Source organism: Python bivittatus, unplaced genomic scaffold (genome assembly GCF_059951505.1).
Source record: "Python bivittatus isolate LINGU-HERP-01145 unplaced genomic scaffold, Pbiv_v1 ctg000800_np1212, whole genome shotgun sequence".
Lineage (NCBI taxonomy): Eukaryota > Metazoa > Chordata > Lepidosauria > Squamata > Pythonidae > Python > Python bivittatus.
The window spans coordinates 909550-972452 of NW_028277105.1; the positions used below are offsets into that span (position 1 = coordinate 909550).

The following is a 62903-nucleotide window of genomic DNA, read 5'->3' on the forward strand; positions in this document are numbered from 1 at the left end:
TATGCCACCCGTCTCCCCCAGAGAGTGACTCTGGGTGGCTCACAATTAAAAGCAAACATCAAAAACGGTAAAAAATATAAATATCCATATTAAATTAGCTAAAAGCAATCATACTATATAAAAAGACTACATACATAAAAAGTCTATAAACCTCAAGATGACGGGGGGGGGGTAGAATCAATTACCCACGAGCCAATTCCAACGATGCAAACCCCCATCAGGCCCCCAGGCCATCTGGCATAGCCAGGATTTCATACTCTTCCTGAAGGCCATGAGAGTGGGGGCTCACCACACTTCCAGTTGTTCCACAGGGCAGGGGCCACGGCAGAAAAGGCCATCTTCCTAGACCCCGCCAGTCGGAATTCCTTGGCTGGTGGGGTCTGCAACATGCCCCTTCTGCCAGACCGAGTGGGGCTGGCTGATATAACAGGGGCGAGACAGCTCCTCAGATAACCTGGTCCTGTGCCATGAAGGTCTTTAAAGGTGATAACCAACACCTTGAATTGGGCCCAGAAGCAAACCAGCAACCAATGCAGCTTGTGTAACAACCAAGTTGTTCCCCCAAGTCATCGTGAAGGGCAGGATCAAAGATTGAAACAGACAGAAGGCCAAGGATTGCCTATTTATTTGGAAGAGTTTAAATCTTCAGGGACATATGAATTGCCTCCTATGGTGTTGAAGGAGCCTGCTGGTGTTTTTAGCTGAAGTGTTCTGAGATATCCTAGAGAACAGGGAAAATGTTGGAGAAAAAGACCCCCACCCTGATTGACAGCTGCCAAGTCTGCTCTCTTGAGACACCACATATTGTTCAAGATGCTTGTTGCTTAAGTTGCTGTAGATAGAAATACATTATTGGAATCTAGGAAGCTCATAAAAAACAGGGAAGTACAAACTTGAAAGTGCTGAAGCATGCTTTCCATTGCTAAGAATAATTTGGCCAGGGAGTTGCTTCAACTGCTTAAGGATGTACAGATGGGGACTATATAAAGCATTGCCTACATGTTGAAGGTTGGCAGAAGCTTGAATTCTCCTCTTGCACAGTATTTTGATAAAACTTAATTCACAGTTAAGAGTGTGGTCTTCACTTACTCTTTTGAGGGGCTGTGGAACTTTTCCCCTACACAGGAGACGTGGCAGAAGACTCTTGTCCTCTCCACGTACATGGTATGGCCTTCCCATTCTGCTTAATCACCAGTCCACAGAGACCCTTACCTCCAGCCACCAAATGTCCTGCCCTAGCTGAGGACATATCTGCAGACATATCTGGTGGACTCCCCAGATGTTCACAGCCACAGCAGTCCTGACATGATGGAATCAAATCTTGACTTGCCAAGACAACTCAAGTGCTCCTCAGCTTGGACTCAGTGACCCAGATCCTGGTCTGAAAACTCCTCAACTGGGACTTAGTGACCCAGATCCTGGTCTGGAAGCTCCTCAACTTGGACTCGGTGACCCAGATCCTGGTCTGGAAGCTCCTCAACTTGGACTCGGTGACCCAGATCCTGGTCTGAAAGCTCCTCAGCTTGGACTCGGTGACCCAGATCCTGGTCTGGAAGCTCCTCAGCTTGGACTCGGTGACCCAGATCCTGGTCTGAAAACTCCTCAGCTTGGACTCAGTGACCCAGATCCTGGTCTGGAAGCTCCTCAACTTGGACTTAGTGACCCAGATCCTGGTCTGGAAGTTAGACCACCCAGCCCTTGGGAAAAATATGAACTCAGGATGCAGTGTGGAAGAGCAGGCTGCTTAGCACAATTGCAGGCCCCTGTGCTGTCTTCTTCCCCTCCCATTTGAGCCTTCTCCCCAGCATCAGTACCGCAGAGTTGCCAATAAAGCTGCAACCCTAACACGGCTGTGGGAGGAGAACAGAGGAGATGTGTGTTTTGGAAGCTCTGCAGCCTCCAGGAAACACAGTTCAGCGGCCAAACGAAAGAACGCTTTTTTCCTTCGGAAGGAGTGGATGGTCCAAAAGAGAGGAAAAGAGGTGTAGCAATGCAGCAAGACAAAGCACAGTGTAAAAAAGGTGCAAGAGCTCTACATGCTAGCCATTAATAGAAATAGGAGAAGAAATCTCAGAGGGAGGGGGCTTAAGACAGAGCAGAAAGAAAGAAAGAAATGTTGATGCATACTTGTAATAGTATAGAGCATAGTATATAGGTAATAGAGTAAAAGGCAGTAGAATAATAGGTAATAGTAATTGAATAGTAATAGTATAGAGCAGTGTTTCTCAACCTTGGCAACTTTAAGAGGAGTGGACTTCAACACCCAGAATTCCCCAACCAGCAGGAATTAGGACTGTAGTCCTAACGTACCAGGAGAACATCAACTTGAAGCCACCTACTTTATCTAAAACGAAACCAAAATAAATGTAATGCATTCCCTATTTTTTTCTTCCCTTGGCAGGCCAGAAGGCTTGGCAGGCCAGAAATATGAGGTTGGCTGTAGGTTCTGGCTGGAGAAATGATGGGCTGCTGCAGAAGCATGGATAACTCTCAGCTGTGCCTCGGGAGGAGGCTCAGCCTAAAATATTTAAACCTTCCTTGGACTTGAAAGGATCTGAAATCTCTTTTCCGGTTGTAGCTTGGTTCATTGTGTTTTCCTCAAGTTTCTACTGTTCAGTGCCTTGCGTGTTGCTGTTGAGTTTTATAGCCTGTCTTGGCTGTATTATGTGTAATTAGCCTTAATGGCCACCTACAGAAAAGCCAGGAAATCATCCGCAGAAGGAAGGGAAGAAAAAAGTAGGGAATGCATTACATTTATTTTGGTTTCGTTTTAGATAAAGTAGGTGGCTTCAAGTTGATGTTCTCCTGGTACGTTAGGACTACAGTTGTTGGGTTTCCCAGATGCTGGCCCTGCTTGCAGGAATTCTGGACATCTCATTCCCAGCTTGTCTAGAAAGTACTCAGTTGGGGTAGATTTCAAGGGCAAAGAGATTATAGAATTCACTTCCTGAAATACATGACTCCTGGCCAAGAATTCAAGGCATGCAATACCTACCACAGTAGCCTGGTTGCTCCTGAAAAATGTTTTAAAATAAAAATTCTGCAGGGTGATGATATCTTTATTAGGTTGTAGAAGAGTGAAGTCACCCCCTGGAGACAGCAGGCATTTTTTTCCTTCCTGGGATCCAGCATTTGGTGCTACCAAAAGGAAAGAGGGTTAAAACAGCCCCACCCTCTCCTTCATGGGAGAGTTTGTTTTATAAAATGGGTATTGAAAGCAAGCATGTGGGTGGGTGTGTCAAGAAAGGAATTAAACCAGGAAGACAGCAGAGACTCAGGAAAGAAACAGTAGTCTTCGGAAAGTAAGAGAAAACTTCAATTCTGGAAGCTGCAAGACCACTGAGAGATGGGGGAGGAAGAGAGCCCAACCAGAGTCTGCAAAATCAAGGAAGCCTGCAAACCAAACAGAACCTGATGCTGTTGGGGGGGCTGAGCTGGCTTTCATGCCTCAGGGAGGGCTAGAACTGGTTCTCCCCACTCCTAGTCTAGCACTTTCACCCCTTGACCTTCTTAGGTCTTGGGCTGAGAGGGGGGACTGGGCCCAAGTCCCCCAAGGAACTTCTGTGCCTGAGGGGGGACTAGAACCTGGGTCTCCCCACTCCTAATCCAGTTCCTTCCCCACTACACCACCCTGGCTCTTGAGCTGAGAGGGGGGACTGGCCTGAAGCCCCCCAGAGAGCTACCATGGTTGAGAAGGTACTAGAACCTGGATCTCCCCACTCCTGGTCCAGCACCTTCACCACCTGATGTAAATCTAATGAATCAATTTTAATGTTTTAAGGGATTCATGGGCAGGTCTGTCAAGGGAGAAGAGTTTTGAAAAGTAAGTATTAGTTTCAGGTTGGGGGCAGCCAGCCTTCAAATACAGGTTGTAGGGCAGCAACCGTGGAAGGGGATTTCATCACCCTGTGAGAAAGAAAATGCTGGACCGGGATGGTCCATGACCTGACCTAGCAGGCCTGTTCTCATGTTCTTTGCTGGACCCTAAAGAAACAGTCGCTGATGTTAAATAAACAGGGGGAAAAATACTAGGGAGTGCTGTGCTTTTCTTATCAGTTGGGGAAAAAAAACCATTTGATTCAATCGCGGAACTCTTTATTGTTCAAAGACAAGTACGTTACACAAGATACTAGCAAAGCAGAACAAACAAGTTCTGAACTGTTGACTTTAATGTTAACAGAAAAGGTCAAAAGGAAGATTGGAAACTGGGCAGCAAAAATAGGCAGTAGATTTCAAAATGGGAAACGTCTCTTGTGACCTCGATGATTTGCAGAGCTGAAACGTACATATCGATACGTTAAACAAAGGTAAGAAAACTGCTGTTGTTTAATAAGGCATTTTTTTGTCATTTCTGTTTATAGTATAGATTTTTGGTATGCATAAGACACAAACCTTTTAATGTTTAAGATCCATAGGAGAAGTTTGAGCTGGTTTTTTTTAAAAAAACAACAACTTTGGAATAAGTTTTTCACTCTGAGGTTTTTGTTTCAAACCTCAAATTCTGAAGAGTTTACGCTCCAGACCAGAAATGATCCTCCAATACTGTCCAGCAACTTGTATAGGAGTGGTTTTCTTTTCCATAGCCTGAAACTTTCCATTAATATAATTTGTGAATTCTGACCTTTTCACACATTCTTTCTTGATTTGTATGGTCTACCAGTTTAGGCACCTGCTTCAATGTTCATCCAATCCCCCCCTCTTTTCTAGTCTGGTGACATAAAGCTTCCATTTTCAACCTCTCCATGCTAAATTAACCCATTGTGAATTTTAATTACCAAGAGAGTTTCAAATCCATGCTTTACATTTCTGGCTTGTACTTCCCTAAACCATTGTGCTAACTATAGAGACTTGCTTTGAACAAAACAATTTGGTTTGAACAAAACAATTAACTATGATTTGTTGAAATCGGATCTTCTCCTGCCAGCCACCCTGGAGAAGAAGAGGGAGGGCCAAGCAAGCATGCTAGATTGAGGCTTGTCTATGACACTAAACCAGTGTTGTCCAAACTTGGCCACTTTAAGATGAGTGGACTTCAACTCCCAGAATTCCCCAGCCTGGCTGGGGAATTCTGGGAGTTGAAGTCCACTCATCTTAAAGTGGCCAAGTTTGGACAACACTGCACTAAACTGTGGTTTAGTGTTACCTCTAAAAGCGACTATTATATCACTTGTTCCTTAAAAGTCTTTTTGCTATGTGATGCGTTCAGTGCGATACATGTGGAGAGGTTCAGAGAGGTCCACAGGTTTGGAGGATTTCATCAAAATGGCAAAAACATTGTGCCATCATGTCACATGTTCCACCCTGCCTGTAATACATGCAAAGTCATGATGCGCATCGAAACGGCGTGGAGTTCGCAGCATGATTCTGCTTTTGACCTTTGCCTCCCTGCATCCTCCTCTGCAGATGTTCCTGGAGTAGACAGAAGTTACGCATAGGGACTTTTTCATCTAGTATGGATTTTTTCATGTCTCCTCAGGTACGCTTTGCTCCGGAAACTTTTCCCACAACCTGGACACGAGTGTGGCTTTTCTCCTGTGTGGATTCTCTCATGATGAATGAGGTTTGACCTTCGATTGAAACGTTTCCCACAGACAGAGCATGTGTGCGGTTTCTCTCCCGTGTGGCTTCTCTCATGGGATGTAAGACTCGATTTTTGCTTAAAACTTTTCCCACAGTCCCCGCACGAATACGGTTTCTCTCCTGTGTGGATTCTCCCGTGAATAACCAGGTGTTCCTTACGGCTGAACTTTCTACCGCAGACAGAACATGTGTATGGCTTTTCCTGGGTGTGGATTTTTTGATGTTCCGTGTAGCTTGTTCTGTGCTTAAACCTTTTCCCGCAGATCGAACAGGTGTAGGGTTTTTCTCCAGTGTGAATTCTTTCATGAATAACCACCTGGGATTTATTACCAAACCTTTTCCCGCAGACTGAGCATGAATATGGCTTCTCCCCCGTGTGGGTTCTCATATGTCCGAGAAGGTTGGCTTTACAGCTGAAGCTTCTCCCACAGATTGAGCACGTATACGGAGTTTCTCCAGTATGGGTTCTTTCATGGCTGGTGAGGTTGGATCTTTGCTTGAAGCTTTTCCCACAGAACGTGCACGGGTAAGGCCTTTCTTGGGTGTGAGTTCTTTCATGTGAAATCAGGTTAGTCCTCCCGCTGCACCCTTTCCCACAGACGGAGCATTTATAGGGTGTCTCTCCTGTATGGACTCGCTCATGTCTAATAAGGCTGACTTTGTGAATGAAGTTCTTCCCACAGATGGAGCACGTATAGGTTTTCTCTTGGGTGTGAGTCTTTTCGTGACTAAGAAGATTGGATCTTTGGTTGAAGCTTTTCCCACACACTGAGCATATATATAATTTTTCTTCCTTATGGCATCTCTTGTGGATGGCCAGGTAACTTTTCCAGCTAAAACCTTTCCCACAGACTGAGCATAGATATGGTTTTTCTCCTGTATGAGTTCCCTGATGTCCCAGAAGACAATCTTTACGACTGAAGCTTTTTCCACAGATCGAGCATTTATAGGGAATCTCCCCTGTATGAAGTCTTCCGTGCTGCAGAAGACCCGAGCACTGGCTAAACGTCTTGCCACAGATGGGGCAAGGGTACGGTTTCTCTCCCAGATGAATTCGCTCGTGTCTAACCAGACTTGCTTTGCGACTGAAGCGTTTTGCACAGATAGAACACGCATGTGGTTTTTCTCCTCTGTGGGTGATCTCATGTGCAGTAAGGCCAGAACTCTGAGAGAAGCTTTTATTACACAGAGAGCACTGATAGGGTTTTTCTCCTGTATGTATTCTTTCATGTCTAACGAGGAGTGCTTTACGACTCAGTTTTTTACCACAGACAGAGCACGCAAACGGTTTTTCCCCCGTATGTCTCCTTTCATGGCTAATGAGATGGGATCTTTGACTGAAACTTTTCTCACAGGCTGAACACTTATACGGTCTCTCACCTGCATGGTTGATTTTATGTCTAATGAGATGGGACTTCTGAAAGAATTTTTTCCCACACATTAAGCACGTATAAAGTTTCTCTCCTGTACGGCTTTTTCCGTGGTTCATTAAATAGTATCTCCAACCAGTTCTCGTCTTACCATCTAAGTATTTATAAGGTTCCTCTTCTTCCTGAAGCCATCTCCTGGGCTTGTGAATTCTGTTCTGGAGTTTGAGATCAGCGAGGCCACCTCCTACACAATATAAGGCCTTTTTTACTCTCTTCCTCAAAACATTTCTGGAATACCTCTCTGCTCTGCTTTCATCCAGAGAGATACGTCTTTTCTTTAAATAATGAGAAATTCTGCCAGGGGAAACTCCAAATGGTGCTTTATCCATTGTCCTTTTGTGTGTCCATCCTAGTAAGAGGTCATTTTCCTCTTTCACACGCCCATTTTCTGTTCAGACAAACAGAGAATTTTGAGAATGAAGATGCTCTGACCAAATTTAATAAGCCTTATATTCACTCTATCACTTTACTGCACACTCTACCAAAATTGCTGTTATTCAGGCAAGAGAACTAATGGCATTCAGGCCAAAGAATCAGTCCAAAAATGATAATTTATTAACACTTCCCGTTTCCATAGGAAGTTGAGGTGATCAGCTAAGACAAATCAGATTTATTAATAGAAGTAAACTGCTTTTCTGGGTTTTATATTCCAGGCACCTTCTGTTTTGTCTGGAAAGTGATGACCATCTTATGCCAATAATATTTTATGCTTATTTACATGTAGTATAGTCATTTGCTTGGATTTTTTTTCTCTCAAGGTATTCAAGAGCATTTCCATAATATTTTTTGCCTGTCATTTATGAATAGCAGTGGTTCACTAAAAGTCACATTTAATAACATTCAGGCATTCCTGACTGTACAATTACCTAGCAGCCTGACTGACAGCAGACTGATACTTTTCATGTATCTCACGATATAAAGTATATATCATGGTTTGCCGAGAAGATGTAAAGATTCCTGTTGTATCCATGGCTATGAATTCTTTAAAAGTTCTACATCTCTAAGAATCTGAACTACAAGTCAGATTATGTTGAGATGTTTTGGTCTTTCTTTTATACATTTGTTTTTAACCTGATTTATTAATGTTGGGAATGCCACTCAAAGTCATTAGCTTTTGGAGCAGCCCATAAACCCATGAGTGGAGTGGAGCGGAATGCAATCCCATGTAATGCAACGGAATGGAGTAGAACGCAGTGCAACAGAGTAGAGTGAAGTGGAATGCAATGGAATGGAATGCAGCAGAATGCAACGGAATGCAACGGAATGCAACGGAATGGAATGGAATGGAATGGAATGGAATGGAAGGCAATTTATTGAGAAGACAAGAGGCAAAGAACAATTGTAGAATATGAACAGCTAAGATGGAGCTGATAAGGATAGGACTCTAAGAAGCCATACTACTGACTATAGTCAGAACTCAGACACTTCTTTTAAAGATCAGTTTGTTTTGCTCTTATTAAACCAGTGTGCTCATGAATTAGTTGAAAATACCGACTAATACTACTACTGTCTGTAGTAAACACAGACAGTATTGATTGTGGCTCACCTGACCAACTCCTTACCTGTCTGAATATCTGAGACAATTGTACTGCCCTCAGAAGCCAAAGTCCACATTTCCTTTGTTTGCTCCAATTTGATTATTATACCAGGAAACTCTGTTTTAAAAGATATAACAAAGGTTAAGGAAGACAATCAAGTATGATTGCTACGTTTTGTAAGATTTAATGTTTTTCTATATTGTTGGTAGACACATACATAAAAGTGACTTGAAAGCAAGTATTTTGTGTGGGATGCAGAATGAAACAACTGTAAAATGGTCAGTATTGATTGATGGCCCAGTTCAGGTACATTGATGGCCCAGTTAAGGAGTAAAATATAATAAGGGGCCCGCTATGGGGCTGGAATTTGGGTCCTTGGGAGGCACTGTGCTTAGAGATCAAGGATCAGCCATGTCCACCAAGAGATCAGAGCACCCCTCTCACTTCTAGACAGAGTCCACAGAATCCCCAAAATTCCCCAATAGACAAATTGCTCCCTCACCTGACTTCTCAACCTGGGCATTTTTTTCAGATCCCCAGTGATCCAGGATGCACGGCTCCTCTTCCTTTATTACAGTGTCAAAATGTCCTGCAGTAAAGAGGCATTAGGTGGTCAGTTATGATACTCTGCGTTGGAAGTAAAGTACAATAAATTAGCAACCATTTTGGCCTAGTTTTTCAAACTCTGCAACTTTAAGATGTGTGGACTTTAATGAAATGCTTAATGGTGGTTTGCGGAATAAACTACGTTTGGCTTGCTATTGGTTCATGCAGCCTGCTAACCCAAACAACCCACACCACATCTCAACACAGTGGTGGGGGGAGCAACCTTTTCAGACATGAGGCTCCACTGCTCAATCTTGTGCTTTCAGCGATCTCACCCGTCCAGTTCTCCACCTGGCAAGATTTGGCAATCTCGAGAGATATCTTTCAATACCACAGCGTGATGCCCCCAAGCACCAGAAAAACCTGCAATGCAACTAGATGGTGCCTGCAGACCCTCCCATAGTAAGTAAAAACAGCTGTCATTAACTCTGGGGAGGTCTACAAGCACCATCCAACTTTGTGGCAGGTTTTCTAGGATAGATGTGGTGAACCACGGCCAAGAACAATGTGCAAACCCGTCCAATATCTTAGTAGAAGAATGGTTGAGGGGTAAAGATTGAGGATGAAAACATCTAATTGATTTCATCCTCAAAACTGAAGCGGGAGGTGCATCTAAAGCAATTCTCCTTACCTGAACTGGTCTCTGGTAGGGCTTCGTTGTCCACATACATCTGGTGTTCCAGGACCCACGGCTCTTCCTCTTGTTCCACTTTTATTATCACATCAGGAGATTCTGTGCAAAGGGGAAAGAGAAAGAGGGATGCACAGCCAAAGACTCACCAAGGTGGGGACTTGATTTATTAAACTCACAGACCCATGAGCAGAGTCTCTTTCCCCTCACCTGGGTCAGTATCTAATACAGTCTCCTTTTCCACCCCAAAGAGCTGGTCTGGAATGCAGGGGTCTTCTTCATGCTCAAGCTGAGAGATCAACTTGGGTTTGATCACAAAAAAACCTGTTTGAGGATAGAAGAGGTGCATGTAATGGGTTGTAAAACAGACTGTGGATAAACCGCAGTGGGCAGAGTTCATGAAACATATTTGCCCATCCGTTCGTGGGTAAGGAGGGGTAAGTTTGATAGGAGGAGCAAAAGCCACTGGAGCCAGGCAACCAGGCAAAATGGGCAGAAGAATCTCATCTATTTGGGAAGGGCTCAGATTCTGTTCTTTTCCTGGGTTTTTTTTGGGGGGGGGGCTGCCTTTTATTTCTCTCTCTTCTTTTAAGCCATGTCTAAACCAGGTGTCTGGTACAAGCACAATGACATCACAAATGATGCAGGGCATGTCACTTTAATGGGAGGCCCATGGAAGGCAATGCACCTCAATGCCAGCGGCTGGAGAATGCTCACACCCTAAAACTTCTCATCAGCATCCTGGGGGAGATAGTTTTTGGTTGAAGTGGAAGCATTCCCCACAAACATCTGGATGTTGCTCGCTTTGGTAGCATCCCTTAAAATGAATTGTAGACGCGAACGGTTGAGGAGAGCGGAGGAGATCACCTTGTGGTATCCATCACACCCAGCCATAATTGCTGGGTCTGTAAGGCTAGATTACCCAATGGCAGAGTCCTGGGTGCTCTCTGAGCTTGGTTGTTTACTTGCAGACATTTCATTACCCGACTAGGTAACGTCATCACTGCGAGTGAGTGTGGGGTTTGCTCCCTGTTTATATACAGTAGCTTGCCTGTATATAAACTAAAAAAGCTAAGAAGGAAACAAAAGAGCAGAACACATCCTCTCCAGCAGCCACCACCCAGATAAGCAGGGATTGACACCAGACAAACAAACAAGCAGAGAACAACACCCTAATCAAGGAACTACCAAGGAGAAAACCACACCCCCACCAACACTGGCAAGCCACTGTATATAAACAAGGAGTGAACCCCACCCTCACTCGCACTGATGATGTTACCTAGTTGGGTAATGAAATGTCTGCAAACAAATGACCAAGCTCAGAGAGCACCAAGGACTCCACAGTTCAACCCCGAGCTACAGATATTCTTTTTTATTACCTTCAGTACAATTGATTGCCTCTGCCCCATTATTTCAGTTCACACAACACACTAAACTGGAAACAGGCTCCTTTGCAGTTCAGTGTGTTGTATGAACCCAACCAACGTGGTTCGTTTTTCTCCGGTTAGCATGTTATGCAAAATGTGCCAGTTAACTTTTCCTCAATCAACCACAGCAACACATCAACAGGGTCTTTTCCAATTCAAGGATGGGAATCGGAGTTGTTACCTAAAGAGGCCCCGTTCCTGTAATTTTCTTGCATAACTTCCCGATATAAAGCCTTTTCGCCTGGACCCAGCAGAGACCACTGACTCACTGTGAAATAGACAGCCACGTCTTCGAAAGCCACACGGCTCTGATAAGGAAAAGGAAAAAGCACAGGAAAAGTGACATGCAAATTTCAAACACTCCGTTCCTGCAGCTTCCGTGACTTTTTGGATTGTTGAGGTTTTCGGCAATTTAGCGTTCTGTTTTAGATTGCAAACTGCGCCATGCATCCATTAAACACAAAGGCATTTTAAAAACCCGCAAAGCATAATATAGGTACAATTTCTCCATTACCCCACCCTAACTTTGTAAAAAAAGTCACTTTAACAAAGTTTAGTTAGTAACTGGGTTAACCCAGTATGCAAAACTATGGGTTGCCTAAGCGGTGTATATTGAGCAAGCTACATTTGGCTAGTTCACACATTACTCTAAGCCAGTATTTTTCAACTTGGCAACTTTTAAGATGTGTGGACTTCAACTCCCAGAATTCCCCAGCCAGCCATGCTGGCTGGGGAATTCTGGGAGTTGAAGTCCACACATCTTAAAGTTAAGTCCACACATCTTAAAGTTACTGACTGGCTGGGGAATTCTGGGAATCCTGGCTGGGGAATTCTGGGAGTTGAAGTCCACACATCTTAAAAGTTGCCAAGTTGAAAAACACTGCTCTAAGCCATACACTTTGGGTTCCAAATCACTATGGCTGGGTTCATACAACATGCTAAGCCAAAACCAACCCCACCATATTATAACTTACTGAGGTGTGTGAATCCAGCCAGCAAGATCTGTAAAGCCTTGTTCAGGGCTTGCTCTGTTGTGCAATCCCAGTTTATTAATCAATAAACAGATGCAATGGCCAGTAGGAATAACCTTGAGGAACAGGAGGAAGGGACGCAACCAAGGCAATGGTTAGATAAATGAGATCTGAGTCCAGGACACAAATGTAATCTGAGGAAGCACCTCAGAGAAGCCCCTCCCTGAAGATGGAGGGGGGGAAGGAGGGGGGAAGCGTATTCATACTGTTACCGTAACTTTATAATAAAAGTAATATTAGCATTCATAACTCCGGCTTTGTAGTCTGGTCTACCTTGAAGGGCTGACAACAATAGTGAAGAAAACCATGGTTTAACTCAGGAGCCTCAAACTCCATGTGCGGCTTGCAAGATTATTTTATGCAGCCCTGTAGCATGTCAGCACAGAAAAAAATGGCAAGAAAATATTATAGTGGTCTGATTCATTTTTTCTCTCTCTGGATGTATAAGATAACTTCCCTTAGAGTTATCTAACAAGCCTCATGGCGTGTCTCTTCTTATGGTATAATCACTTTCACTGCTGAGCCTCTTATCTACAACTGAAATAACAAGAACAATACATACTCCCTAATCCGACGCTTGCAGAAAGGAGAATAAAAAACACTAAGAGCAATGTCTTAATTAAAGTATCTTTGGCAGTCAGTCAGTCAGTTGTCTGGGTTGCAACACACTGCACCCATGTGTGAAAAGCCTTCAGCGTGGTGGCCTCCGGGCTAAGGAACTAGTCCTCATGAGGGCTGTGTGTCAATTTGAGGTTGAGACCTGGCTGAGCTCAATGTGACAAGCCGGTGTCTGGCTTCTATGAGCCACACGAACGCATGCCTGAAGAAACAATGCAATCGCTAGATGACAGGCAAGAACAGTGTTTCTCAAACTTGGCAACTTTAAGCTGTGCTGGCTGGGGAATTCTAGGAATTGAAGTCCACGCAGCTTAAAGTTGCCAAGTTTGAGAAACATTGGGCAAGAGGAAATATGCTTCTAGGATGTTATGATCAGCCTAAGAAGATTGTGGCTGGGCTGTCTTTGACTAGGAGGGAAACAGAGAGTTCTAATTCACTGTTTTACTACCTGCAAGAAAGCCCCTGGGGGCACACGGGGAGGCCGCCTATGACAACTAGGCCCCAGGCCCTACATTCTGCAGGTCTGACCATAACTGTTGAATTTGGAAGGCAGGGATTCCTAACCATTAGAGACTGTAAATAGCTGAAAACTGGAATACACACCTTTAAATATGAACAGGAGCATTGAAAAAGCAAAGAGTTCCCAAACATTAATACCACAAGCCCTACCCCCTTCTGCCTCCCCACCCAGCAGTCCACAGCACCTCCCAAAATTAGGTGTGGCCTAGGCCATCCCAAGGTTGCAGTTGACCCTGCCTTCCCCTTGAATTATACTGAGCTACATTTCCACTTTTTCTCCCAACAAATATTCAGACAGAGTGCAATTGTACAGGTGGTCACTAGGTGGCAGCAATATCTTAAAAAAAATATTTGTTCTGGTTTCTCTTTCCTGACACCTCATGGCTGACTCTGTCCATGCAGCCCAACCTTGGCAGCCTTGCCAAAATTGCAGCAACCTCCCAACCATTTCTACTTATCCTCCCAAGACCTGGACCCCAAACCATACCTGAGACAGCACTGCTGCTGGAGTTGGCTCCATCTCCCCTGTGTAGTGGTGGGGGGGTGGGGGAACAGGCACCGCAGCGCCGTCCTGCAACCTGCAAGAGCGATGGAGGAAGGAGGGCTTCCCCAGAGCCTGCTGATCAGACTGTTTCTGAAATGGAGTAAGGTTGCTAGGCAGTGGTGTTGCTGCAAAAGAAGAAAAGGTGAGGTGGTTTTTGTTGCAAAGAAACCTTGGTGATGGGGGGCAGCGATCGGCAACCCCAAGTCTGCATGTCGTCCTCAAGTCCCCTTTGTGCAGCCCTCAAATTCTTCTGAACATGGTTGAGGAAAACCAGGAGCCCTAGCATTTTGAGGTGGGAACAGGAAAGGTGGGTGGAAAGGAGGAAGAGGAGGAACAACAGATTGAACTTGTATGGGGCAGCTCACAATCAAAAGTCAAGGTGCCACTGAACACGTTTTGTGATGGTTGTAGCTGCCATCTTGACTCTTTTGACCCTCCTGCAGACACCCCTGGGTGGGAAACACCTGAAAACTAAACTGTAAGGCCTGAAACAAGCCCTTGCAGCTGGCATAAAAAATTAGCCGTACCCCCAATTTAAAACCCAGCCCTGCCCTATTACGGGGTGTAGCCTTCATTGCCCCCCAAGTGTTCGGTGCGTCCCTTGGCCCCCAAGAGTGGCCCCCAAGGCAGAAAGCAAGAGTGCCAAGAGGCGAAATCTTGACAGAGTCCATTGGCTTTGGAGCCTCTGCCCGGTGAACAAACAGCCTTCAACAAGGTTTAACTGGAAGCTGAATTCACCCAGAGCTACCCCAGGGACTGATAAAGAAGACATCTTAATCAACAACAGTGCATTTGTCTCTATGCAGGCAACTGGGTTTGCACACCATGGTCTGTTGACTAAGCTACAATCACTCAGTTCATGTGACACACTAAGCCACCAATTGTGGTTTACAGCCTGGATTCATGCGTCATGTTAAGCCACAACTGAGCAAGCCCTGTTGTGTGGCACAGCCGAACCAGATCTTCTTTTTTTACCTATCCCTCTCGGGGAAACACCGAGCTGCAACTTCAGAAACTAAGCATCCATCTTGCACGGGGGCGCTGTAAAATAATTCCCACGGTTTTGGTCTTTGCTGGCCAAGGAAGGCAGTTGACTTGGCAGTTTCCACACCGTGTGGGAAGAGGGCAGAGTCTTCCAGCTACACCGATCAGAGGGAAGCAAGGAGAAGGGAAATTGCCACCTGGATATTTATATTCTCCTTTGAACGGAATTTCACAGTCTTAGACTGCCATTAAATAAAAATATTATGTATGTGTGTGTGTGGGGGTGTATACTTGGTTTCTGTGTGCATCTACCTGCATAATACACACACTCACATAGATAGATAGATAGATAGATAGATAGATAGATAGATAGATAGATAGATAGATAGATAGATAGATTTGCCTGACTTTTGGTACACCTGGTATGTTTGTGTTTGAGTGTATAACACATACACATGCACGCACACACGTATGTGTATATATATATATACACACACAGTATATATTTGCCTGACTTGGTACACCCTGTATATGTGTTTGTGTATAATACACACACACACCCTATAGATAGAACTCACTATACTACACTACACTACACTACATGTATACATTTGTCTGACTTTTGGTATACCCTGTATCTGTGTATATAATACATATACACACACACGCACACACACACCCGTATAGCAGGGCTCTCTGTTTCCAAACTCTCAAAGTGAAACGTCGCTGGAAGCGAGCCACGCCGCCCTCCCCGCCCCGGTCCGAGTGGGGATCAATCCACGCAGCCCCCCCGCAATCGCGCCCTTTATCCTTCGGCCCAGCTCCGCTCCCAGCCAGGCGGTGCCGCGCTGGAGGAGCGCAGGGCAGGGCAGGGCAGGGCAGGGCAGGGCAGGGCAGGGCAGGGCAGGGCAGGGCAGGGCAGAAGGGAGATGCGCTGCGCGTGGAGCGGACCCCCGATCGCGAGTCCGGCAGCGCCTTTTCCACGAGCACGTTTCACGGAGGCGCCCCGGCCCCCTCCCCCGGGCGCGCCGCCTCCCCCCGCGCTCACCCGAGGTCTCCCGCCCGGCGGCTGCTCCGCTGGGGCGACCCTGCCGCGGGGCGCGGAAGGGCTCCGGCGAGGCCGCCCCGCCGCCCGCGGCCGGCTGCGGAGCGTCAGCGGGGCGCCCGCTGGCTTTCCGCTTCCCATCATGTGACGGAGCCCCCGCAGCCGTCTGCTCGCTCGCCTGGCGCTCCGGGCGGCTCCGAGCCGCCGGCGGGGAAGGAAACCGACTCCCGGAGCGCGGCTGCCTACAAGGCGATGCTGGCTAAGGCCCCAGCCGAGTTCGTCCCCGCTCGGCCAGATTGGTCAGGGGAGGACTTTGCGCCAACCCTCAGGCGCCGAAGAACCTGCTCAGAACAGGGCGCTGTTTCGTTGAGGCCTCAAGATTTTTACACGGAGGGCCTCAGGTTTACACACAAGGAGCGGTGGGGCTGGAAGGGGCCAGGAGGGCCATCCAGTCCAACCCTCCGCAATGTGCAGAAAAGCCAGCTAAACCCTCCTCAAGAGATGCCCCCCTTAAAAACCTCCAGAGATGGAGAACCTGCACAGCCTCCGTACATAATTCGGTTCTTCCACTCTCACGCCGATCAGGAGGATTTTCCTTGTCTTTAAAGAAAATCTAGGTGCCCTTTAGGCACAGCCCAGGACCAATCGCTTCCACAAAACATCTGTGGTAGCACGCATATGAAGTAAAGCATCCTAAAAGTCACAAAACGTTAACCCCAGGAAATAAACATCAGAAAAACCAACATCCAAGCTAATAACCCAGGAGAAACAAGGTGGCGTTGCATAGCGCTGACTGGGGGAAAGACAGGTGTGACCGGAAGCCTGCTGTGATTTTATGGATGTTCACAAGAAAATCCATGATTCAGTGCCTCCAAATCAGCGTGATTAAATCTAGTGTACCTCGGGTGATGCACCTGTCCTTTGAATGACACAACACGTCTCCATATGGACATCGTTTCTTCTGCTTGTGCAATCTAATTCCCCACCCACCCATGGGGTTCTCCCCCCATCAATCCAGCCATTGAGATGAAGGATCTCGGGAAGCATGGCCTGAGTCAAAAACATCTCAATTTGTCTTTTTAAAAAAGCACGTGTCCTCTGGCCTTTTCTCGGTCATCCTGAGAACTGAGGACAGGGCAGGAGGGCTCACGGTAGCCAATACAGAGGATCCGAGGGATGATTCAAAAGGGATCATATTTTGGGGCTCCTTCTGCACTACTGAGTTAAAACATTATCTAGCCCTCCTTGGGAGGGCAGGAACAAAACCACCCTAAAAATTTGCTAACCTCACAGCCAATCCTTATCTTGCCTCTGTTGTGACTGCCTGCCAAAATTTGCGTGGCCCTGATTTCCAGCACAGCCATTCATTCAGAGGCACAACGGTTGTCCTCTCTTCTGGCTTCACTCCCATCTACTTCCTATCCATCATCAGCCAGTGGCGAAAAGATCCAGCCCTCAGGATAAGGCAGCCTGAATGGGATGGGCCTGTTCAAATCGCCCAATTCTGGAATTTCAGAAGCCGCATACCGAGCAGCATATGTACCCAATTTATGTAAAAAGTACATTAAGAACCATTTAATGCAGAACGCAGTATGAGAGGGAAATACTCTACGGGCATTAACCTACAAATTACAGGAGAGGCCAGCTCACTGTGTTCTGCCAGAAAGAACAAGGACAGAATGGCCTCTATTGCCAGAAGTGGAGTTCTGGGTAGCAATCATCCTAGCCTTTACTTCCAATTGGATCTAGGACTTGCCAAATGCAGTGAAAGAAGTAAAAAATCATAAGACAACTTCTGCTTTTTTTTTCTTTTTTTTTTTTGCTGCTGCCACCGGTCCCAATTGCTTCTTCCACCCTTCACAATGCCTCTTTAGGGCACCTGGGGCCAAGACACGTCTTCCTTTCTTTTGTCACAGGCCCTATTTAAATCCAGTCAAGAAAACAAACCGATGGATCATTCAGCAAATCCACCCAGAGTTCTCACTCCAGGCACAAAGGACCAAATTATCCTACTTTGGACACATATGAGATCTAGTTCTCTGAAGCTGGGAAAGGTGGAAGGAAAAAGAAGAAGAGGAGGACCAGCAGCAAGGTGGATGGACTCAATTACATGGCGATGGAGGCACTATTGGAAGACCTGGTTAAGGACAGATCATGGAGAAACTCTATGTGGTCTCTGGGAGTCGAAAACAACTTGATGGTACATTATCTATCTATCTGTCAGGATCTGCGCAAGCTAGAAATCAAAGCATAATTAGAATGTAGAATAGCGATGCATAGTTGACAAGGCTAAATGTTAGAATGGTTAATTGGAGGCCCGCTTGCTTGCTCCTCCCATAAAAGTCAGAAGAGGGAGGAAAATATCCTCCAAGCCAGGTGCAACCATTATCTTGGTTAGAGGCGCCAACAAGGTCAAGCAGTCGTGAGACCAGGAGAAAGGCGCGAAGAATTTCAAGCAGGAAAAGACAGCAGAAGGGGGGGGGGGAGGAGTGGGTGTTAAAAGGAAAGCTTTTGGCTGGGAATAGTTAGACTCAACAATCTTTAGATGCTGTATGCTACTCTCAATAAAGAAATCTTTGATGGAACTAATGCAAGTCCAGAGGATTTACTGAACTTGGGAAATGAGTGTGCAGACTCTGACTCTATCTATCTATCTATCTATCTATCTATCTATCTATCTATCTATCTATCTATCTATCTATCTATCACAAACCTGAACCAGTTTTATTTAATATAAGTGGTTTGTGTCATTAGACTATTTTAAAGGCAAATCAATTATGTGATTGAGTGCTATCACACTCTCCTAAATTTGGATAAAAAACTATTCCCCTTCCCCTTTCAGATCTATGGGTGTCATCTCCATGAAGGTGGCTTTCCCCCGCACCCCATCAAAATGTTCTCAGCTTTTCTCATGGAGGTCATGAATGGTATGTATCTTTAGCAACTATTGGAGTTACGTTTAAAAAGAATGTGGACACTTGCTACTCTAAGGAATAAATACTCTACTTTTTTTTTCTTCCTAGCGTTTTCCTGCAGGCACAGGATCTGCTTTTTTCGGATCAACCAAATGTTGATCCATTGGTTGGGACAGGCATGGACCAGCCTGACATCGTGGGCTGAGCGAGAGGGACTGGCCCAAAGTCACCCAGCCGGCTTTCGTGCCTAAGGCAGGACTAGAACTCACAGCCTCCTGCTTTCTAGCCTGGAGCCTTCACCACTAGACCAAACTTTCAAGAAATCCTCCAAACAGCCAGGCCAGGGAGGAAATACATCTTCTGGGGAGGAAATAAACCAGCATAAAACCTGGTTCTGCTCTGGAAGCGTTCCATACTCTGGCAGGAATTATCCCACTTCTTGCGCACGCGGGAGTTCGGGTTTGTAGGGCTGACTGCAAACCCGTATTAAAGTCAGGCCACCGCGGGAGAGGGGGGGACCCCCGCTCGTCGCCCCCCAGAACAATTCTGCTCCGGAAGGCCCCGAATTGAAGCAGCCCACCGCCCGCCTCGCCAGCCAGGCGCTTGCGAAGGGGGCTTTTTTTCCGGGCGCCGCTCGCATCACATGGTGGGAAGCGGAAAAACCCAGATCGGAGCCGCGAGTCCTTCCTTCGGAGGGCGGAAGAGGGGAAGCCGCGGGCCGCTCCAGGGCTGGCAGACGCCGGAGCCCCCCCGCCCCTTGTGCCTGGATGAGCGCGGTGGCCTGAGCGGCGTGGGAGCCCCCCGAGAGAAGGGATCGGCCGAACAAAGAAAAAGTCCGGAGGATCTCGCGCTTGAGACCCTCCCGGGTGCGTGGAGTCTTGCAACTGGGAGAAGGAGAGCCCTAAACCAGCGCCCTGCTTCGATCCCTCCCCGGATCTGGTCTCTGGTCACCCAAGCGCTGCGTGGCGATGTGGAATCTGGAGGGGCTGCAGCCACCAGTGTTTCTCGACCTCGGCCGCTTTAAGACGGGTGGACTTCAACTCCCAGAATTCCCCAGCCAGCATGGCTGGCTGGGGAATTCTGGGAGTTGAAGTCCACCCGTCTTAAAGCGGCCGAGGTCGAGAAACACTGGATTGTTTATCTGCGCCTGCACTCAGGCTAACCTACCTCGCAGGGTTGTTGGGAAGCGTAAAGGGAGTTAAGTCATGCCAATCATTTCCTTTAGCTCCAGCAGGGGCGGCCCTTGCTTGAACCTAGTCTTGCTTGGAAAACGAGTCTTGAGACTTGAACGCGGGACCTTTCCCGGGACGGTCCGCCTCCTGAAAAAAGGCAGCGGCTAATCGTTTTTGCATTATTGGCAAGAAAACGACATCAGAGTAGCCAGGAAGGCACCTGCTCAGTTAGGAGCTATATATCTTGGGGGGCCGGGTGCACCTTCGAGTCAGTGTTGACTCCTGGCGGCTGCCTGGACTAATTCCTGCAGTTTTCTTGGCAAGTTTTTTTGGAAGTGGTTTGCCCTTGCCTGCTTCCTACGGCTGAGAAAGGGATTGGCCCAAGGTCACCCAGCTGGTTTTGTGCCCAAGGCAGGACTGGAACTCAGAATCCCCTGGTTTACTAGCCTGGTACCCTAACCACTAGGCCAAACTGGCTCTCACCGTATATCTTAGAGGAGGCTAAACTCTGGGAGAATTGCCTTAGCAGCTGGGTTCCCTTTTAATCTCTTGTATTTCATTCTGCACTGTTCCTCTCCCCCATTTCTCACAATTTGCCTGGGCTCATTCATGTGCAGCAACATGATTTGGGCCCTCTGCTAGTTAGAGTCGAGTGGGTTCCTTTGGGGTTCAAACAAGTTTTCCAAATGGCGGGACAAGCTTGATTTTCCAGCTTTAGCAAAAGGAATTGCTCTGGACCCCCCTCACTGACGGGAAATACTGCTGGGTCAAAGCAGAGTTTGCTAGGGAGGATAGAAACATTAATTACGCAAAGCATTCTTCTGGGAATCCAACTTAAGGGGGGGTGTAGGATTCAAAGGTGTTCTTTTGTAATGTTGTTTCGTGCATCTTTCTGTCGATCAAGGCCTGTTCAAATTGTAGAGATTTTCAAAGCATGCACTTGTCCCTGACACTCTGGTGCAGTGTTTTTCAACCTCAGCAATTTTAAGATGAGTGGACTCCAACTCCCAGAATTCCCCAGCCAGCTCCCAGAATTCCCCAGCCCATGCTGGCTGGGGAATTCTGGGAGTTGAAGTCCACCCATCTTAAAATTGTCAAGGTTGAGAAACACTGCTCTGGTGCCTTGAAAACTGTGACCTGTGTTCTTCTATCCTGTTCCCTTTATTGAAATATATAGAAGGAACTTCTAGATCAAGTACTTTTAAGTTCCCAGGAAGAAATGATTTATTTTACAGAACCTACAAGCAGGCAAATGTGAGCCTGAATATACCTAAAACGATTGCAATGTTTTTGATATTGCTATTAAGCCACAAGTTGAGTCACTGTTGATGTAACCATCTGTGTTAAGCTCAGATGATTAATTTTAAGCATGTGACTCCAGTTGTGGGGTTTATTGTGTTGGGCTGAGAGGTCAGAAGCTCTAATAAAAATTCAGTCTTTCTGTTGACCTGAAGCTCCAGATGTGATGGAAGAAGAGAAGGAACCCCCAAGACTGGATTGTTACAGGTTGGCAAAGAGCAAGACCTTCTCAGGTGAGAGACTGATGGATAATTATCTATAGGGTTGTGTGGGGTTTCAGATTCAAAGGGGAAAAGGGGGTTTGGAGCACGTAGGGCGGTCACATACCAATGGTCAGCAACTCTTTAAAGCTGGAGATGGGTTTGATTGAAGGAGTTGCCGGCTGATGCTCCAGGCACCCTGCATGTCCCCTGAAGCACCCTTTTCCCTTCACATCTGACATGCTGCGCTGAACTGAGAAATTGATCGCTTATCTGGGATTTGTCATATTCACTTATGATTGCTCGGGCAGAGGAATCAGACCCATGTTTGCATGGCAAACACGAGTGTCTCATGTGCTTGGCAGGACCTCAGATCTGCGAGGGAGGATTATGGGATCCTCCGGATCACATTTAGGATGGGGCTGGGAAGGTAACTCCTGTGGTGTAAGCAAAGCAGGCCATCGGTCCTTTTCTTCAGGAAGAGCTTGGCAGCACCTTTTCCAACTAACAGGTTTTAGTAGAAGGCAGAAGTTTTCGTGAGTTGCAGTTCACTTCATCAGGTGCCCAGAGTGGCTAAACCGGTGTTTCTCAACCTTGGCCACGTGAAGATGTGTGGACCAACTCCCAGAATTCCACAGCCAGCCTGGGAAATGGTAACCCTACAGATACTTCTGAGTCCCCCACTCTCCTTGTGAATGCTCAGACAAAATCCCAACCAGCTGCTTGTAATCAGAGCAGTGTTTCTCAACCTTGGTAACTTGAAGACGTGTGGACTTCAACTCCCAGAATTCCCCAGCCAGCATGGCTGGCTGGGGAATTCTGGGAGTTGAAGTCCACACGTCTTCAAGCTGCCAAGGTTGAGAAACACTGAATTACTGTTTGGGGCTTCATCTTCTGATGTCTCTCTTCCAAATAGGTTTCCCAGATGTGAAGGAAAACATGAAAGAGGAGGAGACAGCCAACTCCGTCAGATATGATGTTTCACACATGACCTCTACGGTTGACCCATCAGGTGAAGGAGTTAGTCCATGAAATTGGCATGTCAAATAGCTTTTTGAGAATCGGTTGCAGGATTCTTCACAATTTCCCAGGATTCCTGCAGAGTGCCCTGTTTCTTCCCCCCCAGTACTTCAAAGAACCATAGGGGTATGCAACATGTTTAAAAAAATCAGGTGAAGGTTCAGTTGCACCATTGTAGCCACCATCGTGACTTTTTTGACCACACCCTGCAGACACCGCTGGGAATCATTGCTGGAAAAATAACAAAGAGTGGCTCCTTGAAAACAGACTCATTATGGACTGCAAACTTATATAGCTGGAGCTCAGTTTATTATGTACTTGATGTTTCCTCTATGGTATCATTTATTTACCTGATTTTTTTAAAGCTTAATTGTTGGTGCTGGGAAACCAAGAAAAAGCAAGATTGTCCATCCTGTTGCTGTGCGGGACTCATGAACTTAGCATCCAGTTCCATTTTATTCCTTGTTATGAAATCCCATATCCTAAGGAAACACAATGTGGCTTTTAATTACGTGTATGGAAGAGTGCAACAATAATTAATCCTATAAATGTTTGCTTGGGAGTAAATCCTATTGTGGTCCATGGGTTTACTTGAGAGCAGACTTGTAGGATTATGTTGTTTAAAGAGTCTAGTAAAGAAACTGTATAAAATGGGAAAGTTAAAAAAAGTAGCAATGGAAGACAAGATCTTTAAAAGATCCTGATAATTTAAAAAAAAAACCTCCCTTTTTAACAACTTTTTTTTTAATGCCCTCTTAAAAGAACTCAAGGGAGTGAGGGTTCCCGCTTAGAAAAATGCAGGTGTTACAGTAAATTTCAGTGGAAATAACTGATTAGATTGGAGCATGGGAGGGAACGCATAAGAACAGAAGAGGCTTTCTGAATAAAATCACAACCCTAAAACATGGGATGTCCATCATTCCAAACTCTAGTATCCAGAAAGATGCAGGCTATGTATTTGTTTTCCTCTCTCTCTCCTTCTGAAGAAGTTAATACAATTTTGTTGGTAATCCTGCTCCCTCTATTATGGGGTTGAATTGTAAACTATACGCTCAGACTAGAAGTTGGAAGTAGGAAGTCCTTCCTTTCATGTCAATCAGGGTTTTCTGATTTAACAGTAGGTTTGCTGATTTAACAGTAAATTTGTCTGATTTAACAGTAAAGGTGGAAGAAGATGATCCAAGGGTCCCCCCCAACCACCAGGACTCAGAGGAGAGGGCAATTGTTGGAAGTTTGTGCTCAGGTGAGAAATGACCTTGTCTGCGTTGCAGTGCTCAGACAGGGATTTTGTCCACATCAGTGGCACATGTCTTTAAAGACACCATTCATGGGTTATTTCTTCACAACACCCAGGATGTTAACATCCTTGGCTGCAGGTATTAGGCAACCCTGATATTTGATATGGGAAGAAAACGGAGTGGCAGAAATGAATCCTGTATGGAAAAGTTCCCATGAATAAGTCAAAAGCTTAGCTGCTGAAAAATGCATGGATGTAGTCCTAGAGTTTTCTGAGCTATAATATGGAAGGGTTTGCAAACTATGGTTTCCCAAATATGTGCTCTCCATGTATGTGTGAGACTGAGAGCTCTTCTGACGTCTCTGTCTCAGCAGCATTTCCTGTGGTGGCAGTCAAGATGGAAGGAGAAGGAGAAGAAGAACCTCAGAGGTCTGATCGCCAGGGTTATGAGATAGGTGAGTCCCTATAGGAAAGAGATGAATTCAAGTTTGTCTCAAAAGCCAGCCTTTCTTTATGGAGTGACCCAGTGCATGGAAGACGGTGATCAGAGGTCTGCCAATCTCTCTGCCTTCTGTGATGCTCCTCAAGCTGCAGTTTGAGGTGGCATGATGTGGCTACACCGTCAGTATCCCATTACTCCCACCAGATAATTCAGCGTCTCCTCCTGTAGTTCAAACACCGCATCTGAATTCTTTGGATTATCAAAAGCAGCCCAGGATCTCCTTATGACGAGAGCCCAAATCCATGGACAGGACGTATGGGCTTATAACTCTCATCATACCAGATGAAATGGCCTAACAGATCTAAAATAGCTTCCTGCATTTCTGTTCCAAGAACCAGGTTCAAAAGATCTGGGGCAGTGGGTCTGAAGGAAGTTCCAACTCTCTCCGCTTGAGTCCCAGGGAGGAACTAGTTTAAGTCAGAACCAGTTTTATTCACTGTGAGGGATCATTACTTTGAGTCACTGTAAGACTACTTCAGAACAGCACTGTCCAAGATTGATCCCTTGATAGGGAGGTGACGATGTTCCACAGAATCAGCCCAGAGGCCAACTGGAAGTCCTAGGATGGGTGGATGACCATCTGCAACTCAAGAGGGTCTACAAAATAATTCCAACAAGCCAATGAGATTGCAGGTTTTGGGGAAGTGAGAGGTAAGGGAGGCGGGTGGATGGAAATGCAACTCAGGCATTCAGTCAGATGCTGGCTTTGGCCTTCTTGAGAACTGATCAGGTTGCACTAATCCTCAACTGAGGGCTCTCCAGATGTGTTGCTGAAACAACAGAACTCACAGGCAGCATGAATTCTGGGAATTGTAGTTCGAAATGCCTGGGGGCACCAACTTGGAGAAGGCTGAGATAACTCATAGTTACTTTTCACCTCTGGTGACTTAGTGTCACATTTCCTTGTTTCCTATCTCTGTCCTGAGGATTTCCTGGAGTGATAATAAAGGTGGAACCTGAAGAGGAGCTGTGGCTCTCGGATCCCCAGAGATCGGAAGGAAAGGCATCTGGCTCTGAGGTTCAGTCAGGTGAGGGACAGGCTGGGCTAATTCACAATCCACAAATAGTACCTTCATAGCAAACTACTAGAAGTGGGGTTAAAGGTATTGGGGGTATAACCATAAGCATACATAGAACAACATGGCAGATCAGGAACTTAGCTTCAAGCTGGGAATGGATTTGTTTGTGTGTTGGGCTCAAATGCACACAGACTCTACAAGGCTCTAGAGCAGTGTTTCTCAACCGTGGCCACTTCAAGCTGTGTGGACTTCAACTCCCAGAATTCCCCAGCCAGCATGGGTGGCTGGGGAATTCTGGGAGTTGAAGTCCACACAGCTTGAAGTGGCCACGGTTGAGAAACACTGCTCCAGATGCATAAAAATAATTCTGCATGCTGATTTTAAAAACAAACCAAGCTTGGCTTCTCCTACACCCTTGTTTGTTAGATTTATACCTGCCTTTATGAACTTTATCAAAAAAGACTCTTGGCCCTTTATGATACATCCATAAAAATACAATAAAACTTTCACAGTGTAACCATAAAAGCAAATACCAACCAACCCCAAATTACATAGAAATCAATCGAATAACAATGGGTCAGTTCATGCCCCAAAGAAATAACTTATTTTTTAGTAACTTAGAGCCAACAGCCGGAGATTGGTCAAATTTCTGGGGGGAAGCTGTTCCAAAGAGCAGGTGCACCAGCCGAAAAATAGTTCTGAAAGTGTCCCTCACCTCACAGAAGTGGGGATCCACAAGCAGATTCTTCAGAGACACGTGAATCTGGTGGGTTGAATTTGGCCAGGGAATATGGTCCTGCAAACCCTCCAGTGCCAAGCCAGGTAGGGCTTTGATCAAATCAAAACTCTATTAAGGTAATTAACCAGAAAACCAAGATTAAATTGCAAAACGTACAGATGTATCGCCTGCCCATCTCTGCACAACTGATTCCTTGCAGGTTTCGATTTGCATCCTGGGGTGGTAAAAAAGTCTCATTTTTACCCAGAATTGTGCCTGGCCTCCCAATTCTCTGTCGCTTCCAACAGATAATCGTTTTGTGAAAGAAGAGGACGTTGCATCTGGAAGCATAAAGCACGTGGAAATCCCTCGGTCCCTGACAAGAGGAAATACGTTCCGGAGTTTGAGCCGGGCCAGCCAGTATAAAACTGAACGACAGCAAGGCAGTCCTATGGGGAAAAGATTTGGCAAGAAGCCGTACAGGGCTTCAAATTGTGGGAAGATGTTTATATGGAGAAAGTATTTTCTGGCTCAGGAAAAGAGCTACCCAGGAGAGAAACCATACACGTGTTCCTACTGCGCGAAGACATTCAACATGAGATCGTGCCTCCTTGTCCACGAGCGAACCCACACGGGAGAAAAACCCCACAAATGCTCCCTCTGTGGGAAAGGTTTCACCGTGAAGTCATACCTTATTGCTCACTGGAGAACGCACACCGGGGAGAAGCCCCACGTCTGCTCCTTTTGCGGGAAAAGCTTCAGCGGCCGATCCAACCTCAACCGACACCAGCGAAGCCACACGGGCGAGAAGCCATACACCTGCTCCGTGTGCGGCCGGGGCTTTAGCCATAAGGCGCACATGATCCGGCACGAGCGGATCCACACGGGAGAGAAGCCGTATAAATGCTTGCAGTGCCTAAAAAGCTTCAGCCAGAGCTCCACTCTTACTTCCCACGAGCGGACGCACACGGAGAAGCCGTTCAAGTGCTCCCACTGCGAGAAGAGCTTCAGCCAGAGCGCCAAGCGGGTGGCGCACGAGAGAGCCCATATGGGTGAGAAACCCTTTGAATGCCCCGCGTGTGGCAAAGGTTTCAACCACCGGTCGGATTTCATCATCCACGAGAGAAGCCACACAGGTGATAAGCCCTACGCCTGTCCTGTCTGCGGGAAAAGCTTCAGCGGACGATCGAACCTTACCAGACATGAGAGGAGCCACACGGGGGAGAAGCCGTACCTCTGCTCCCTCTGCGGCAAGGGCTTCTGCCATAAAGCCCACCTCTTGCGCCACGAGAAGATTCACACAGGGGAGAAACCGTACAAATGCACCGTCTGCGGCGAGAGGTTCAAGCACAGGATGGACCTCATTGGCCACGAGCGGGGACACTTGGGGGGGAAGCAATACATGTGCACCGCCTGCGGGAAAAACTTCAGTGGGAAGTCCAACCTCAACAGACACAAGAGGAGTCACACCGGGGAGAAGCCGTTTACGTGTGTGGTGTGCAGCAGGAATTTCAGTCATAAAGCCCACCTGATTAGACACGAGAGGATCCACACTGGGGAGAAGCCCTACGCATGTTCCCACTGCCCCAAAAGTTTCAACCAGAGCTCGACCCTGGTGGCACATGAGCGGATCCATGCAGGTGACCAGCCCTATAAATGCTGACCCTGGAGAAACAGCGTCTCCGGTCTGACTGTAATACATAATACATACATAATGCACACGATCCTATGATTGATTGATTGATTGATTGATTGATTGATTGATTGATTATTAAATTTGTATGCCGCCTATCTCCCCCCAATGGGTGACTCTGGGCGGTTCACAATTAAAATCAGAAACCCCATCAACAATTAAAAGTCCTCCCATAAATAGTTAAATAAATACAGTGGTACCTCGGTTCACGAACTTAATTCATTCCACGATTCTGGTCGCGACCCGAATCAAATTTTCCCATAAGGTTCAATGTAAATAAGGTTAATCCGTTCCGAACCATATGTATTTTTTTTTTAACCACAAAAATATGACACAAAGTACAGTACAGTACAGTATGAAGAGAGAGAACACTAACCTTGCTTGAGGCGACACCAAAAAGCTTCACAGCAAGTGTCTGTCTGCGACCGCGATCTCACCTAGAGGAAGCCACGACCACGTGTCAGAGCCAGGAAGATGGCTGTGGGTCGTGTTCGTCACCTGACGCGGAGTTCGCAAACAAGCAAAAATTTGCAAACGCTGCTGTTCGTAAACCGAATTGGTCGTGAACAGAAGCATTCGTGAACCGAGGTATTACTGCAATCCATTAAAAATCAAATCTAAACAACAAACCCTGTATGTAAATACTAAAAACATTCAAGATGACGGGGGCGGGGCAAGGTCAACCACCCCACGAGCCACCTCCACTGGTGCGAGCCCCCATCCAGCCCCCAGGCCTTCTGGCACAGCCAGGATTTCACCCCTTTCCTGAAGGCCATGTTTGTACATTAGCTCACCCTCTTCTTATGCAAACCAGGTGACTTGTTTTTAGATGAAACCGGGAGCTTCGTCTGTTCCAATAACTTTTTTTTTTTTTACAAATTGAGAATTTAATGAAAAGAGGTTTTATTTAGGGAATGATCAGCCTAAAACAAATAATAGTACTTTATAGCCAAAAGAACATCATCTACCAAGGGAAAAGGCCAACCTTGGCAGTCCAAACTGCAATCAAAGCCCTGCGCCTTTTTATAGGTGCATGCACAGTCACAGCCACCATCTTGACTCTTTTGACCCTATCCTCCCTCCCCACAACACAGATGCCTCTGATGGAAGAGCAGATGATTTGCACACATTCAGTCCAAGACGTGCCTTTCCAATGTGTCAAGACTACAACTCCCAGAATTTTTAGCTGGTGAAGTAGTTGGCCATGCGTACTTGGCATTCTGGGAGTTGCAGTCCCAACGCTGTGGCACGCGCTCTGAGGAAGTCTGGACTAGTTAAATCAATGGAGTGTTTCAGCGTAAAGCAACTCTGAAAGCATTGGAAGCTCTCTGGATCAAGGGGGTGGGAAAGCTGCATCGGGGTGCCCAAGTCCTGGCTATGGCCAGGAGACCCAAATAGAGCCTCCCCATTCAGAGGCAGTATACAGTATTCAGCACAGTGAACACCATGTGCTGAGGGCCAACAGTGTTGCTACATCTCATAAAATAGATTTTACTAACAGAGGGATGGATCCTCCAGAAATGTGTGGATTCCAGCTCCCATCATCCCCCAACCAGAGTGGTCAGGAACAAAGGATGATGGGAGCTGCAGTGCAACTTAAATTTGGAGGATTGTAAATTCCATGCAACTTTAATGCCACGGTACGTCTCAGGCTTTGAAGGGGGCAAGAATAGGGGCTTAAAACTGAGAAGTCACTCATATTTTTTTTGAGTTCTATTTCTATGCAGCGACTTTAAACCAGGGAGAACCCTTCAGTCTAATCTTCCCCACAGAGCTCTTCGAAGGCCTAAGAAAGAGAGGGCCACCATCTTCAGTACCTGGAGAAAAGGCATGATCTGAATGTAATGATCGCATAAATAACTCCATCTGGAATGTGTTGGAAATGAGAAATTGCAAGCTTATACCCTCGATGGGACTTAATTCTGGGTTATAACAGAAAAGGTGATGATTTCTTTGGGTTTATGTTTGAAAGCGTTTTACAGAGTTTGCTTTTATGGATGTTGGCTTGCCTGGCACTGATGGAAGTTTAGTGATTAGTTTGTGGCCATGATAAACAGGTGAACCGTGTCTCAAAGAGGGCAAGGCCAGTCAAAAACTCTCTTTAAGTGTTCGAAAGAGATGACGTCTCTACACGTGAGGAGAGGGTAGAGAGTAGGACTAATCCCAACTCTTGAGGATGGTTCAGTTGATTTTCCTGCACATTGCAGTGGGTTGGACTAGATGATCCTTGGGGACCCCTTCCAACTCCACAGTTCTATCTATGACTACCACCCAATGCTATTCTTGCTCCTTTTTTGTTTTTGGTCCCCTTTAGGACACCATCCAAATCTGTAGACCTGCAGTTCCCACCCTCCTAGAGGCCATGTTTGCTAGGCATTCTGGGAGTTTGTCTGTCTATTTGAAACATTTATATGGCTGCCCAACTCAAACAATACAATTCTGAGCAGTGCACAAAAGAAAATGTTGCTGTTCAGTCTATCTGGGCGATACTAAGTTGGGGAAACGATGTTTGTACAATGTGTGGACTTTCAGATATGGCAGAACTACATCTCCCAACATTCTTCCCGATCAGTCCCACTGGCTGAGGCAGCTGGGAGTTGGAGTTCAGCAATAGCTATAAGGCTGTGTGTTGTGCACCCATGTTTGAGAAATTTAAATCCTCTGGGAAGCTTCCATGGATTAAGAAACCCCACCCACCCCAATGACTGTGGTTCATGGAGGGTGATGAGGTTTCTAAAGCCGCCTTTCCTTCATTCATGCTTTTTGGAGCATGATGTTGTTTTGAAAGGGCACGATGCAGCAACATTGCTGAAACTAGCCAGGTCTGCACTTTCACCGTTTCCAAGAGGGAAAATCACTTGGAAAACCTGTTGCAGAGAGTAAGGAAGGTGACCTTGGTGGAGATATGCAAGATCCAGCATGATGACGGGCGAAACCTATTTTAAGTCCACAACAGACAGATAATACGCAGAAGTGGCTCCGACAGACTGTAATGGTATTGGGAATGACCTGGGGGGACAGGAGGAAGAGCCGCAGACTAGACCACCATCGTGCAAAATGTAGCCCACAGAAGCAAAAGGGGCGTGGGGAGGGTCTCAGAAGGGACGCTCCCTAGTTTTTTGGAAAGTAAACGTAAAGGAGGGGAGAAATGCCTTCAGATTTGCAAGACTGATGTCAGCCCTTCAAGGTAGTCCAGACAAGAAACACAAACCGAGTACAAACACTGCCTTTACTGCAAGGTTGCAGTAACAGAACCCTTCACAGCCTCCACTGTCCCACCAGGCATGCTAATCGCATTAGCCAATCCAGAGATAAAATACATTTCTGTGTCAAATGCCTCATTTAATATTAATCACTGGCTTTGCTAATGTAATGACCACCAGCCTTCCTATTTTGTTCCTTTTTCCTCAATCCCAAATGTAACCTGATCCTTGCAATTCCCACTGATACTTACAACCCTCTATTACAGTGTTTCTCAACCTTGGCAAAGATGTCCGGACTTCACCTCCGAGAATCCCCCAGCCGGCATGAATTCTGGGAATTGAAATCCATAGATCTTAAAGTTGCCAAGCTTGAGAAACACTGTCCCAGATTGTTAGCATGTCAGGGAGAAGAGGTTGGATCGAATGCTTCCTGTGAACTAAACAGAATTGCATTTCCAGTTAATTTCAATCAGGAAAGCCCACCCACCCCTCTTATTTTTTAAAGGCAAAGCTCTTCCAAGAACTTAAGCTGATAATTCCCGGTGGCTCAGAATTTTGTGCTAGCTAACTAACAGCTGGGCTACAAAGGAGCTGCAGACAACAGGAAGTTGAGAGGGACCCATTGGGAGAAAAGCAGGAGTCTGACCACAGAGGTGCAGGTCCTCCAAATTCCAGATGGGCCAAAAATTCCTGCAGATGTTGTAGAGAGGGGATGGAGACCTATAACCATTCAGCTTGCAGCCAGAAGAAAAGCATCATCACATGACCATCTGTTTTGGAAGAGAGAAGGAACAAAATGGAAACTACATTTTTATTATTCACTGGCAGTGTTTCTCAACCTTGGCACCTTTAAGACAGGTGGACTTCAACTCCCATAATTCCCCAGATAAGCGTGCTGGCTGGGGAATTCTGGGAGTTGAAGTCCATATAGGACTGCTAACACCTCAGTAGATAGACTCAAGGTTCAAAAGCCTCTAGATCAGTGTTTGTCAACCTTGGCAGCTTGGAGATGTGTGGACTTCAGCTCCCAGAATTCCCCAGCCAGCCATGCACTGCTCTAGATAGTTCAAGCCCATCAACGGTCATTGGGTTCTATCTAGTAAACAAATTCCAAGTTCTGTGCTGAGGTAGGAAAAGTCAAATGCAGATATAAAATAGTTGGTAGCTGGCTGGGCTGCAGGACTTGAGAGAAGGATCTGGGCATCTTAGTAGACCATCATGGGACAATCAAAGCCCATAAAAAGCAGACAGACTGCCGTCTTGACTTCTTTTGACACCCACTTCCCATGGCCAGCTTTCGTGCATTGGCAAGGGGTTGGGCTAGATGTCCTTTAGAGGTCTCTTCTCATGCATTCCCTTCTGGAGTTCTACGGTCTCTCTCTGCCTCACCCTGGAGAGGGAGCAGGAATTAAATAGTTCCTTGCAGGCAGCTGGAGGGAAGGAGGCAGCCAAAATGCTTGCTGCGGTTTCCCTTTTGGCCTTTGATTCATGGCTCTGCTTGCTCGGGGCAGAAAAACTCAAGTTGCTACTCCTCATGACGGCCCCATTTCACCTTCCTCCTCTTCCCGCACCACTGCGTCACTATAGAAACCTGTTTGGCCCTGCCCCTGGCATTGTATTCCTGCCGTCCTGCTCCTGCATGATTGGCCGTGGAGGAAAGGGAGGGAGGAGCATGGGGCATGATGTCATGCCATACATTTGCATATCTATATAAGTGGGGGATCTCCGCAGACCCGCCATTGTAGCGGCCATCCGTTGTCACTTAAGTAGTTTCTTGTCTTGGCAGACTATCCTGTGGATCAAATGGGAAGCCAGCTTATGGTTCTCGGCGGTCCACATTACAGGCTAACCTTCCACAACCCAGGGCTCGATGCGTTTGGGGTTCTAAACTCCATCATCCTCAGGAGGGATATGGGAGCTGTCGTGCCACACATCTGATAGGTCACTCCTAGATTAAGACAGGATCCAGGGAAGGTAATCATGTTGGGATGTGACCCTGTTTCATTTAATCCTAGGATTACTGGGATGCAAAACTAGGTTTTCTTCCTCTTCACAAGGGCATCCTATTTCAATGAAATCTTCAGGAACTCTTCTATAATCTATGCATTCTCCCATTTGGACTGGTATACCCAGGGAGGGTTCTGTGCTTTTCATGTGAACAAACTAGGGTTTGTTTCTGATTAAACCAGGATTAAGAAGTAAGGGCCCCTTTAAGCTACACTCTTCCTTCTCAACTTTCCAGGCTACCTAGAACACTGGGTGTTCCTGGTGGTCTCCTTTCCCTCAACTGCAACAGTGCTTTTGCAGGTTCTAGAACTTTTTGAAATCAGGTTTATTTTTTTCTTTCTTTCTTTTAAGCAAGCATGGAAGCAAAGAAAAATACAGGGACAGCGGGGGGTTGTTTCCAGCTGGAGACCTATTCTTGCATTCTCAGACAGCTGGAGAAGTGTAGATTGGCTCTGACTGTTCTGCCAACTTCCACAAGTCCCATCACAAGCTGTTGTGCAAATGGCTTGAAAGACTGGTGTATTTGAGGAATGCCTGAGCAGGGAGGGATAAAAGGGTGACATTAAAAGGCAAAGGAAGTGCCTTTTTCAAATGTTGTTCCTTTAAAAGAGACAGTACAGATCATCTGTTAGAGAAAGGCTTTTGACATCTCAAATGTTTCCTTTTCACAATTTAGCACCTCTTGGTTCAGGGAATCATGTTAGGCACAATTTATAGTTTATTAGTGAAATACAGCTCTGAAGCTGAACAATTGAAAGAGTGCGTGATTAAGTGAATGCAAAATTTGAATATAAAGGTGAAACTCTGGGAATTCCAGTGGAAAAATATATTGAATTTACCTCAAATGTTATACTTGGAGAGAATTGGTGTAAGTTATTTTACCATTGGTATATTACTCCAGTCTTGATTGGCAAAATGAGTAACTTTCCTACAAAATGCTGAAAATGCAATGAACAAATTGAATGCCTCCATATATGGTGGCAATGCTGCAAAGTTCAACAATAATAGGAAAACAATTTATTGTAGAATAGAGCAAATGTTGAAAGTCGCAACTCCATTTCACCCTGAAATATTTTTATTAAAAGTTTACCAAACCATACATTTCTTATTAATATACTAAACTGGTATTGTGTATGTTAACAGCTGCAATATTCTATATGCTTTCTATTGAGAAAAGACTTTTGATCCCCTGTGTGGCCTTTCTTGAGTTACAGCTTAGGGGCTCTATAGTGCAATTATCTAAAAACAATTATATTTTAATGTTTAAATAACAATTGTGAAAGTCACCTTAAATGTTATGGAGCAGATATAAAATGTGCCTCCAACATGGTCTGACCCTGTTACAAAACATATTGCAGGGCGGAGATGCCATCCAGGACATCAATTCCCCTCTACCTGTTTTCCTTTCCCCATCACTGGGTCAGTCTCTTTCCCCCAGTTTGTGCAAGATGCCCCCCACTGGCTTTGGAGGAGGAAGCAGCCCCCTGTTAATAACTCCCATCAGGACTGCCAAGGAGGCAGAGTCTGGACTGAGAAGCTTGGAACAAGGATGGACAGACTAAGTTTGGGAGATCTACTTTGGTTTTTTTATTAGAAAAAACAAATTGCAAAAGATTTACAAAGCAGATTTAAATGAATTTGTTTCAAGTCCCAGATCAGAACAGAGCTCACTGTCCTTCCGCAGAAAACTGCATTCCCGATTCCTCTTTTGCTTTTCTTCCTTTCTTCTGAGACTACGGGGGCTGGCAGAATGCTAGCTGTATCTCTTCCTGTAGGGAGCACATGTATCCTGTGACACCTGAGCCCCAGCTGATGGCTTTGCGGCAGTCTCAACAGTTGTACGATTTATCTCCCATGTGCATCTTCTCATGCCTGATGAGGTGCGACTTCTGCCGGAAGGTTTTCCCACAAACACAGCACTCATAGGGCTTCTCTCCTGTGTGCGTTCGCTCGTGTTGGCTCAGGCTGGACTTAAAGCAGAACCCTTTGCCGCACAGCGGGCATCTGTACGGTTTCTCGCCCGTGTGGATTCTTTGGTGTTTAATAAGCTTAGAGCTCTCCTTGAAGGACTTCCCACAGTCCGAGCAAATATACGGCTTCTCTTCCGAGTGGGATCTCTTGTGTTTAATAAGACTCGAACGGTTATTGAAACGCTTTCCGCAGACCAAACACTTAAACGGTTTTTCCCCGGTGTGGATTATTTTATGAGCCATCAGCCACGAGCTCTGGCTGAAGCATTTGCCGCAGTCTGAACACGCGTAGGGTTTCTCCCCCGTGTGGGTCCTCTCGTGCGCCAGGAGGTTCGCTTTGCGGTTGAAGCTCTTCCCGCAGTCCGAACACTGGTAGGGTTTCTCTCCCGTGTGAGTCCTCTCGTGCGTAATGATGTGAGAACTCTGGCTGAAACTCTTTCCGCACACCGAGCACTTGTAGGGTTTTTCTCCTGTGTGGGTCCTCTCGTGTTTGACCAGGTAGGAACGCTGCTTGAAACTTTCCCCACAGAAGGAGCACTTATAGGGCTTCTCTCTAACTGTGGCTTTCTGGTCGTTCAGGGCGTTAAAGGAGTCTGGGATGTTGCTGGCGCAGTCTGGGCCTTCTGCACAAAAAGAAGCTTCTTCCACTGCTTCTTCTGAATGACTCCCCTCCTCGACCATAGATATCTCAGAAAACTCATACATATTTTCCTCCAGCAAATCCCCATTGAATTCCATGTAGTCAGGCCTCGCCATCCAACAGGTTTCCACTTCGGGCTCTCTCTCTTCCCCGTTGCCTGCAGGAATAAAAGAAACCATCCAGTGGATCACAGGAACATGAAAGGTGCCTTACACCATTGGTTCATCTGCTCAGTGGCTATTTCCACATGCAACACCCTTAACCAAGTCAGTGAAGGATCCAGGGTGTTATGTGAAGCAGCTAACCCAGCAAGTACTAGAACAGCATTTCTCAATCGTGGCAACTTTAACATAGGTGGACTTCAACTCCCAGAACTCCCCAGACAGCATGCTGGCTGGAGAATTCTGGGAGTTGAAGTCCACCTATCTTAAAGTTGCTAAGCTTGAGAAATACCTCACTAGAGCATGGAGGAACAATTTTAACCAAATACTGAGCTGGGTCAGCTGGGAGTGAAACTACCGCCTCCAGTGAGCTGTACTGTGCAAACCCCAACATTCAATTAAGTGTCCGGCAGGGGCCAAGCTCTACCTAGTCCAAGAAAGGGGACAGAAGGTAAAAGCTGCAAAAAGGCAAACAGTCCTGTTACGAAAACACTTTCGAGGCCCACCAGTGCAGAACTTTTCTCCCCAAGCTTCAGCAGCTGCACAAGCCAAGCCCCACCCACTGCTGCCCGCTTGACCAATGGCAAAGAGGACATCAATGCAAGGATGTCTTGGGAGCATTCTCTGACCCAAGGGTTTATGGGATCTCCGGTAGGGCTGGAGGAATCTGACGGCGATTCTGGATTCCTCCAAAAGCAGCTGCTGGCCTGGTTAGTCTGGCCAAGGGCTGCCCGATCCAAATGTAAGGCACTCTTGACAGGGTTAGTGGCTCACTGGGACACGTTTGTTGCGTGAATCCATCCTGTGAGCCCCCTACAGTCCAAATATAATCAGATCCTTTAATCTTCCTGCATTTGGCTTATTTTCCACTCTGATCCCCACAAGCATCTACAGGGAGGTAAAAAAAAATCTGCTGTGATCGTAGTCCTATCTTTTTTAACTTGTGTTGCACAGAACACAGGGCTTCAGCTGTGCAGTCACAGCGATCTTCTTCACCTTTTTTTAACCCCCCTGCTGGATAATCTTGTGCCTAACAATCCTTTCCATTCCTTGCTCTGCTCTAACTAACACCAGGCAGCAAGGCAGAGACTGGCTGTCCCTGATTTGCAGGACTAGCCCTGTCATTAGGCAGAGGGGAGCAGCTACTCCAGGAAGCCAATCTTCAGACATTTTCTGGCAATTCCCTTAAAGGGCAAAGCTGGGTACCCAGCATAACCTATCCTGGCCTCCGTAAACTAGCCTGCTTGCTTGAATGTGGCAGAGTTCCCACCACCAGAACTAAAGTCAGATCTAGTTTCCAGTCCAGATGCTGCCCAGACATAGAATGAGCAAGAAACTCCCTTGGTTTCAGGAAGTGAAGTGTCTTGGGACAGGCTAGATGGCCAGCCATCTCCCAAAGACTGCCCAGAATTCTCTTACCCAGCAAGCTGGCATTTTCATCCTCTTCCGGAAAGGTCTCCATGTGGAGTTGGATCTTCACAGACTCAGAGAGGGTTTTGTCTGCCTTAGCAGAAGCGGCTGTCTCTTTCTCCACTGCCCGATACCTAGAACAAAAGTGAGGATACTGTGAAGAGGCACAGATCAATTTCTGCCCTGTCCTGCCAGGTGGAACTCAAAACAGCTTCACCATAATCCCGTGGCAGGAACCAGAGCTAAATTTCCTTCATGAATATTTTGCAGATCATTTTTTTTTAATTCCTCTATTTCTAACGCTTCTGTTTTTCATTCCAGAATCAAACATGGAGGCATTTAACCCATTCAAATATCTGTAAGAGCAGAGTAATGCCTGAGATGCCCTGGTGCCATCAAGTATATAATGTTTAAAATATTACCATGTTTGCAACACTGAGGACCTTGGATTGAAAAGCCACTCTTTTATAAACATTAAGTTTCAAAAGAAACTTCATCAGCATTCAGCGACTTACCTTCTGTTTTTCTTCAGCATCCTAAAAACACTCAGACTGCCCTTCCAACTCAACAGCATCTCCTGTTCCCACATACCCCAGGATTTTCCACTTAGCAATTGGCCTGCAGGAATTCTCTGCTGTGGCACCCAGAGCAGGGGATCAAAATGGCAGGTGCAGCACTATGATTCAAGCCCTGCCTCCTTTGTACGGGCACTGCCATCACACACACATAAAAATGGGGCAAGGCTTGGATTGCAACACTGTGCCTGTCATCTTGCAGACTGGATGCACGCTCCCCCTGCAGACACTCTCGCTCTCCTTGCAAGGTTGGGGTTATCCTTCTCCTTACTTGACTGCTCATTTCCATCAAACTCTCCCTTGAAGGGAATGTGTCAATTTTGGGGGGAGGGCCCGCCAATAACTCCCTATTTCAATCGGGATGACACCCCAATTTTTTTTTCCTGCCGCCTCTGATTTCCCTGTTGTTCTGAGCCCAGCAGCATCCACCTTTAGTTCAGGCTCCATTTCCTAGGCTGAAAATGAAATTCCCTATTAGCACGGGCTTCTTGGATTCACAGTCTTGGGCTCACTGGAGAACACTGTCTTAAAATGTATGATATTTTAGAGGAACAAGGAGACGGCTTTGGAGAAAATATGTGGCCACTGTTAGCAAAACATGAGCTCAGCCCGGGAAAACAAGAAAGTGTGAGAAAGAAACTCAAGACTGCCTTGCTTTGATTGTGTTTGGTACAAGAGGAGAGAAAGGGAAACATGGTCAGGCTTTTAAGATTCTGTTATTATAGCCTAGATCAGTGTTTCTCAACCTTGGCAACTTTAGGATGCGTGGACTTCAACTCCCAGAATTCCTCAGCCAGCATGGCTGGCTAGGGAATTCTGGGAGTTGGAAGTCCACGCATCCTAAAGTTGCCAAGGTTGAGAAACACTGGCCTAAATCAATAAAATAGAGTTCAATTATTTCCAGTGGTGTCTGTTCCCTGACCTGGCCTACCCTGAAGGGCTGACACCATCTTTATGAAACCATCTTTATGAAACCACAATTTATGACACCATCTTTATGAAACCACAATTCTTTTAAGTTGAGCTCAACAACTGGTGACTTCACAGACATATCCATGTGGTTATCTTGGCAGCAACATGGCTTGCCTTTTCCAAGGGCATCTTTTTCAACCTCCCAGTCTAGTTTACAACCCTGGTGTTCCCTCAAGGGATCCTATCTAGATAAAACCAGCCCTAAATTGGCCTATTTGGACAAAGTTGGGCAAGTAATGCTGCTCTTGGCAAACCTGAGATTATCCTTCACCTGACTTTGCATGGAATATATTTACAGTATAAGAACAGAAAAAGAGAGTCCATTTAGGGGGTAGCATTTAGCTGACCTTGCCTGCTCCTGAAAAGCTAAGGAGAACCAGATCTATTTAATCCTTGGATGGGAGACTACCAGGAGATCTTAGGATAGTAATTGGCTAGACTAGGACACTAAAAAAAACCATGCTGAAAAAAAAAACAGTACCAAACTTATATTGTTGCCATGAAAATGACGTGGAGGTATCCATAACATAACTAGAATCTGAAGGGACTTTACCAAGAGAGCAGCAAGCTGGGAAATCCTTTATTAAAGTTTCTCCTCCTTCAAAAGACAAGAGAAGGTGCTACTGGAGTATTTCATAACCTTGACACTAAACAACAGAAAAGGAACAGAATTAACTGGGCTAAAAAACAGAATACAAACCTATGAGATTTAATAGGGCTAAAAAGAAATTACATGGATTTTACAGGCAAAATGAAAATGCTACAGTCAGTATGTCTGAACAAGTATAGGAAACATTAAAGACATTCTGGTGAGATTAAAGAGAAATGAAATCAAAGACAGTTTCTTCTATTTTAAAGGAGGATAATACTAGGATTCTAAAACAACTTTCTTCATTTTTGCTCCAAAGATCTCATTGATACTCTGTACTTGAGTTTGCTACCAGCTGGAGTGATTTCCATTTAAAAGTATATTTCTAGTATTGAAAAGACATCGTATTCATTATCGTACTAGGCCACTGTTATGATCTTTATACAGTAGTGCAAATAGACAGTAAGAGATTTGTTTTAATATAGTTTTTAATCCCAAGAGATTTAGGGATGGTATTTGTGGTTTCTGTCTTCATAATCCTATGATGTAGGATTCAGCTCTCTGCCTCTGCGTTAGACTAAGTCTTGTCACTGTGACCTTAAGACATCTTGAATTCATGCAGAAGAGAAATCATAATTCCCTTGCTCCCAGTCCAAAGTCAACAAATCTAAATGCAAAGACAAAGTCACACAGTATTTAGGAGCTGTTTCTAAACAGACATGCATTCTTGGGCAATAGGCTGTGCAGGCTTCAAGGGTTGATTGACAAGCGACTTGAAACACTTGGGAACCTGGAATATACATAGCATCGAGTGGCGGGGGGGAGCGCGAGAAGAGTCCAGATTAAAGGCCAATCCACTCCAGCATTCATGTTGGCGAACCAGATACTCCAAAGAGAAATGGCCAAGCAGAACGACGCTTTCTCTCCCACTTTCTTCAGAAACTAATATGGCGAGTCATATGCAAGTATCGGGACTACTAGCCTGATAGTATCATGACAGAGCAGCAGGGATAAGGCCCAACAGATCCGATTACCAAGACCAGCAGTTGCTCTGTTTACATCCAATGCCGTACCTGAATTGACATATTCCCCCCGGACTCTTTTCCCAGGACCAGGATTCCAAATGTCGTTCCTGAGCAGAATTTAACTAGCCACATACCAGCCATCTCCAGCCCTGTGCCTTCCAGATGTGCTGGAGGACGGGACAACTCCCAACATCCTAACACCAGCGGATCCAGCACACCTGGAGGGCACCAAGCGGGGGCCTGCAGGAAAGATGGCTTTTTCCTGCTTTACTTCCAGGCTGCGAAACGCACGCCTTCTGGAGCTGCGTTTCACCCCCGCTTCCTCTGTTCGGAACAGCAGGCGAGGTGCATCTCCTTGGCCAAGCTCAGCTTTTCACAGTGAATCCGCTTTAGCATCAGTTTACACTGGTGCTTTTTAATTCTTTATTTTGTGTCTTGTGTTTTAGTTACTGTTAGTCTCCTTGAGCGGGATATACGTTTAATAAGAGACGTTAAAATGAAATAAATTAAAATGCAGCAAGGAGGACAGGCAGATCTTTCATGGGGGGGGGGACGTGCAGAAGAGAAATCCCCCAAAGTGGACCCTTTTCCCATCAGTGCATCGGCTGACATTCGCTCCCCTTTCGGAGCAGCTGTCCCTGGTGATGCACTCGGGGAAAAAAAACACCGGCGCTGGAAGCCAAACTCCAGGAGAACCTCCTGCCCGAACACCCCTGACGGCCGGGAAAGACCAAGGCTCCGGCTCCACTCCCACTCGCGGCCATGATCGATCGACATTCCCCCTTCCGGTTCTTTTAGCGGGGAGCCAGGAATTCGGATGTCGCATCGAGCCAGCCCGGATCGAGGTCCGGGCCTGGATGGGAGACCACCAGAAAATCCACGGGCGGCTCGTCGAAAACCCTTTTTCCCAGGAAAAAAGCCCCGGCCACCCCCTCCGTCCTACCGCTAGGAAAACAACATGGACGACTCCCGGGCACGGAGCAGCCCGACGCCAGGGGGATTCCGACCCTCGCCGGCCCGATCCCGCCTCCCCTCCGATGCCCAGCGCGGGCGGGCCCGCTTCTTCCGCGGGCGGGGCAGCTGGACCGGGACCGGGACCTCCCCGGGGGCCGGGAGAAGCGGAAGGAGGCAACCCGAAAACAACATGGACGCGCCTCCGCGGCGTCCCCCGGAGCCCCGCCGCGCCGCCCCGCTTTGCAAAGCCGCCTGGCTCGCCGGCCCTCGGGCGCCGACCTTCCCGCTCCCGCCGCGGGCTCCCGCCCCGCCCCGCCCGGCGGCCCCTCCCGGCTCTCCCCGCGCTGACCTTCCCCGGCCGCCTCGGGGCAGCGCCGCCGGGCGAGCGGGAGCGGCTCCGCCACCTGCAATCGCCGCCACCCGCGGACGGCACCGTCCGCTCGCGAGGGGAAGGGGGCGGGACAGGAAGACTCCTCGCCCCCTCCCCCGCCCCTCCCGAGGGGCCCAGGCGGCATTTCCTGTTCCCTCTCTAGGAATGGCAGCTCCTCTTCCTTAACCATTTCAGCGGGGGGACGGGGACGGGGACGGGGGGGGCGCCCGCGGGGGGTCAGGAGGCAAGCGGGCTCGGGGGGCGGCGGGGGTCCGCGCCTTGGCTTTGCAGCGGTTAGGACGGAAGGCCAGCAAGCGGGAAAGCTTTGGGTGGCTGGGGGCTGAAGAGCGTGGCTTTCTTGGACGCGCCATCAGAAGGGCTTGAAAGCGGAGATTGATGGTTGCCGCTCCGTTATCGCTGAGTCAAGGTCCCACTCCCAGGCGCTGACTTAACATTCAGGGAATAGGCAGCAGTATCATTTGCATGTGGATATGATTACTTTCATTGCTATTATTACAACATCGTCATCATCGTCATTACTATTCTTATTATTTTATCCTGGAATTAAGATTGCAGGGAGAATCATCAACAACCTCAGATATGCGGACGATACCACCCTAATGGCAGAAAGTGAAGAAGAACTAAAGAGCCTCTTGATGAGGGTGAAAGAGGAGAATGCGAAAGCTGGCTTGAAACTCAACATTAAAAAAACTAAGATCATGGCATCTGGACCCATCAATTCCTGGCAAATAGAAGGGGTAGAAATGGAAGCAGTAACAGACTTCATTTATTTGGGCTCCAAGATCACCACAGATGGAAACTGCAGCCATGAAATTAAAAGACGCTTGCTCCTTGGGAGGAAAGCTATGGCAAACCTAGATAGCGTATTAAAAAGCAGAGACGTCACCTTGCCGACAAAGATCCGCATAGTCAAAGCTATGGTTTTTCTAGTAGTAATGTATGGCTGTGAGAGCTGGACCATAAAGAAGGCTGAGCGCCGAAGAATTGATGCCTTTGAACTGTGGTGCTGGAGAAGACTCTTAAGAGTCCCCTGGACTGCTAGGAGGTCAAACCAGTCAATCTTAAAGGAAATCAACCCTGATTGCTCATTGGAAAGATCGATAATGAAGCTCAAGCTCAGATACTTTGGTCACCTAATGCGAAGAGAGATCTCTTTGGAGAAGACCCTGATGCTGGGAAAGATTGAAGGCAAAAGGAGAAGGGGACGGCAGAGGATGAGATGGTTAGATAGCATCACTGAAGCAATGAGCATGAAACTGAGCAAACTCAGGGAGGCAGTGAAGGACAGGAAGGCCTGGGATGATATGGTTCATGGGGTCACAAAGAGTCGGACACGACTTAAAGACTGAACAACAGCAAACATATCTAATTCTCCTGCCTATTCTCCCCACCCCAACTACCCTGTGAGGTGGGTTGGGCTGAGCGAGAGGGACTGGCCCAAAGTCACCCAGCCGGCTTTCAGACAGGCCTAGAGCTCACAGTCTCCGGATGTCCAGGCCAGCATCTGAACCACTACACCAAATTGGCTCTTGATGCATACAGAAGTAAGTTCCTTTGACTGGAGCTTGCTGGAGGAAACATACTCATCTTACATAAAGGCATCTGCATTACTTCTCTTGCCTGTCTTTTCTTCTACTTGCTTATTTTCCACCAATTGTAAAAGTACTGGGAGATCTACATATTATTTAGAGCCATATCTGCACTGCATTTACTGTGTCTGCACTGCAGGACTCGAGGGACCCACTAGGTGGCAGCAAAGACTTAGAAATACAACTGTATCTTTTTTGCTGCCACCTAGCAGCTGTCCAGATGTTTGCAGCCCAAATGTGGTATACCCAAGATTGTTTATGTGGCATCAAGTTGGTGTCAACTCTTACTGGCCACATAGATAGATTTTCTCCATCTGTCCCCATCCTGGTCCTTCAGCTCTTCCAACAGTGCCACAACTGAGTCCACCCCTCTTGCTGCTGGTCCTCCTCTCCTTCTTTTCCTTCCACTCTTCCCACCATCAGAGCCTTCCCCAGAAAGCGAGGTCTTCACATTAGGTGTCCGAATACACCTATGATAATCACTGCTTTAACAGCATGCCACCATTCCACGGGTACAGGCAGTCCCCCAATTAAGAATGCCTGACTTATGGACAACACATACTTACAAACAGGCTGCCTATTACTAAAAGTGGCAGACAGCATTCTCCTTCATCAAGCCAACAAACTGCTGAAGCCACGTGTTTTTAATATACAGCCTGTTTTCAGCGGTTCATGAAAACATTGCACGGCTTCAGCAGTTCGACAGCTCGAGGAAGGAGAATGCCGTCCACCATTTTTAGGCTTATTTGTAAGTATGAGTTCCGACTTACATACAAATTCAAGTTAAGACAGACTTAGGAACGGGATTCATTCTTAACCCGGGGACTGCCTGTATTACTGTCCCAACATGGGGATATCTTGTTCCTTTTCTGGCAGTTCTGACGGGAAAAAGTTATCACCCTACAGATGGGGTGTGAGGGGGTTCCCTTGAATGGAACTGCCTTGACTTGTCAGATCTAAGTTCTTTTCTTTGCTTGTTATGTTTATATACCACTGGATTCAACAAAATCCAGAGGGTTTGCTGCGGACCCCATCGAAAGAATGTTGACTGGTGGGGTCCAGAAGGACAGCCTTCTCTGCCGTGGCCCCTGCCCTATGGAATACCCTTCCTCCAGAGGTGAGGCAGGCCCCTACTCTCTTGACCTTCTAGAAAGCAGTCAAAACCTAGCTCTGCCAACTTGCATGGGGCGAGAAAAGGGGCAACCAACCCTGGGGGTGGCTATCACCTTGAAGATGCTCCCATATGTTAATAACTTTTTGATCACCAGCTTCTTGGAAGATATTATTATTTATGTATGTATTTGGTTTTATTGTATTTTTATACTATTTTTATTCTATTTTAACTGATATTTATTTGTTGTTTTTACTGTAAACCGCCCAGAGTCACTTCCTCGTGAGAAGGGCGGTGTCTAAATTTGTAATATAAATGAATAAAATAAGTAAATGACAACACAGAAACGTAAACACGGAATAAAAACATAACAGCCAGTAAAAAACAGAAGCAACCATAAAAACAGTACGGTAAGTGTAATGGGGAACCCTCAAGGATCCTCTGGTACGACACTGTCTTTATGTCTGAAAGGCCAACCATGAGAATGCCAATCTAATCTTCAGTGGGGGGGGTCCCCCCCTTGGGAGCCGCAATAGAGAAATATTGTGGCGTCCTTGGTGCTCTCGGAGCCTGGGGGTTTGCTTGTAGACGTTTCATTACCCAACTAGGTAACATCATCAGTGTGAATGATGCTTCCTTGTTGGGTAATGAAACATCTGCAAGCGAACCCCCAGGCTCTGAGAGCACCAAGGACGCCACAGTTCGACCCTGAGTTACAGAGATTCTCTTCTATTATTAGAGAAACATCGCCTGTAACCCCAACCTCTTTCATCTCCACTAAATGGGTATCATTAAAAGATTATCAGTGGAAGATGCATACTGGACTCTACACTTTGCACCAACTGCATTTCTGAGTGGTCTTCAGGGGAAACTCCAGGTAGAGTGTATGGCAGTAACCAGGCGGGGGAGATAAGGAGTTACGGTGGCAAGGGCCCTCTGCTCAAGGTAGGGCTGCAAGTGGGCAAAATCCTCTCTAGCCACGGTCTCTCCCTGCCTGTCGAGCAGTAGCTATGAGTCTAGGAAGACCCTCGTGCCACGGACCTGCTCTCTCAGAGTGTTGCAATATTCTTCTTATATGTTTAAAGATTGTGTAGGCAGTAACCACTGTATAAAAGGAAAAGCCTGGTTCTCGCCATTTGAAATGAACAGGCACATCACGTAGCAAAATCCATGTAAAGGAAGACATATATAGTAGTAGCAGTAGTAATAATAATAATAATACATTGGATTTAGTCTCCGCCCATCTCCCCTTATGTATAGAAAAACATATATATAGGAAAGGCAAAATGCCCATTTAAGAAAAACATACCTGCTTTAGCTCTGGATAAAGAGACTATAAGTAAGGAGGCATCTGCTCTCGTTCTAAGATAAGGAAGCATTTGTTTGTGATAAGCTAACGCATTCCGTTCCATTGATAATGATTGGCTAAATCTTTAAACTAAAAGATCTATAAAAAGGAAGATGGAGAGGCATTCCTTGTGGTCACCCATCCGAAGCAATATTTTGGGTGAATAAATGTAATATCTCTGATTCATTAACATTCCCAGCTTGGCACAAACCCCAAAGAGAGAAAAAGGAGGAGTCTGATTCTTCTGACAAGAGGAAGTGTTGCCCCTTCAAGCTGATTGATTGATTGACTGACCGATGATGTGCCATCAAGTCACTTCCAACTCCTAGAGGCCACACAGATAGTTCTCACTAGCGGCAATAAAATACAACAAACAAAAATATCTCCCTCCAGTTTGATTTCGTTCTACATCGACACTTCCCAGCCTGGTAAGCACAGTTCCTAACAAAATATTAAGCTGCAATGATGGGGCTTGTGTGGGTTCCTTTAGAAATAAGGATTACTTTATCTCAGTAAAGTACTGAGTACTTTATTTACTTTACTTTACTTTATTTATTTTAAGGTGCTTTACTTTGTAGTTTACCAGCTTCCCATTTGAGGATTGGGGGGGGGGTTATTTGTAGGAAATGCCATTTTTATAATTAAAAATTCTAGTTGAGGCAGGCAGCCTTGGGAGTGGTAAAGGAAGTGCCACGAGCATGCTGGTGTTCTTGGAATTACAATACTCACCTCTGCTGTACACTAAAAATGATTTAAATAAATAAAACCAAATGCATTGGTTTACTACTCCCAGAATCCCTAGCCAGCTGCACATCCAATCTGGAGGGCATCAGGTTGGAGAAGGTTATGTTCAGCTTTTGACCTGGACTTAAATGAGTCAAATTGACACAAGTAGCAAAAGTGTGAACAGCCAGAATTGAACAGCTTCTGTATTTTTCGGCAAACATGATATCTCTGTATCCAGGAGCATCACGAACACCCAACAGACCATGGATAAACCGCCTTTTGCAAAAGGTAACCGAATAATAAGTGAAAAGTTGCATCTATGTGGATTCTCCTGATAGTTATCGATTTAAAACACGATTATCCAGAACCTGTACTTTAACTCAGAGCGAGAGAGAGTCTTTTCCTGTTGGTCGAACACCACACAAAAGGCAGAAGGAATGAGCAGGAAAGAGGAAAACAACAAAAATTCAAACCAGGGTTTTCTAAATCAAGAAGACAATCAGACCCCAGTAATGATATCATATTTTTCTTTATCATTCAAAGAGGTGCAGACCAGAAATTACGCCCAAGTTATGTCCAACTGTGTCTCTCTAGCTACAACTGATTAGTATAAAGCACCAGCTAGGACAAGTAGTAAAAGTTAACTGTTGAGGTAGTGTTTCTCAACCTTGGCCACTTGAAGATGTGTGGACTTCAACTCCTAGAATTCCCCAGCCAGCTGTGGGAATTCTGGGAGTTGAAGTCCACACATCTTCAAGTGGCCAAGGTTGAGAAACACTGTTAGGGGAAAAAAATAACTCTAAGTGTAAGAGTAAATACATGATTTGTTTAAAACTGAAAACAAAACTGAACTTACGAATTCACTGTGGCTCTTACCCCTACCTCCAGTTACACAGTGAAATCCCGAGAAGAAACAGCAAGTAGGGAGGCCTCTCTCCGTCCCCTGGAATATCCCCCTTCCTCTCGCACCTCTCCCGTCCTCCGACCCTGGGAAATCCAACAGGCGCTTTCCCACGCTGCTAAAGGACGGGTCAGCATCGCGCGTCGCGTCCCGCCGACGCCGCGCTCTTTCGAGCCACTTGCGCTCTCTACTTACTGCCCGCAGCCATCTCCCCAAAATAGCACGGGGGGCGTGGGGGACGGGGGGAGAGAGAGAGGAAGCGCACCTCCTCCTCACGGGGGGCAGCCATCTCCCCAAAATATCACGGGGGGTGTGGGGGACGGGAAGAGAGAGAGGAAGCGCACCTCCTCCCCACGGGGGGGCAGCCATCTCCCCAAAATATCACGGGGGGCGTGGGGGACGGGGGGAGAGAGAGAGGAAGCGCACCTCCTCCCCACGGGGGGGCAGCCATCTCCCCAAAATATCACGGGGGGCGTGGGGGCGTGGGGGGAGAGAGAGAGGGAGCGCGCACCTCCTCCCCACGGGTGGAGAGCGCGAGGCGCGAGCGCCGGCTTCCCCCGGGCAGCGCGTGCAGGTGAAAGCGGGGAGGCGGCGCGGGCGTTGCAAAGCGCCGTGGGCAAGGCTTTCGCTGCCGCAAGGTGAGCGAGGGAAGCGGGACGGGCCCGGCAGCAGAGCGAGGAAGAGAAGGCTCGGAGGAGGCAGGGAAGGAGCGGCATCGCCGGCAAGGCCAGAGACGCCTTCCCCGCGAAGCCACCGCCTTCCCCAGCCGGAGCTGCGCGGCGCGTCCTCCTGGCCGCCTCCCCTTCCCAGCGGCGCGTCTAGATCGGGAGCGCAGAGGAGGCGCGGGGAGCAGGCGGGACGCTCCTCCTGTCCCTCCTTTTCTAATGGGGCTGGCTGGGGACGAGGGGCGGCTGTTTATTCCCTTGGACGCGAGCCCCGGCCCCCGCATCCCTGCACCCACGCCAGCCCCGCCGGGGCGAAGCGGATCCCGGCGATCGCGGCCTTTGGGCTCTGGAGAAAGTCGCCTGCCTGGAGCTCTCTCGGACCTCCTTCCAGGTAAGCGCGCTGCGCTGCCACCGTGCCGCAACCCTGCGCCTGTTGGGTCAGCCTCGTTGAACTCAGTGGGCTTGCTTTCTCTGGGGAAGCAGGTCGCGGGCTGTGCCACTCCAGGAGGTGGCAAGATCCTCTGAGCACCGGTGAGACTGACTCCGTGGGAAATGCAGGCTCAGATTCCCTGCCCTAAGCCTAAAGCCCACTGGGACCCGTGGCCATCTCCAGACCTAACCTGCCTTGCAAGCTTGATAAGAATATGAACAAAAGGCGGAGGGAATCCATCTGCCAGGCAGCCTTTGGAAGTTCAGCCCAGCTGAAATCAGCTGTGGATGACCACTTGAAGAGGGCCAGGTTGCTTCTTGGCCATAGCTACAACAGTTTGACATTACTTTTCTCCAGTCCCCCCCACCCCAATTATCCAATTCAGTTCACAACAGCAGGGCTTCCCCCACTCAAGTACCCACCAAATCTCGCACCCACGTATCCTGCGTAGGGCAAAAATATAACAATCTTTGCCACGTATTTGTTTATATAATGCCATCATGGTTCACACCAAGGTGTGTTAATCGTTTGATTCTAATAGCAGGAACAAATAATCACAAAAAGGTTTCATTCATTTAATTTGCGTATACAGTATGATCTATTATAAAATTGCTGGGATTTTATATAAATTGCAAACCTATAAGTATACTTTGGAGAAGAGAGAAAAACAGAAAAAAGGGCATTGTCTTGTTCTTCTGGAGCTTAACATACAGGATTTTTGTTTTAGGGCCAAGAGCAGAGAAAAAGAAAATGAAAACCAGGGTAACCCCCTTTCTTTTAGCTAACACTCAAGGGAGACCCTCCCTTTTCCTCTACTTCAGAGACCTGGATCCACAGTGCAGAAGGCTGGATCAGTAACTTTTCCTGACATACAAGTAAAAGTTTTGGAACAAGCAGAGACAGGCAGGTCAAGTTGCCAGTCTGCCCCTCTGAAAAACTGACCAAACTGGTTATGTTGCTTTCAGGCTACCTGTAATAAACATCGTTTTGGTTTTTTTTCCCTTTCTGCAAGCTGACTTTTAAAAAGCAAAACAAAGCACAAACCTTCACATTAGATCAAGAGATAATTTTTCCAACAGGTTGTTGGCCCCAGAGGTACAAAAGACAGTTGTTCCTGCTGCTTTCTCAGATATGCTATTTTTTTTCCTGTGACTATTTGGAGCGACTGCAGGAAAATATGATTGACTCCTTTGCAGGTCAGAGAGAAGGAAATCCTGATGGGCTTGGGCGGGGACTGGGGGAGGGCTTACTGGTAGTGACTGTACCTGTCACTTTTCTCTCTTTCCCAAAACGATTCAAACATGTCCCAGAACAGGGCTGGAGAATCCCTGGAGCCCTTAATAATGCTGAACTAATGCTGATGGAGACCACCTTATGCGGTGGGGCACCCACAACGCATTACCGAATGTATGCCCATTTAGGGGATCACGTGTGCCCTTTCAGAAATGACTGGTCCAGCTTTTCCTCTGATCCATGAAGCTGCATCACTCCTTAATCATCATTTGCATGGGCTCTTGACTACCCTGGCCAGAAATTTGGAGGGGTGGGGGATGTTCCAATCTATCTATCTGGAAGTTGACAGGCAGTGTAAGGCTAGTTTAATGTGTTTCGCAAATGAAGAATCCAGTTTGCTTTTCTCCTAGCGAGTAAGAGTAACAAGCCTAGAAGAAACCCTGATTTATATAACTCTGGCTTGTTAAGAGAACTCAACAAGGATTCTAGCTTGAACCTCATGATGAGTAAACCATTGTAAGAGATGGTTTATTTAGCTGCTCCTGCTGGAAAGAAGAACTAAGTGAAGGTGAAGCTGCAATATGCTGGCTTATTTCTGTTATTCTGTAACCCCTGAATTAGAGCAATGTGTCTCTACGGAACCCCTTTTGATCCAGTGAAGTGTCAAAAGTGACATTTAGTTACCTGAATGCTTCTATTCTTTATATTAACCAATAAGGAGAAATTCAAGATAATAATATTGAATGTAGCTGTTTTCAAATAGACTTCCCCAATTGGTGATTTTGAGACGGGGTTGGGGGTCACAGCTCCCCAAATGTATTATTATTATTATTATTATTATTATTATTATTATTATTATTATTATTTAAATTCATATGCTGCCCACCTCCCACTGACTCTGGGTGGTTATGTCAGCCCTCCAAGGTAGGCCAAACTAGGAAACCAAAGTCAGGCAGGCTAATACTACTTTTACTATAAAGTTGTTGTAACAGAATCTTGCAAGTCTGAATGCGCTTCTCCCCTCCCTCCCTTTATCTTTGCGAGATAAAGTCTTGTCTGAGACATTTTCTCATGTTGCAGTTCTGTCCCAGACTCAGGTTCCTTTTATCTGACCACTGTCTTGGTTGTGGCTCTTCCTCCTGTTCCTCAGGGTTAATCCTTCTGCCCTTTACAGGTTTACAAATTGTTTTAAAAAACACAAAAATGACACAAAACAAAGGAACAAAGATGGCAGAGAAAACAAACCCAAACGGGAACAAAGCAAAGGAAGAAAAGGGAGATTGAATCACCCTCACCAAAGGCCTGGGCAAAGAGCCAGGTCTTCAGGCTTCTTCAGAACACCATCAGGGTGGGAACCATTCACATCTCGTGGTGAACCTCATTCCAGAGGGTAGGTGTTGCTACAGAGAAGGTGCACTTTTGGGGTCCCGATAGATGGCATTGGACCCAAAGCGCATCAACCCTGCCAGATTGAATTGGCCAGGCAGATACTGTGGGAAACAGGCAGTCTCTCAAGTAACCAGGCCCTATGTCATGAGGGCATTATAGGTAGCGATCAGCACCTTGAATCCTATCCAGAAGCAAACTGGCAACTAGTGCAGCTCATAAAGCAAAGGTGTTACATGGGCATACTGTGGCATGCCCATCACTGCCACCCCATCTGGACCAGCTGAAGCTTCCAGGGGATCTTCAAGGGAAGCCCCATGTACCTGGCTTCTGTGAGTTGCAGTCCCAACAAGTGTGGGGAGGTCCTCACGTTCTATGAGATGTTTAAGGATTAAGAAAGGTTGCTGGAAAATAGTAAGGTACAGGTAGTCCTTGCTTAATGAACTTTTCTTTAACAACAGTTTGAAGTTACGACAGCCTTGGAAAAAGTGCTTTACGACCTGTACTCGCACTTATGACTGTCCCCCCCGCAGTCACGTGATTGTGATTTGCAACCTTTTTTACAATGGTTGTTAAGTGAATCACATGGTTGTTAAGCGAATTCCAGCAACAAATGTTCATTGGGGAAGCTGGATTCGCTTAACGACCATGTGATTTGCTTAACGACCATCATAAACATGGTTGTAAAATCAGGTCCGGTCACATGGTGACTCGCTTAATGACTGTCCCACTTAACAACCAATTTTCCGGTCCATATTGTGGTTGTTAATTGAGGACTACCTGTATGGCTAAGCCGATATGGCCCACACTGAATTTTGTTCTTGACTCCTCTCACATTGTCCTGTTTCCAGGACCAGTTGCATAGTCAGGAATAAAAATGCAGGCGACCACAAGCTCTGAGCTTCCAGGGGAGAAAATGGAGGAAGGAGGAAGAGACTCTCACGTTCTCCAGGAGGGCTGTGTTGGAAGAACTCCATCCTGTGTGGATCCCCTGCAGATTAAAGGAGAGCCAGATGAGGAGTCGGATTCAGAAGTTCCATGGCAAAATATCCAGAAGGGAATTCATTCAAAAGAAAGTCAACCTCAGCTGCCTGGATCTGAAGAGCAGCATGACTGTAATTCTTCTACCACATTGGCAGAGGCCGCTGCTCGTGCCAGCCCAGGGCTTAGCGGAATGGGTGTGTCTGAAATCCTGCCAGACTTTAGTAGGAAAGCTCGTGCCATCTCTGAAAGCGTGGATTCTTCTCTGAAAGCTGGAGAGGGAGTACTAGACCAGGACAAGATCAACGCGGAGCGACCGTGCCAGCGATTCAGGCACTTCCGCTATCAGGAGGCTGAGGGACCCCGAGAAGCCTTTGGACACCTCCAGGATCTTTGCCATCAGTGGCTGAAGCCTGAGAGTCACACGAAGGAGCGGATTTTAGAGCTGGTGATCCTGGAACAGTTCTTGGCGATTCTGCCGCCAGAGATGCAGAATTGGGTTAGGGAAGACAACCCAGAGACTTGTCCCCAAGCGGTGGCCCTCGCAGAAGATTTCTTGCTGTGGAAGGAGGAATCGGGCATGCAAGAAGAGCAGGTGAGTAAGTTTCCTTTTGATCGACCCAGATGATGTGGAGAAAGTGCTAGCCAATGAAGCGACATTGTAGGGTTGGTAGCTCAGATGTGGTGGGAGTCCATTGATGTGCATGTGCTCTGGAACAGTTGCAGCCCATTGATGTACATGTGCTCTAGAAAAGTCACAGCCCATTGATACGCGCGTGCTCTAGAAAAGTCGTGGCCCATCGATGTGTGCGTGCTCTAGAAAAGCCACGGCCCATTGACGCGTGCGTGCTCTAGAAAAGTCGCAGCCCATCGATGCACGCGTGCTCTAGAAAAGTCGCACCCCCTTGATGTGCGCGTGCTCTAGAAATGTTGCCGCCCGTTAGCGCTCCCCTGTGCTCTAGAAAAGGCGCGGCCCGTCGCCATGCATGTGCTCTAGAAAAGTTGCGGCCTGTTGGGGTGTGCTCTAGAAAAGTTGTGGCTCGGTGTGCGTCTGCTCTAGAAAAGCTGCGGCTTTAAAAAGAAGATCTAGACATCTTTTCCAGATGTTTTAGCACTCCACTAAACTGAAGGACATATCGGAGGAGGACAGGATGAAACGCAGCAGCCACCACCCGCTTATCCCAGTATGTAGACTCTGAGGTCGTGTGATGCCCCGCTGTCTGTATGAAAAGGCTGCGACGCCATTAAAACGAAATATATTCATTCGTTAGAAGTTACGCCCACTTAGAAGAAACGTTAAGTTACTTTTACCCAATTTGTGGATCGCGTTTACAGTTTTCCTTCAAACGAAGCTTCTTGATGAAAATGCGCACAGGCACACACACGCGGAGTCCGGATCCTCACAAACAGGGTTCTTCAACGTGGAAAAAATGTGGATGAAACGTTGAGGGCCCTGGGAAAATCTCGTTCAGGGTTCCTCAACCTCGGCAACTTTAAGACGGGTAGACTTCAACTCCCAGAATTCCCCAGCCAGCATGGCTGGCTGGGGAATTCTGGGAGTTGAAGTCCACCCGTCTTAAAGTTGCCGAGGTTGAGGGACCCTGCTCACAAACCCCAAACCTTTTCCTGCAAACCAAACTCTGATTTAACACGTTTGTCCGATATATAGTAAACAGTGTTAAAAGAACATCTGTTAATTGCAGGACTCAAAAAAAAAAAAAGGAATCCTGCTGATGGGGGATTAAAGAAGGCAAAAGGGTGTCGTCTTCCCACGTTTCTTGTGATGTTGGCTATGTATGCATTTATTTATGTTTGTTTATTATTGCATAGCATTTACATACATTGGCTATAGTATTGTAACACTTCGCTGAATCTGAAAGACTTCCATTAGATAGCCTTAAATCTTCACTCCTTCTTGTGGGTCTTTGTGTTTCAGACCAATTCCTCTAAAGTAAAACAGCCTTTGTCGGAAGCAGGAAAGGAGGCAGCTGAGCAAAGGGCTGATCGGCAGATCCACTTGTTCGGTAAGATTTGGCCAGTTTGGATTTTGCAAAATTTCTAACATGACTCCTGCATTGGATTCCTCTCCAGTGGCAGCTGACACAACGGGCATTGTGACATATGCATGACTTTGCATATTTGCATCCAATGTAGGGACGCATGGATGTAAGGGTGAGGTTGTGCTGCGGCATCACAACCCATATTTTTTCGTTGAGGGGGGTCCTCATACCACCTATGTCGCCCTCGGCTTTACTGGGGAGAAGCAGTGAGATGTCGGATGACAGAATCCTCTTCACAGACTCCTTCTCTCCCAAAATGGACATTGGCGCCCTTTTTTGGTCAAGGGGCACATCTGGGATTCTGATAACCTGTTGTGGATACTTTCACAAAATGGATGCCAAAGACATGATATGTAAAAAAAAATCCAGGCAGTCTCATACTGAGATTACTCCCTGCCTCCTGCCCAGCTCCTAAAGATACTTTCTGCAACCCTAGTTTAATTTTGCCTTTATTTTTGCAAGTTAATAAACTTGAAGCAATGTCCTAAGATGCAGCCATCCAGCGTTCCCCCCGTCTCTTTTTGTGTGTGCTGGCTTCATGCGTAAGGCAGGACTAGCACTCACAGTCTCCCGGTTTCTAGCCCAGGGTCTGTCAGTCCTTCAAGGTAGACCAAATTAGAAACCAAGGACACGCAAACTAGTACTACTTTTATTTTAAGGTTATAGTAACAGAATCTTGCAAGTCTGAATGCGTTTCCCACTCCCTCCCTTTATCTTCATGAGAACTAGGGAGGATCTTGCTTGAGACGCCTTCTCAGGTTACAATTCTGGCCTGGACTCAGATTTCTCTTATCTGGCCGTTGTCTTAGTTGCAGCTCTTCCTCCTGTTCCTCAAGGTTATGCCTTTTCCCATCACAGTGCTTTTAACCACTATCCTGAACTGGTTCTCACGATTCCTCCTACCACCCCCACCCCAAAAAGAAAAAAAGAAGAAGTTTCTGGTCCTTGAGAAGCATTCTTGGAAATCAGAACAATGCTGACATTTGGCAGGCCAACCTCTGACTTATTTTTTAAAATTACAATAACCCTTCTTAAAAGTCAGGCAGCTTGGTAGTAGCCAAACAAATTGCTGGCCAGGCATATCTTGTCCTAAACTTTCCTGCTTTCCATAACCAGTTGCAAAAGAAAATCACTGATCGCCACCATCCGATCCTCTGCATAAAATGGGAAGGGGTTGTTGCTGCTACAGGTGCATCCACGCTTAACTGAGGATTTGCAGGACAGATAGCAAAAAACAAGACCACCAAGGGAGACGCCAGGAAGGCAACAAACCTTTTAGAGAAAGTTTATTAAGACCTTGTCCCTGAATACACTCGCAGCGCTGGGGGATCTGTCCCAAATCAGCCGGGTGAGCCCAAAAGGCGCGGACGGTCTCCAGAATTTGACTCACAAAGGAGTTGCTTTTGTTGGGCCGGTTTTACAGCTCTTCAACATCTCTTTCCCCTTCCACCCCCAGAGTTGCTCAGTTTAGGCATCAGCAAAGGAAAGTCAGGCAGGGCATGTTGCAGACCCCATCAGCAAGAGAATGTCGGCTGGCGGGACCCAAGGGGAGAGCCTTCTCTGCTGTTGCCCCCGCCCTTTGGAATATTCTCCCCCCAGAGGTGCAGCAGACCCCTACCCTCCCGGCTCTCCTGAAAGGATTGAAGACCTGGCTCTGCCAGCTTGTGCAACAAGTCTTACCCAATCCTGGGAGTGGCTGGAGCCTTGATGATGCTCCCTGAGTGACTGCCAATTTTATATCTATTCTTGGGTCTATTTATTTACTGTTTATTAAGTGTATCGTATAGTGTAATTTGAACTGTTTTGTAAACCACCCAGAGTCATTTCAACAAGATGGGTGGTGACAAATTTGATAGATAAATAAATAAATAAATAAATAAATAAATAAATAAATAAATAAATGTTAGATATTAATGAGGATTAAGTGTCTAGCAGTGAGTGCCTGCTACGACAAAAGAAAAAAAGAATTATCTGATTGGGTTCAAGCTGGAACTTTGCTGTCTCACAGCTCACAAGAGTAAATAGGAAGAGCTGGCTTATCTAAGCAGCCTCTCTTTCAGGTGTTAATTGAAAAGTACAGGTCAATCATAGGACAGGTGTGTCATACGGTCCTTTGCCTCAAACAGTGAAATGTTGGGGCCTGGCCCTGGAACCACTCCACTTGCAGAGGTACAACACGCATATTGGCCAATCTGTGTAGGCTTCTGTTATTGTATCTTGAGATGGTGATGATGGTGGCTTACACAGAGATGCTGAAGGCTAGGAGATTTAGTTTTTATCTTCTTGCCATATCTGCTTAGTTTTTGTCTGCCCTGCAGGACAGGTCTCATTAATCTGTGTTCTTTCCCTTAGAAATGGCTGAACATGAAAGGAAGCCATTTGCCAAAGGAATTTCTCAGCTGATGGAACTTACTGGAGTTTCGTTTGGTAAAGCCAAGCAAGAAGTTTTCTTCTTTCCCCCAATGGGAAGCGTGCCAAAATGTCAGCAGGAGACAGAGAGGAAGGAAGGAAGGCCCTTAGGCCAAGGAGGAGCAGAAAAACCTCCCTGTGAGAAAGAGGATGACAAAATCTTCAACCAAAACATCTGGAAGAGAAGGCCCAGGGAAAATGCTCATGACCTTCCTAAGTATCAGAAAATGGAAGCTGAAAAAAAGCCTTCCCAACATAATGAAGATGGTGAAGGTTGGGAGTCGAGTTCTGAGCACAACAACCAAATGAGAATAGAATCAACCATGGCTGGTCAGGATGGGTTGAATCAAAAGGTTCATCAAAGTAATCTGCAGAGAATCCCTGTTGGAGAGGAACCATACAAATGTTCTGAATGTGGACACAATTCCAGTCAGACCTTAGCTCTGAGGGGAAGTAGTCTTTGTATATGTTTGAACTGTGGTAAAAGCTTTATTTCCAGTTCAGCTCCACGAAAGGAAGAGAATGCATGCAGTAAAGAGAACCCATCTAAACATTTGGAACATGAGAAAAGGACTCCACAACCTCCTGATCTTCAGACAGGAGAGAAACCATACATGTGCACAGATTGTGGGAAAAACTTCAGCTTTAGGTCAAGTCTTGTCCGCCATCAGAGACTCCATACCGGAGAGAAACCATACAAATGTTTAGACTGTGGGAAGAATTTCAGCCAGAGTTCAAACCTTCTGAACCACCAGAGGATCCACACAGGGGAGAAACCATACAGCTGCCCCGACTGTGGAAAATCTTTCAGCAACAGTTCAAGCCTTACATCCCACGAGAGAACTCACAAAGGAGAGAAACCATATAAATGTGCTAGCTGTGGGAAATTTTTTAGTTGCAACTCAGTCCTCCGAATCCACGAAAGGATTCACACAGGGGAAAAGCCGTACGTATGTTTGGAGTGTGGGAAAAGCTTTAGCCGGCGAGAATTCCTCATTGGCCACCAAAGAACTCACACAGGGGAGAAGCCGTACGAATGCGCAGAATGTGGGAAGAGCTTCAGTCAGCGGTCAAACCTGATTAATCATCAGAGAAGCCACACAGGAGAGAAGCCATTTGAGTGCTTGGACTGCGGGAAAAAGTTCAGTCACAAAGCGTCCCTCTTGAAACACGAGAGAAACCACGCACATGGGCCAACCGTGGAAAAGGTTTCAGCCAGAGTTGACGCCACGGTGCGTGTGGTGGAACACAACTAGGCAGCGTAGCATAAACATGGGGTAGATTTCCTCAAGTGTTGTCAACAAGCAGAAACTCCACATAGGAATGACACCAGAGTTTGTTAGAACCGCCTTCCTTTGAAGCTAGCAATGGTTTCTGCCTAAAATAAGACAGAAGGAGGAGTTCACAGAATTGCAGTGATGAAGACGCAAATGTTGTGGATAGGCCAAACTTCCCCTTACGTTCTCTCTGTTTCCAGTGTCTAATTGTGGCAGGTTTTTTGCATCCAAAATGTCACCTGTCTGGCCCAGAAGAAAGGTATCTGCAAGCTTGAAACGCTGGGGTTTGCAGAGGTGCAAAAAATTGAAATAAATGAAATAAATTCCCCCAAAAAAGAGACCAGTAAAGGCTGAACATGCTCAGTAACCCCTGAGAAGATGGGTGGGACGGATAATGCAATGGTGTACCCTGGAAAAGAGCATGGCTGACTGGATTGTCACTAGTTCTTGGTGTTCCTAATTTTTGCCACATCCTCGAACGGGATTCATGGGACGGGTGTCACAGGAAGCTCCTTTCAAACTTGTTGCTGCCGCCAGAGAGAATGATCTGTCGCTGGTGCCATTCAGTATCTCCATCAGCCTTCCTCAACCTGTGGCCCTCCAGATGGGTTCGAATGCAGCTCTTAGAATTCTGGGAATTACTGTCCAGCAGGGGATTTCTGGGAGCAGCATTCCAGAATGCATTTGGAAGGAGGGCATCAGGTGGGGAAAAGTATGGATGCCATTCTATGACCTTGGCAGGTACAGATGCCTCTTACGTTCCTCAGCTGCCTGCATGTTTATTGCTCCTTTTGTGGAAATGCAACATATTGGACATGTTTAACCAAAGAGTATCTGGTCACTCCCTTTATTTAATACCCAACAATGTGCATTTTTCCAGCTCTCTACTCACAGCCTAGAGAAAAATAGATCTACGTTAGGTGTAAACAGGCCGGCTAAGTCAGCCCATGCTGGTCCAGGTGGCAAAGGGGAAGAAGTTTATACTGGGTTATGTATCCCATTCCACCCGCATCCAGCTCCTTTGGCGTGCAAGGTTGTGGTTGTAGAAACTACTGTATTTTACTGTATTATATTTGGATCCTGTCCTTCCAAATGGAGATACAGAGGAAGGATGGCTTCCGTGCGTCTTCCATTTTATTGTCACCAGATCCCTCTGAGATAGGCTACACTGAGGTAACAACTGGTTTTGGCCGCCTTGGGAGCTTGAGTGAGAAAAATTAGATCAGTGTTTCTCAATCTTGGCAACTTGAAGATGTGTGGACTTCAACTCCCAGAATTCCCCAGCCAGCACAGCTGGCTGGGGAATTCTGGGAGTTGAAGTCCACACATCTTCAAGTTGCCAAGATTGAGAAACACTGAATTAGATACTTCTACTATCAAAGCAGCTTTCATTTCTGATGATCAGCCTCTCCTTGTATGGTAAGACTATGTGCCTTCCATCAGCCTGAGAACCACGCTCAACTTTACGCAGCGTATCAAGAGCGCTGCTCCAAAAGTCAGCCTGTCCAGGACGATGGGGCCATTTAGGGAGTGAAAGGAATGTTTTAAAACTGCACAAGCTTAATGCACCTCCAGAATTTTCAAAAATGCCAAAAAGAATTGCATTTTTGGCCACATCCAACTGGGGAGCTACAAAAGAGATGTTGGGAAATTGCAGAATGCACTTTCTGCACGTGAAATCATAATATTCCAAGTTTGTAAGGATGATTGAAATAATGTAAAATACTTCACTGAGGGTATTCTGAATCTTTTCTGTCTAGGATGTCATAGGCTGTAATTCCAGCTAATCTTCCCATAGGTGGAACAGAAGAATTGAGACTCAGTACACCAATTTGATATATTAAGTAAGATTAAGAAGGGGAAAAAATGTAATCCTGGGGGAGATGGGTGGCATATAAATTAAATAAATAAATAAAATCAATAATCCTAACAATTCTGAAATATAAACTGAGTTTTAAAACAACTCTGGACCATAATTCTTATGATTGCACTGCTAGTGCAGAGCATTCAGGATTTAGACTCTAAAGAGTTGGAGAATCTAAACTTGAATTTAAAATGAGATTGGATCAGTAAATCATATTTGATTACATTTTAGGCAGTGGGGTTGCTAGGACTTGAGGATAGAAGGAACCTAGCTCAGCGATGGTGGAATAAATTGGGCAAAAGAATGAGGTGTCACGATCTTTAATTGGGGTTCATCTGTCATGCAATCAGCTGGAAAATTATTTATTTTATTATTAGAAGCCAGTATTGGAATGTTAGGTAGTGGGCTTCTAGTTAAAGGTATAATTGTCTGTTTTTTCCTTCCTTTTTCAAATAAATTTATTTCTAGTACATTACTGTACTGGAACAGGAAATAAAAAACAATAAATCCTACCCTTCTAATGAGCGTCAGGGGTTCTTTTTCCAGTTGTTTATGTCTTGCATTTCAAAAAAGGCACTTCAATGTTACTGAACTTTTATATGTCTGTGTTCCCAAATGCTACAAATTTGAATAACTGCAAGTTTATTTAATTGTCTGCTACTCTTGAAAAGAACAACGCTTCATGGCTTAAAATTCTGTTGTATCCTAAAAAAAGAAAAACACACAATTGGGGGAAGAAAAAAAGCGAAAATAATCTTAAACAAATGCATACATTATACATTTCTGCATGATATCAGATGGTTTGTTTGGCTCTGAAGAGAGGACATTTTTAAAAGAGATTGCATGGTCAGCATAATTTTTCCTAAGAAACGATGAGATTTCCTGGATCCCCATTTTTTTTTTTCCTTCCTTCCAATTTTACACTACTGGCAAGTCACCTTTTGTTTTTAAATCAACTATCACATACAGCCTGATTAAACATTGGTTTGTTATGGGGCACCCGTAACTGCCCTTGTTTAGGAACATAGGAAGTTTCTCAATACAGTAGTGGGAAGGACTAAGAGTGGGGAGACCCAGCCTCTAGTCTAGTGTTTCTCAACCTTGGGGACTTAAGATGTATGGACTTCAACTCCCAGAATTCCCCAGCCAGCATGGCTGGCTGGGGAATTCTGGGAGTTGAAGTCCACACATCTTAAAGTTCCCAAAATTGAGAAACATGAGTTTTAAATAATAGCAAATCTTTGCAAGATCTAGTTAAAACTAAGAAATTACATTCCAACAAGCCGAGAATCTTTTGTTAGGCTGTTAGGATGAGAATGACGGATCTCAAGCGATTCTTATTCCTTACATACAATTTCAGTTAAGGGCTATCATCATAAATATGGGGGTTACTGTTTGTTTTGTACAAGTAGGTCACGATTAGTGTGAGTTCCAATAATGCAAAATTCGATTTAGTGGGATTTATAAATTGATACCAGGTCACGTTTCATGCGAGCCTAAATTCAGTTAGTTTAAAGCTAGTGTATGCGCGGTTGAGGCTAGTACGTGGCAGTTGCCGTTGGGGTTTTAGATGTTAATCATCATTTGTGCAAACTGGAGAAAAGGAAGGTTCCTATTCAAGGAAACATCAAGAAAGAAGAGCCTGATTTTGAAGAACTACAACAGAATATAAGGGATAGCAGGTACATTTTGATATGGGTTTATCCTCTTTTACTGTTATACAGTATTTCATTAATAAACGTATTTTAAAATATTCATTTTAAATAATTAATTAAATAATTAAAATAAAAAATTTAATTGCCTATTTCTATCGAGGTGGAGCCCATTCGCCTATTTTCTATAGAAATATCACTTTGAATAGCGCGAATTCAAATAATGGGACCATTTTGGGGGATTCATTCAACACAATAACCGAGAGCTACCTGTATATCAAAGGTATGTTACAGAGCAATTGTAATATTGCAAAGTTGTATTACAGATCCACAGGGGAGATTTTGCGATGGCTCCCTTACTACAGTTAACGTCATCCTCTCCTGTTGTTTGTGTTTTTATAGTTTTTATACTTTTAATGATTGTTTTATATGTATTTATGGGTTTTTTTAATTGAGTGTTGTATCCTGTCCAGAGTCACTTTTTTTGTGAGATGGGCGACTATATAAATATGATAAATAGATGAATGAATAATTCCCAAATGTGGTGGGCAGATCTCTGGGGGGCTGTGAAGGTATGGTGAGGGGGACCAGGACACAAAAATCTTATTCACACCCTTCTTCTAACACAACAGCTGATAATTTTCCCTGCCAGGGTTGAGATGGGAGAGAGAAATATACTAATAAGGTCTAGGAGAGAGACTGAAAGGAACCTACACATTTTTTCCAGCAAGGGTGTGTTCCTGCCTCCAGCTGCCCATTGAAAATTGGGTGGGGTGGGACAGAGCATGAATGGAAAGGGAGCAATGGTGTCACCTCCTTTTTGGACCACTTTAGCAAGTTTATTTAACTTTATTATAGGTGCCCAACTCCATGGACTCTGAGCAGCATGCAAAGTTGCCAGAAGACATCTTCCCCTCGGCTGTAGATTGAATGAACAGCTGCCCAAAAATGTCATATTATTCTGCTCGCCTACACCCGATGAGTCCCAAAGAGGACAAAACCAGTCACCTAGCGCCCGCCTCCCAGGGCCAGTGACCTTCTCTATGAGATCAGCCAAAGGCTCGATCTCTCTTTCGTGGAAATGCAGGGCCTACGATTTTGGAGATCCAGGGATCAGCTCGGCTGTGTTTACCAACCAGACCTGCTAAAGAACCAGCTGCTGTATTTGCCCAGCACAAGCAACTTGCTTAGGCTTAACCCCGATTCAGGTACATATGGCTGTAGCTTAGCATCCTGTGGAAACACTGCCTTGGTTGAGTATTTTGCAATCCAGCATTGTGGGAGAACTCAGAAAGTTGGGTTCATCCAGTAATGAAATGCATCTTGTAACACCTCCCCACGTGACTCTCCCTAATGCTACGAAAGATCATTGTCTCATCCAGGTTTGTACTATGTTTGCAGAACCCATTGAACCACAAACCATCCAAACGCATTTTGCTAGGATATGTTTTGTTTATGGAGTTTCCTACAGACTCGGAAAGCTTGGTTCAGTGCCCAGCTATGGTGGGTTAGCCATGACGGACCCATCGTGCAAACCCACCCATGATTTGATATAATAGCAGTTCTCGAGCCCTGGGAACACTCACTGCTCCTAGCTACTGCTATTAAAATATATGATAGATATGTGTGTATATATGTGTGTGTGT

General features: G+C 46.1%; 4 protein-coding genes across 9 annotated transcripts; 2 read left to right on the forward strand and 2 right to left on the reverse strand.

Moving 5' to 3' along the window:
• Positions 1-4067: 4067 nt before the first annotated feature.
• Positions 4068-16581, reverse strand: LOC103049934 (uncharacterized). Of its 5 annotated transcripts, none has more exons than XM_088128646.1 (9): positions 15957-16581; positions 14900-15063; positions 13868-14049; positions 11394-11520; positions 9996-10109; positions 9786-9887; positions 9051-9137; positions 8573-8665; positions 4068-7398 (listed from the first exon to the last, which is right to left on the reverse strand). In XM_088128646.1, exons 3-9 carry the CDS (start codon positions 13898-13900, stop codon positions 5444-5446), a joined length of 2511 nt encoding a protein of 836 aa, XP_087984772.1. In that variant the 5' UTR covers positions 13901-14049; positions 14900-15063; positions 15957-16581; the 3' UTR covers positions 4068-5443. The 5 variants fall into 5 exon arrangements, with proteins under 5 accessions (XP_087984772.1, XP_087984774.1, XP_007441001.3 ...); XM_088128648.1 differs by lacking the exon at positions 14900-15063 and adding an exon at positions 12187-12299 and having other exon boundaries at positions 15957-16579; XM_007440939.4 differs by lacking the exon at positions 14900-15063.
• A 2915-nt stretch (positions 16582-19496) lies between these two features.
• Positions 19497-27759, forward strand: LOC103050424 (uncharacterized). Of its 2 annotated transcripts, none has more exons than XM_088128659.1 (7): positions 19497-19734; positions 21495-21572; positions 22456-22551; positions 23719-23802; positions 24168-24251; positions 25225-25326; positions 26344-27759. In XM_088128659.1, exons 1-7 carry the CDS (start codon positions 19512-19514, stop codon positions 27696-27698), a joined length of 2022 nt encoding a protein of 673 aa, XP_087984785.1. In that variant the 5' UTR covers positions 19497-19511; the 3' UTR covers positions 27699-27759. The 2 variants fall into 2 exon arrangements, with proteins under 2 accessions (XP_087984785.1, XP_087984786.1); XM_088128660.1 differs by having other exon boundaries at positions 24171-24251.
• A 6721-nt stretch (positions 27760-34480) lies between these two features.
• On the reverse strand, positions 34481-41725 carry LOC103050971 (uncharacterized). Its single transcript, XM_088128697.1, has 4 exons — positions 41584-41725; positions 39220-39313; positions 37129-37253; positions 34481-35705 (listed from the first exon to the last, which is right to left on the reverse strand). Exons 3-4 carry the CDS (start codon positions 37169-37171, stop codon positions 34768-34770), a joined length of 981 nt encoding a protein of 326 aa, XP_087984823.1. The 5' UTR covers positions 37172-37253; positions 39220-39313; positions 41584-41725; the 3' UTR covers positions 34481-34767.
• A 6391-nt stretch (positions 41726-48116) lies between these two features.
• Positions 48117-58961, forward strand: LOC103058785 (uncharacterized). Its single transcript, XM_025170530.2, has 4 exons — positions 48117-48356; positions 51866-52590; positions 53932-54019; positions 56408-58961. Exons 2-4 carry the CDS (start codon positions 51892-51894, stop codon positions 57718-57720), a joined length of 2100 nt encoding a protein of 699 aa, XP_025026298.2. The 5' UTR covers positions 48117-48356; positions 51866-51891; the 3' UTR covers positions 57721-58961.
• The last annotated feature ends 3942 nt before the right edge of the window (positions 58962-62903 follow it).

What these genes read in the sequence shown, in the direction of transcription:
- LOC103050971 (XM_088128697.1), bottom strand. Translation starts at nt 37,171, where the DNA reads ATGGAGACCTTTCCGGAAGAGGATGAAAATGCCAGCTTGCTGG. An exon ending in TGAAAATGCCAGCTTGCTGG is followed by an intron (nt 35,706 to 37,128) that starts GTAAGAGAATTC and finishes TTATTCCTGCAG; the next exon opens with GCAACGGGGAAGAGAGAGAG.
- LOC103050424 (XM_088128659.1), top strand. Translation starts at nt 19,512, where the DNA reads ATGGTGGGAAGCGGAAAAACCCAGATCGGAGCCGCGAGTCCTTCCTTC. An exon ending in CGCGCTTGAGACCCTCCCGG is followed by an intron (nt 19,735 to 21,494) that starts GTGCGTGGAGTC and finishes GTTGACCTGAAG; the next exon opens with CTCCAGATGTGATGGAAGAA. An exon ending in TCGCCAGGGTTATGAGATAG is followed by an intron (nt 24,252 to 25,224) that starts GTGAGTCCCTAT and finishes CTCTGTCCTGAG; the next exon opens with GATTTCCTGGAGTGATAATA.
- LOC103049934 (XM_007440939.4), bottom strand. Translation starts at nt 13,900, where the DNA reads ATGGAGCCAACTCCAGCAGCAGTGCTGTCTCAG. An exon ending in CAGCAGCAGTGCTGTCTCAG is followed by an intron (nt 11,521 to 13,867) that starts GTATGGTTTGGG and finishes TTTCCTTATCAG; the next exon opens with AGCCGTGTGGCTTTCGAAGA. An exon ending in TGTCTCAGATATTCAGACAG is followed by an intron (nt 7,399 to 8,572) that starts GTAAGGAGTTGG and finishes TTGTCTGAACAG; the next exon opens with AAAATGGGCGTGTGAAAGAG.
- LOC103058785 (XM_025170530.2), top strand. Translation starts at nt 51,892, where the DNA reads ATGCAGGCGACCACAAGCTCTGAGCTTCCAGGGGAGAAAATGGAGGAA. An exon ending in CGGGCATGCAAGAAGAGCAG is followed by an intron (nt 52,591 to 53,931) that starts GTGAGTAAGTTT and finishes TTTGTGTTTCAG; the next exon opens with ACCAATTCCTCTAAAGTAAA. An exon ending in TCGGCAGATCCACTTGTTCG is followed by an intron (nt 54,020 to 56,407) that starts GTAAGATTTGGC and finishes TCTTTCCCTTAG; the next exon opens with AAATGGCTGAACATGAAAGG.